At 42.3% G+C, this 72,089-nt stretch overlaps 1 pseudogene; it reads right to left on the reverse strand.

Moving 5' to 3' along the window:
- Nucleotides 1–39,049: 39,049 nt before the first annotated feature.
- LOC147433462 (uncharacterized) lies at nt 39,050–45,821 on the reverse strand (annotated as a pseudogene).
- Between the last annotated feature and the right edge of the window lie 26,268 nt (nt 45,822–72,089).

The following is a 72,089-nucleotide window of genomic DNA, read 5'->3' on the forward strand; positions in this document are numbered from 1 at the left end:
CGTGCAGGTTTAGGCAAGTGAGGAGACCTAATTGCTCGACCTCAACGTGCTTGCGACAGATGCTGATGACGAAACGCGTCATTCAAAGAGACCAAGGCACAAGAAAGAGGGTTCTTTAGATAAGGGCAAGAGGCCAAAATATTATGTATCATTTCTAGATGACTATAAATAAATAGAATGTATTTGTTTTATGCATCAAAGTTAGATTGATTATGTAACAATGTCTTCCAATGTATTTTTTTTGTTGCAACCATCATTCACAATATGAAAAGTTGAAATTATATCGATTCTTCTAGATACATTGACGTTGTTGTTTGGATCTTGCTATGACTGAGAGTTATGACATAACTTGCAACGGTGTTGTCCAAAACCTTCAAACGCGTTGTTTTTGTAGCCGCCAATCCGCATGTTGCCTAGCCGCAGACGATAACTCCCATATTTCCTTTCTTTGCCGTTTTTTGTCTAATCTCACCGCATGGCCAATCTGACTTTGCTTGATTTGTTCCTTGTGATGTGACTTGTGCATTATTTTCTGATACAACCATTGGTGTATCTCCTCTAATCTATTTGCTTTGTCCGCACCACCTCCATGTCGAGTGTGACTGAAATAACCAGTACGAGCTTGGTAGTGGGTTTTTTCCATGCCTTGTGTAGACCAAACACCCAAGCTGCCATATTGCCTTGCAAACCAAGGCATGTGGTTACAGATAATGTGTTGCATAGAAAGTATTCAGACATTATAAGGATGAGTATTATCTGGTCAAAAGATTATCATGTCTTCAAAGAAATTATAGTACCATGTAGTGAGTAATATGTCGATTTGTCAATGCACTTATGAATGTTTTGTGGTAGGTCCCATGGCTTCTTATAAATTTGTATAGTCGCCATCAGTCCATGAATTCAATTCATAGAACCTGAATATTGCGTCCAAAGTTTTCCATGCCTTTGCTTTGCGAGTCCTTGCTGCACCATTGTCTGCATGGTCAACCACAACATTGTGCAGATTTTTCCACCTGTTGTATCTTAATGCTTGTCTTTCTTGTGCACTTTGGATTTCGTGTTCTCGTCTAGTTGTGGGCACTGAAAGGAAGAGTCGGGCTTTCACACCACCGATGGATAGCTTCTTTGGAACATCCCAATCATTTTTTGATCTCTTCTCATCCTGCTCTATCTTAACATGTCCTCCATGCAAACCCATTTTTGAGAAGGCCGTCTCTAAGGTTGAGATTTCCCTTTGCTTCGCAGATAGAGATCAAGTGGTCTAGGCAAAATAGATGTAGAGAAATATTAGTTTTTCTATTATTCTACAAAGTGCATGCATTGTGCATGTGTACTCTAGATAGTGGGATATCCAAAGTGGGTCGAAGTTAGGGTCGCACAGATGCCTATCCGAAGCTCTCCTCCAAAATGGTTTGTCAAGGATGTGAACTCCTCCCATGCAATACAAGCAAGGGATTTTTCTTGTTGCTCCTTTGGAAATGTGTACATGCATTTCAAGGTTTTTAGGTCTCCAGCCATGTGCCACTCAACATTGTAGGATCACATGCCCTCCACATCCAATTTCTTTCCATTTTTCTGTTCGCTTATTGCTTCTGGTATGTTTGTTTGATAAAAAACCCAATTCAATATATCAAAGTTCTTAGTGGGCACCTAAAAGGATAATTTTGAACATTTTACAATGCACATTCAAAAGCATTCAACTCCCACATAACGATAAATTATCTTAAACATAACTTCTACGAACCTTGAACGTCGCAAGAAGGAAAATGATGTGCTCAGAAGCACACTAAAGTTTTGAGGATCATCTGGTCCAATCACATCCAGAGCTCTATTGATAAGTGTGATCGTGACTCGCTCAACCTTTGTCTCGTTTACAAGCTTGCACTCATCTAGCTTGATGAAAAACTTCAGGACGCCATTGCACTCTTCAGCAGTACATCAAAAAACTGCACAATGTATGACTGCAGCACGATGATATCATTATTTAAATATTGTTATAAGTGTCATAGACCATTTCTTCTCCTTTTGGCGATTTGTATGTTGATTCAATGTAGAAAGGACTTCCTAGATTTTGAAGCACCTTCTCATTGACTTACCGTCTTATTTTTTGAATAGAGAAAGGTTTTGGAAGAAGCGTGTGCTTGATGCGAAACTTTTTGACCTGTCTTTGCACAGATTTGAGTAAGAGGATTTAAGAATCAAAACCCTTTTCTAGTGGAACAACATTGCAAAGGATGCTACATACTTGAAAATGGCAGCATATCCCTTATTAGATATACCAGCTTCATCCAAAATTGATTGAACGTCCCGTGTAGGGAGTTGGTTCTCCTTTAAAAGGCTGTCAATCTATTTAGCAACAATCTTACCATAGTGCTTATCATCCAAGAGGCCAGCTACATTTTTGCAATTCAATATGAGCCCATAATGGGCCGAGTAGGTGGTTGTGCTATGCTCCACTTCTTTGTCAGGGTGAAGCAAAGATCTATGCAAGCATGTTAGCAGTAAGAGATGGGAGATTTTATGAATATAAACCTAAGAAGGATAGATGCACTCACTTGATGGCTTGCACCCTTTCCTTAATTCCTCCCGAGCCAGCTTTCAGTCCTCAATGTCTCTTAGTTTTCTTTCTCTTTGGCGAAGACCTGGCGCTGTTTTTTTTTCTCTGAGTTGTTGTGTAAGCTCCTCAATGGTATGATCTACCTTAAACCTGTTGAGCACGTTGCACGAATTTCTGGTGTAAGCGGATATTCTCGCTGTATACAATATCTCTCTCTTGTTGCAGAACATCATTTCTTGTAGCCAACTACTTAGTGTAGCCATACAAGCCATGGTGGCCATCTCTGACATGGTTCACTAAGGATGTAATATCCTTAAAACGTGGAGTGGATTTTGTGACGAGATTCTTTGGATACATTCTGCCGTCCAGCCAAAGGTCCACATTTTTCATGCCCTGTGATCTTAAGTTCTCCTTCGACGCTTTAGAAAGCATCTGCAATTTGTTTTTCTTGTTGAGGGGATCATACTCGCATGAGAGCTCTATGTGCATGTGATATACATCTCTCCTATTCCTTGTAGAAGTTCTTTGTGGAGAAGCTACAAGTGTCAACTGAGACATGACTGATCAAAACTGTGTGCAAAAGGAGGTGGGGCCGATTGAAGAATGGCGATTTGAATATCGCGCTCGTGAGAGAGAATGCAAGAGGGAATGGGGAGAAGAAGGAGGGACGGAACCAAAGCTTAGTTTTCAAAAATGTAGAAGATTGAGATATTCGGCATTGAATTCAGTAGCCGTTGCGCACAATGAATGTTATCATGACTAGAATACTTTCTCTACGATGACATGGCATTTCTTACAAGGACTATATTTGAGTCCAAACTTTTCCTGATGTGTCTCTATAACACTCACAAAGTGCTACCACTTCTCTTAAAGAGAAGGCGGCCACAAACCGCTAAGAGAGCAAGAACTCTAGTGGATTAGTAAGGTACGTATTAATTAAGCATTCAATTAGCTTTAGAAATGATGTGTGTATTCTCGCGTACTCTAATCTCTCTAATGGATTAGTAAGATTCAATTAGCTTTAGGAAGGATGTGTATGTGTTATCTCTTACTCTAATCTCTCTAGTGGATTAGTAAGATTCAATTAGCTTTAGGAAGGATGTGTGTGTGTTATTTCTTACTCTAATATCTCTAGTGGATTAGTAAGGTTCAATTAGCTTTAGAAAGGATGTGTGTATGTTCTCTCATACCCTAATCTCTCTAATGGATTAGTAAGATTCAATTAGCTTTAGGAAGGATATGTGTGTGTGTTATCACAGACTCTAATCTCTCTAGTGGATTAGTAAAGTTTAATTAGCTTTAGAAAAGTTTGTGTGTGTCTTCTCTTTTACTCTAATTTCTCTAGTACATTAGTAATATTCAATTAGTTTTAGAAAGGATGTGTGTATGTTCTCTCGTACTCTAATCTCTATAGTGGATTAGTAAGATTCCATTAGTTTTTGAAAGGATGTGTGTGTGTTCTCGTTTACTCTAATGTCTCTAATGGATTAGTAAGATTCAATTAGCTGTGTGTTCTCTCTTACTCTAATCTCTCCAATTATACCTATTCTCTCTAGTTAGTACATATTAACTATTCATTTATGCATAATTGATTGGAAGTTAATACATAAGACTACTCATCACATTCCTTATTATGCATAATGAATTTCTCATTCATCAATTTTATTATCAATTCGATTAATAAGTATTTTGAATAATACTAAAATTTGATTTAGTTGAATGTCAGAAGTTGGACATACCCCACGGCACTAACTACTCGGAGGATTATTATTTTTTGTAATTATTCATTCATTGAGGAAAACCTGATTTTTTACCTTGTAAATATTCGGACTTACAGAAGTTTCCAGATTGTATCCCAATTTTGATAGTTAGATTGAGTAGATGGTTGATTTTGGAACTTTAGGGTTTGAGAAATTGTAAGGTATATATACCACTTTTTGACCTTAATGAGAAAACCTTTTGTCATTTTAAAAACAAGTTTTGAAGTTTGTGAGTGAGCGTACTGTGTACGAGGGAGAGAGTGTAAGCTTCATATTGACGCTACGTGTGCTCCGGTGGTCAAAATCGAGTGCGAAGAAGTGCAGCGTGTTGCCCCCGATGAGAGCTACGCACCGATACCTACATTGCGTGCGTACGATCTGGTTTTGCGAGCTCCTTCTACGAGATTCATTGGGTGTTTGGGTGAGCATACGTTGTCCGATTTTGCATTGCAGCATATCCACGCGTTCACATTGAGTAGAACTACACATTAGGCACTTTAGATTTCGAAAACGAAGACCTGCAGATTTGGGCCAGACATCCTACGTGTTTCTACACCAGGTGTTTTGGGTTGGGATTTTGGTTCATAGACCTTAGGGAGAGCGACCTATTAGTATTAGTAGGGTCTCCTTCAAGTTCTATGGTGTTTCGAGATTGTTTGATGGGTGTTTGGCTCTAGAAAGCGTTGTAGGAAGTTTCCTCTTATGCACTCTTGAAGGCTGTGACTTAGACAATTGGTAGAGACCTCTGTAGCAATTAGTTAGGAGTCAATAGAGTGTAGGTTGACACCTTATGCTTGCTTCCACATGCCTGCGGGTCGAGCTTCGTCCTTAGCTGACATTACATGTTAGGTGAGTTCTCGTTGTGCTGACGTCCGTCGCAGCGTATCCGTCCAACATTGGCGCCGTTGCCGGGGACAAAAACCTTAGGTAGGTGACCGAGACTAACCCTTGAGGATTGGGGTTTTTTGGCTTTCCAAGAGTCTTGTTTTACATTTAGATAGGATCAGAGGATGGAGGACTCTCTAGGTCTTAGAGGGAGTCTAGGAAGCATGTGTCTGGCCTAGATCCTTCGACTTAGGTAGATTGGGTAGACCAAAGTAGTTTTAGGTAGTAGTCGAGTTCTTGAGTAGGAGTTGGAGTGGTAGAAGCGGTGAGAGGAGAGCTTGAGAGTCCGGAGAGGCCAAAAAGCAACCAAAAACACCATTATCACCATTTCACATGATAAGTAGGACATCATGATTCAGGATCTAGAGCATTTCATGCATGTATACTTACTTTGAGTGTTTGAAAGCCTAATTAAAGTCCAAAAGTTACTTTGAGTGTTTTTTATAGATCTACAGAGCATCAGAAGCATTTCTGTGAGAAAAAAAAATTAATTTCAAGCCAGGAGACATCCTACGTGTTTGGATGTCTACAGGCTAATCTGGGAGGAATTTTGGGATTTTGAGTTGACCAGTGTGTTCAGAAGGTAGGGTTTACCCTAATTTCAACTGGAAAGTGGAAATTTGACCATATCTTGACAGGATAAGGCCTCATAGACTGAAATTTCCAGACATCCTACCCAAATAGTGCCAAAACATTATTTTGAGACCAAAATCATAAGATAGCTGCATGAGCATATCTTGCATGATATATTGAGTGACTAAAAAGGATTTCACCTCATTTGGGTAAGAAAATTGGGTTCAAAGCAAACTTTAGCACTTTTGACTAAAAAAGGCAAGAACAGCTAGAATTTGAGACTTTTGAAATCCAAACCAAAACCTAAGCATACCACTGGCTTACTGACGAAAAGGAGAAGCTGTGGGACAAGTCTGGGAAACAGGCCTAAAAGACATCCTACGTGTAGGATGTCTTCTGAGTGATTTTGGACTCCAAACCAAATTTTGAGTATACCAAAGTGATCAGCAACTCAAGGGGAGCCTGGGCTTTGAGTTTGAATCAATTCTGATGAAAAAGACATCCTGCACGTAGGATGTCTAAAGCAAGAAATTGAAGCCAAACTTTGACAGTGAGCATAGCAAGGTGTTGTATAGCCTAAGGCAAGCCTCCTAGTCAATTTTGGTCCAAATTGGAGTTGATTAGACTGATCAATATCAGCAAAACAGGCTGTATGAACAGATTTTTGACTCATTGATCAACTAATAGGTGTCCAAATCAAACTGTAAAAGCAGTTGTAGGCTCAGTACAACAAGGGGAAACCACTGTGCAAAAATCCAGGCAAAACACAGCAGGAGACATCCTATGCGTACTATTGGGGCATACTGCAAGGAAAATTTGACTGTGCATAGACAGTGAGATTCCATTTGGCTTAAGGTTTTCAGAACGTCTTTCAGAAGTGAATTTGGACCTTGTTTGCCCATTTAACGAAACAAAGACTGAATTCAGACTTTTTCGCGTAAATTGACCAACATCTGAGGGAAGTAGAGTTTCAGATTAGCAGACCTAATCCTGAACATCAACAGTGTATAAAATACAGTAGTGGTTGAGATTAACTCTCCAGTCTAAGATAACCTCTAGCAGATAAATGCTTTGATTCGATTGCCAAAATTAAAACTCTTGTGTACAGGTATATTCAGCAACAAAGCAAGAAGTTGTGTAGAAACTGACCCTTTGCCAGGTGAGTGGTTGGATTTGTGATAAATTGCATTGATAAGTTTGATGAATTTAAGTTCAGGAAGATACATTGTTAGAGACCAGAAGGTGGCAGGTGACCAAGGTAGCTTAGTGTCCACCAGAGAGAGTGTAACTCAGGCAAGGCTAGATCCGCTAGCACGGATTATTGAGGAAGGGAGTGATACTGACACTTCTTCATGATGGGTAGTCAACAGCCAGGAGGTTTCACCTATGATGGACCTATGCGAAGAGGAATCACCTCCCAAAATCCGTTGAATGATTTCAGGCTCACTGCGATCTTCTTAGAGGGAACAAACTCGGGGGAGCCCTAGTCTATTCTGACTATCGAGGACGGAAGTGCATTTGTATTGAAGAGAGGCCAACTCAAAGATTGGAGATAATCCGAGTATATGATGATAGAGATAGATTCCGAGACGAAAAGGGGAACCACTATCTAATAGTTAGTAACCTTGAAGATTACAACAGATATGGAGATAATGTGGCAAAGGGGAAAATGGTTTCAGAAACTCAAGAACTGCCACCAAACATTGATCGGCCCGGAGCTATTTTTATGTATGATAAGAAAACAACCAGGGTTCCAACTTATAACGAGAACGTGGGAATCTACAAACATGAAAGTGAGGGTATAGTCTCTTACTTTTGCAACAAAGAACCATACGTAAACGAATTAAGTAAAGACCAGGTTCTTTACCTATTCTCTTATGAAACTTCTATGGGGAAGGGTATAGTTTTTGTTGATAGATATGGGCGAGAATACCAACGTATTCTCCCAGAGGAGATAGAAAGGGCAACAGGTCCAGGAGCATCAGCATATGCCCCTGAGGAAGTGCCAAGAGCCACCTACACCCCAAGCAAGTCAACGAATCCTTTTTCAAATGAGTATGATGCTACCAAACATTCCACCCGACCGCAAGCATTCAACAACCAAGACCAACCAGTAAACCAGCCATCATTGTAGGCATGGCTTCGACTGAGTGCAACAATGGAACAAGACCAAAACCGAGATGGTTATCAAGCCGCACGAGGGCTAAGGGATTTGCGAGAACCACCACTCTATTGAAAGTATTAAGGAGAGAGTAAGCCAAAGATTCAAGGGTCAACAGAGCCTGGAGGACCACCCGTAGAGCGAAGTCGAAGAGAAGAACCACCTCCGGCAAGAACTGTTAGAAATTATTGCTTAAGAGCACCACTGGGAGATGAACCAGCCTATTACAGAAGACCTGAGGAGGTATATTGATTAGGACGGGGAGATCCAATGATGAGGTTTGTAGATCATCGGAGAATTAGGCCTTCTCAAGTGCAAAAATGGGTAAACAATAAATACACAGGAACCAGAGACCCAAGAGATCATGTAGCAGCCTTTGTGCATGTAATTAGAGCCGAAGAGGTGTTAGATTTTCCTACCCAATTTGCAGGGTTTGGACTAACCCTAAAGGATGATGGTGCCACTTGGTTTGACTCTGTAGAGCGTAGAGACTTTGAGTCTATGGAGGAAGTGTTTGACGAGTTTATCGAGGAATTATCACAAAGGGGAATAGCTCATAATACCGTCTCACAGATCCATAAATTCAAACAGAAAGATGGAGAATCTGTACGAAAGGCAGTCCTAAGACTAAAAAGATATGTTAAGTTCTGTCCTGTTGAAGAACTGCCAACTCAGTCCAGACTTATGCTGATATTCATCCAAGGACTAAGGAATGCAGATCTCCAGAAAGACTTACATATGAAGAGGAGCACGACGTTGAATGAGTTGACCAAGGAAGCTCTTTACCTGGTGGACAATTGTGCGGTCTACAAAGAGGGGGAGTTCAAGGACCTTGATGATGATTCGTCTTCACAACAAAGTGGAAGCAATTCTTCTAAGACAACACCGAAAGGAGAAGTAGCGGTAAACCAGGAGCAGCTTGTAGATGAAGTGCTAAAAAAGATCAACTTGTACACCAAACCCCAAGCTAAACAGACCAAGTGGTGTGCTATTGAACAAAAATGGAAAAACCATGGGACCAAGGAATGTTATTATAACAAGGGATATGTGAGAGAGAGACCTTACGCTCCCCAAGCTCTGGTAGCTTCCCCTCAAGTTCAACCGATGCCTAGATATCAAGCAGGCAACCTACCAGAACCTGTAGGTGTAGAAAGACCACAACCGATGTTGGGGCAACAACCACCCCTACCAGGATTACGACCAGTTGGTATAAGATACACACCAACAGTAATTGAATCAGAGGATAAGGATTTGGTGCCTATTCATGCATATTATGAAGATCCCAATGGATATGCGGCAAACCGTGTCTATTATCCATCAGAAGAACCCTCAACACCAGAACCATGGAGTATGATAGAAAATATAGGACCACCAACTAATGCACAGGCAGCAGGAGAAGAAAGATATAGCTTAGATGAACGAAAATTGTTGTTTATAGCCAATGGAGGCATGGGCGGACAGAGACATGCTTACCAACAAAGAGGATCTCAAGGAGCACCTCAACAACCCAAGGGACCTTGCTACAAGTGTGGTGGAGACCATTGGCTGAGAGACTTTCCTCATGATGAAATCATTAGAGTCAATGCGTATTGCCCAGAATGTGGAATTACTCATTTGATTCCCGATTGCCCTAAAAACCCGAGCAAAGGAGCCAAAACCACCTTGAACATGCTAGAAACGGTACCTTCCAGTGGAGGATCGGAAAATGAAACAATCATACCTATTCAGGCGGTAACACGAGCCCAAGATCAAAGAGGGACGAACGAACCCATAGTTGAAGAACCAAAAACTGATGCCCAAAGTTCAGAAACGAGAAATGAGAGAAGCACTTCGAAAGCTAGAAAGGCGCGTAGGAAAGCCAGGAAGGAACGAGAGCAAACAGCTCTATCCGAGGAGTTAAAACATACAAAGGAGAGATTAGAGCAGTTAGAGGATCTAGCTAGCTTAAGCTCACACACCTCAGCAACCATAGCACCCAAGGAAATAGCAGAGCCCAAAAGTGCACGATCAGGAGAATCTGTACTGGCTAACAAGGTAAATGAGCAGTTGGATGCGCTTCTAAAATCTTATGAAGCTCGACTTAAAAAGAACCAAACCCTGGAGCAAAGGTAGATGACTTATCCATATGCAGAAATAGAAAAACAGAGGTTGGATATGTGTAAAACGATGATCGAGACAGCTCAATCATTAATGGAAGACCCGTTGGGTAAACCTGCAAATTGGCATGAGGCACCAGCTCCAACCCATATCCAACCAACTTTAGAGAAACATGTAGAAACGAAGGAAAGACTCACTTATGCCTATGAGTCCCGAGGAGAGCCTATAATAGTGCCAAATACCACAGATGGGACAAGTGACGGGTTCCAGCCTAAAATATTGGCAGAAATGGATAAAGACTGTAACGGTCTAGATGATCTGTGGAAGCAAATCCGTGAGGCCAACGAAGCTAATAGGATGAGTAACCACAGGAATAGCACGAGAAAAGAAAAGAATCTGATCTTACCTCCTATTGAAGAATTTGAGGCGAGATCACAAATGAACTTTGAGATACATTCACAAGGGGGAGACCAAGGATCAATTAGTTCGGGCACAGCCAACCAGACTCGCTGAGAACTTTACCCTCTTACCTAGGAGAGTATGAAGCTAAGTCGGAAGTGAGAGCAATCCCATCTCAAAGACTTTCTTCTAACAAGGTGATGGATTCGCAAGGATTGATTGAGTTGTTGTCCACAATCACATTAGCAAAACTCCTAAGGTTACGACCAAACATGTGGACCACAGTAGGTAAAAGCCTAAAAAAATTTGAAGTGACAGACCCCACCTTGAGGCTTCAGGAAGGGATCAGAGAGTTGGACAGGCCTCAACTAAACACTAGGCCAGTACCATTGAACAAGGTTGGAGAGTATTGCGAGGGAGAAGATGGAAACACCACGCTACCAGTAGAATTCCAAGGAGTAGTTTCCAAAGCTATTCTTGACAGTGGAGAGGGAGTTGCTATCGCCACCAAGGAAATCTGGAAAAAATGGGGAAAACCAGCTTTAAGGGCTACCAGGATGAAACTGCAATTGGTAGATGGGTTCATGGAGAAGCCTCTAGGACTCTTAGAAAAAGTGATTGTCACTTCGTGCGGAATCGCGTATGAGCATACATTTGCAATAGTCGATTTTGACAAAAAGAACAATTATGAGATCATCTTGGGATAACCATTCATGCGACAATTGAACATGGTCCAAGATTGGGGTTATGACCACATATACCTCAGACATGGCGAGACAACAATTAAAATACACCTGAAAGACCATAGTTACAAAGATGTGAACCAAACACCTGTGGAAGAGTTTGATTCAGCCACAGTAGTAGGATCAGAACTCCCAGCATGGTTAGGGCAACCAAAAGAGCTATGGATGTGCGGAGCTTCACATTGTGGAAGCTTAAGAAGAGAGGAATGCGTCTCAGAAAGGGCGATAGAGGACAAAGAGTATATTTCGAAACCTTTCCCTGAAGATGCCTTGGAACCTCTGGAATGGGAACACATACTAGCAACATTGGATGTCTGTACCATTACAGATAGTCCAACAACAAAATTTTGTGATAAGGATGGCTATGATGTGTTACCCTATTACATGGTAAGCGTTATACCAGGAGAAAAAGAGATGGTAGATCCACCAAAACAAGAAGAGTTTTATAACTCCTCTGAACATTTCAAAGTAAATGATGATGCAGATAATGAGTGTTCAGACACCTCAAGTGAGTGTGAAAAGGAAACTTAGAATATCAAGTTTTATAACTCCTCTGAACATTTCAAAGTAAATGATGATGCAGATAATGAGTGTTCAGACACCTCAAGTGAGCGTGAAAAGGAAACTTAGAATATCAAGTTTTATGATTTTGCTAATCAACACCCTAGACGCCAGGAACGCTATAGGAGGAAACGAGCAGGGAACAAAGCGAGAGAGAACCTGATGCCCAAGATAAAAGGTAAAACTCACTATTTGATGCTTGTAAAAGCAGAGGATTGTGTAAAAGATCACATATCAGGAAGATTCTCAAAAGATCGAAAAGAAATAACGTGAGAGGAAATAAAACAGGTACGAAAAGCTAAAACCGAAACAAAATCACAAAAATCTCAAAAGTCAAAAAAACAAACAACAAAAGACCAAGAGTGGACCAAATAGGAGGGTAAACAGAAATACCAAGAATTGAAACGGTCGTTACGTGAGATATGGACTACTGAAGAAGATAGTGATGGTAAAGGGGAGTCAAAAAAGGAAAACATGAATGTACCATCACACTATCGAAAATTTACTATTCAGGACAAAAAAAATCATCATGACACCATCAGTCAGGGAAAGAACCAACCAAGAATCTTACGATGGGCCTGAGAATGCAAAAAAGATAAACCTCGCAGAACCAGGTGAAAAGCCTCAGCCGGTCTATATAGCTAACGATTTAGAGCCTGAAGAGGAAGAACAACTAACACAACTTCTCAAGAAGTATAAAGATGTATTTTCTTGGTCCTATAAAGACCTCAAAGGAGTTGATCCATCGATATGCCAACATACAATTCCTTTGAAATCGGATGCAAAACCTAGCAAACAACGTCCTTATACATATAACGACACATTTGCTAAACGAATCAAAGAAGAGATTGATAAACTGATGAAAGCTGAATTCATCTATGAGATTGAACATACAGATTGGGTGTCATCCATTGTGGTAGTTCCCAAAAAGAATGGAAAACTGCGAGTGTGCGTAAACCTCAAAAAGGTAAATGCAGCCACCATTAGGGATAATTATCCCTTGCCAATCACAGAGCATGTACTTGAGCGAGTGGCCGGGAAACGGGCTTATTCCTTTCTGGATGGGTTTTCAGGATACAACCAACTGGCAATAGCAAGGGAGGATCAACACAAAACAGTGTTTGCCACAGAATGGGCGATTTATGCGTATCGAGTTATGCCATTTGGCTTAACTAATGCTCCATCCACTTTCCAAAGGTTAATGACGCACGCATTCAAGGAATACCTATGAATATTCTTATAAATTTACATGGATGATCTTTGTGTACACTCTCTTCTACGAGAGGAGCATATTGACCATTTGCAAAAGGTCTTTGAAAAATGCAGGACGTATCGAATCTGTCTTAACCCGGAAAAGTGCGTATTCATGGTTAAGCAAGGCCGCATTTTAGGACACATTGTCTCAAGAAATGGCATAACCACAGACCTAGACAAAGTCAACGTCATTGTAGACCTACCCAGGCCTACTAATGTGAAACAAGTGCAATCCTTCATGGGACACTGCGGATATTATCAAAGATTCATACACATGTATGCGGTTATCGCACAACCTCTGTATCGTTTGCTACTCAATTTTGAGTGGACCGAGTGTGAAACTTCATTCCAAAAGCTGAAGGAAAACCTTATATCAGCACCTGTACTAAAGGCACCAGATTGGGAAAAGATATTCCATGTGCACATTGATGCTTAAGCATATGCCATTGGAAGTATTCTGGCTCAACCTGGAGACAGAACAATGGATTTTCCGGTTTGCTATGCGAGCCGACAGTTAAACAGTGCAGAAAAGAACTACACAACCACCGAGCGGGAAGGGTTAGGAATGATTTATGCTGTAAAGAAATTTCGGCATTATTTGCTTGCAAATAAAGTTGTGTTCTTCACAGATCATCAAGCTCTTTTGTATCTGGTAAATAAAGCATGCAATACAGGGAGAATCGTACGCTGGTTTATTATATTGCTAGAACTTGACTTCACAGTGGTGGTCAAAAAGGGTAAAACCCATCTACAAGCGGATCATCTTTCAAGGATACACAACGGGGAAGCTCCTGAAGGAGTAGATGATGACATACCAGATGCGTATCTTTTCAATATCGAAATGGTACCCAAATGGTCTCAGGAAATTGTTAGCATTCTTTCCTTTGGAAGTACGTTTGATAATATGGAATATAGATCCAAACAGCAAACAATTCGACAAACAAAAAACTTCCAGTTGATCGCAGGACGGCTGTATCATATTGGATTGGACCTAGTTCTACAATTATGTATAAATCCGGAAGAATTCGAGTGCTACCTTGAAGAGGCATATGTCCAGGATTGTGCATTTCATTGTTCAACAGTGAAAACACACCAGAGACTGAAACAGTTAGGGGTTTATTGGCCGACTATGTATGCGAACACACATTCTTATGTTACCAATTGTACTATATGTAGTGTCAAAAGACCAGTGGATCATGCAACTTTGTTTCAGGTAAACATAGCACCTGCATGGAGTCAATATGTCATTGACTTCTTAATCACCAGGCCGTTCCCTGAGAACATCACAAGAGCACGAAAAAAAGCTATAGAGCTGGAAGCTCGTGACTTTCAGTTAATTGGGAACCAACTCTATAAGTGAGAAAAGGACAATCAACTTAGAATCTGTGCAAGTGAAAGCAAATACCTGCTGATTCTAGAACATGCACATAGCGAAATAAGTGGAGGCCATTTTTCAAGCGATAAGACGGCAAAAATTGTCTTAACCGCAGGAATTTGGTGGCCTACATTGCACATGGATGCTGAAGAGTTTGTAAAGCGTTGTGACGCATGCCAATGCACCAAGGTGCCAATAAAAACAGATGAGATTCCATTACAGCCAACGATGGGAGCAAGAGCATTTGCAAAATGGGGCATTGATAATGTGGGACCTATCGCACCCCCTGCATATCGCACCCATACCCAATATATCATTGTGGCTATCGACTATCTCACAAAATGGGTCGAAACCAAGGCAACACAAAAAAGCTGATGCATGCACCATTGCACAATTTTTGTATGAGAATTTTTTTGTACGATACGGGTTACCAATAGAAATTGTCAGTGATCGGGGGACACATTTTCTTAATGAAGTCATTGAATATCTGCTGGAGGAATTCATGGTCATACATAGGAAATCTGCACCATACCATCCACAGGCCAATGGGCAAGCTGAGGCCATAAATAAAACACTATGCACAATTCTCACTAAAATAGTGTCAGAATCAAGGACAGATTGGGATCAACAGCTACACTCAACACTATGGGCATACAGGGTAGCTTACAAAACATCAATTGGAACAACACCATACAACATGGTGTTTGGCCTAAATGCTATACTACCCATACTATGAGTAGCAAAAAGCTTAGAATGGACAGAGCATGAGCTCTCTTCAAGAATTGATGATCTTGAAAAGCTAGATGAACTCCGCTTACGAGTTGTAGCTTCAATCTATGCTAAAAAGAGAAGACAAAAATAATTTTTTGACAAACATGTGCGCACTAAAGAGTTCAAAACAGGTAATTGAGTACTTGTTTATACCTGGAAGCAACATGCCAAGAAACTTAAAAAGCGAGGGATGGGACCATTTGTGATTAGTGATCTATCACAAAGTGGAGCTGTCAAGCTTGCTACATTAGCAGGTGAAGAAGTGACGAACTGGATTAGTGGATGTCGACTGAAGAGATATCATCTACCACTCACACAGGAGATGCTCCAACAAATTCATCAAGGAAAACAAAGAATGAAGGAAAAACAGAGAGTACGAGAGGAAGCTCGCGCAGAAGCACAAGAACGCATTGCAAAAAGAAGACTTCTGTGACAACAACAACAAAGTGGGCCACCATTGCGAATCAATGCCATTCGACGGACGAAGTTGGATGAAGAAACAGTGGAGCCAATAATTGCGGTCAAAGTGGGCAGCAATCAAGTTGAATCAACAACATTGCTTGATTTGGGAGATCAAGCAAATTTGATCTCTTACGGATTGTACCAACAACTCACATTCACAGGTCAAATTAATCCTACTCCTCAAGTTCTGGAAAGTAGCACATCACACCCATTGAAAACATTGGAATGGACTATATTGATACATCAATATATTTACCCACACAATTTCTATGTTGTGGCGGAGGAAAGTACACAACACCCAATGATGTTGGGGCAACCTTGGCAAAAAGAGTACAATGTGCAGATAGATTGGAATGCAAAGGCAGTCAAAATCCAGCATGCACATGAAAAACAGGTGACAGCCTTTGCTCAGCAAGACCAGAATAATCATCTACAAGCCATGCAATCACTGGAAACAAACCAAAAGCACAAATGCCATCAAAGAAAAACCTGATACCCGAGACCAACAATCAGGTAAAAGCCAACCATGCTAGTTACAGACATATGAAGTCATCGACCGCAATGCAAAGATCTAGGTTACCAAAACAAAGGAAACAAGTATGGATGCGGAAGGATAGAAATGCCATGGCGGACAAACAACAATGCAACAACAGAATTCCAACAAAGCAGATGGTTCAACCACAAACCAAGGGCATAAAACAGATATGGATCCCAAAGAAAATGCTTAGCCATAATCCAAATGTCACTTGCATTTGGATACCAAAGCATAAGCAAAAGGAACTCCCTTCAGTACAAGCAACAACGGAAGGCAGACAGCTGCATTTGCAACTTATGTGGATGCCAATCAACAACAAACCAGTGGAAAACAAGCGCGTGCCAAAACATCTACAAAAACTGGTAGCAACAAAATATCAATGGAAAGCAAAGGCAATACAGCCCATAAGCATTACGGCCCAGCCAATTCTCTCCTTAGACACAGCTACGGCTCTATCAATAGTGTCGGCAAAGCAAGTGCCTTTTGCAAAAAAGACAATTAAACAGAGAGCAGTAGAGTTACAGCTGTTACTTGCAAAGAATATAGGAAACCTCAACGGCGAATTCCAATAAGCATCTTGCTTATTCCCTTCTCTTGCACAACATTAATTTTTCCATGCATTGACCGAGTATGCATAAAGTAGGGCAACATTAATCGGCCAGGCATTAGCACAACTTTTTCAACCTATGCACGTCACATACTCCGAGGTGATACCTTGTCGTCCGAGAGGACTCCGGCTTGGGGGGGGGGGGGGGGGAGACATTCTCAAATGCGGAACCAATAACAGAAACAGCTATAAAAAAAAAAGGGGCATGATTTTTGACTATTTTAAGGGTTTTTGTTTGATTGCAAACTTTTCTGGAGTAACTCAAGTATAGATGCCCTTATACAGCATGTATCTATAGGTATATGGGGCCAAACGCCAAATCAAGCCCCTAGGTGTGTGTATAGAAGTAGAAATAGCCATTTTTTGGGTAAAATATTGGTAAAACGGAGAAATCCGGCCATACAAATTGCATGCGAGTGTATATAATGTTTTGCGGTGATGATTGTGATTTATTATGATTTTTGGAAATTTTTAAGGTTTGATTTGCTATTTTTCTTTTAATTTTGCTAATTTTCGGCAGAAAAACTTCAAAAATACAAAAAGCAGGTGAAAAACAGTCGTAATGAAAAACAAAAAATATGGGGATGATCAGTAACTATAGGACAACCTATGGTACAGTGGCGGTGCAATTATGAGACTGGAGCAGAAAGAGTGTTTTGGTCAGGTTTTGACCGAAATGCAAATTTTTGGTAAACAGAGCAAATGGAGTCCAAATCAAGAAATTTTAGAGCCTAAACCGCATCTCACAAGAAGATAGGAGCACATGTCAAATTTCATGAAAAGTGGTTCGAGGACCTCCATTATAAGAAATTTTCACCCCATTTTTAGCTCATTCTCACTATGGACTTTGTGGAGAGAGCTTCTGCCACCTAGAGCGGACCAACCTTCCAGCAGCTTCTACGACGCGCACGACTACCCCAAGAGCTCCAGACATGAGAGGTAGGCTCACCACCTTGAGCTTTTCGCGCATGTTTGTCATTATGTCGCGAAAACTAGAGTAGGAGTCACACACAAAGCAGGCGGTAGAGACCTACAAGTAGAGACGGCGGCCTAACGGCTAACCCGAAGGTAACAAGACTTCATCAGCAGCTTACCGTAGCTTAGGAGACCAGTCCTGGATGTCCAAAGGTAGTAGGAAACCATCCGAAAAAAACCCTAATTCCCAGAAACCCGCAAGAGGCCACCAAATGGGAAATCGGCAAAACGGCGATGAAATGCTACCAAAATTCATGAGTAGGATCATCTCGACATGCTCGACAAGTCTATATGACCCGCATGACCAAAAAGTGACCCGAAGCGGCACTAAACTTCAGAAACGGCATCAAACACACAAAGCGTCAAATTGCTCTTGCGGCCAAACCGCAAGTCTGTTTGCCACCAAACTTCACGAGGGGCCTTCCTAGACTATCAACAACCAATTCCTATGGTGGTAGACCATCAAAAATCATCGAAAGTATGTAAACACAACCACAGGTGCTTCTAGAGAGGCAAATTGCCAAATGAAGCTCCGATGAAGCCAAAGTCGACAAAAACCATACGGCAAGGATCCCCAAGAGATCGGGAAGCTATGGAGACCAACAACAAGAAATTTCATCACCAAAAAGCACTCCAAAAGTCAGAAAACAACTCGGAGGCTCTGAAGTCCACACAGGAGTTATTCTCTATCCATTTGACTTTTTTGTTGAAATTAGGCTCAAAAGGGACTTAGGGGGGCCAAGGGCAAGCACTGGGAGCACCATCCATGAAAAAATCACCAGGAGACATCCTATGCGTAGGATGTCTCAAGGGTACTTCTGGGCATAAACTCCAACATTTTTCATCATGCACATTTTCTAAATAACATTTACAAGCTATCCACCAAGTCTCATCACATTTGGACCAAAATTGACCTCATATGCATAAAAAAACACAAAGTTAGGGCATAGAGGCAGTGTTGGGCCATAGACCTACCAAATCTTGTCCAAATCCAATGAAACTTGCACAACACATTCACCAACACATCAACAACCAATCTGTGTGGTCTGAAGAAAAAAATGATGAAATAGACATCCTACGCGTAGGATGTCTATTTGACTTTTTTGACATGCAGGGGTTGTTTGACCATTCCAGATCCAATCACTTCATCATCAGGAGCTCATATATCAAGTTTGAAGCCATTCTAATCATTTTTGACCCCCAACACTATCAAGATACACTTTTTGAGCCCAAAAACACCACTCAGGCCCTTACAAGCATCAAACTTTCCAAATTCAAATCCAAGAACATGGCCATGTTCCATAGGCCAAGGACTACCCACAGGACAAGTTTCATGTCATTTTGATGAAAAAGACATCCTACACGTAGGATGTCTCCAGCATAAATTTAGCCTTCTGTGCAAGGAGTGACATCATGGGAGACAACACCATGGTGCAATAAGCCCATATACCAATTTTCAACCCATTTGGACATCAATTGCTACCTATGATGGACTTTGTACCCAAATTGTGACCTCAAGCCTGAATTAGCCCAAAAATCCACTTTTTTATATCCAAATTCAAATCCAAGCATATAGCCATGTTCCATGATCCATACACTACCAGTATGTCAAATATGAACCAATTCTAATGAAAAAGACATCCTACGCGTAGGATGTCTAGATGAAATTTTTTTGCCAGATTTGCATTATGAGCACATGCACAGCTTCACAAGTTCCTTTTAAGCTTTATTTTCAATTTTCAAGTCATTTGGATAAGTTCGAAAAAAAAACGCTAACTTCGGACTACTGAGTGCAACAGGATCTATGGCAGCCGCGAAGTCACCGGCAAAGAAGAAAATAATGACCATCAAGGATTACCTGGAAGAAGTGGAACCCTTCGTCATTCCAGAAGGAACACTAAAGCCCACCAGCACATGGATACAAGAGGATCTGTAAGAGTCCAACGACCTAAAGATCTACCAAGGAGTGTTCAAGGACATTGAAGGCATTGTTATCGAGCTACCAATGCTGCCGAGAGAACTAAATGAGTTCATACGAAGCAAGATGGCCGAATACTCGGAGAAGATTGATCTCCACAACTACTTTGAGGCAATACCGGCAGGGGTGGACATCAAAAGAGTTTGGGAGTTTGTGACAACCATCAAAGAGGATGGAATGGCCAAAGTAATAGATCTACAAGACAGGCCAGGAATAGAGATAATAATCACTGAGCGGGTTGTAGCAGATGCACTAGATCTCTCCAACGAGGGGGATAGTGTAACAAAAAGAAGGGATGAGGTCAAGGTGTACCATGAGAAGAAGGGGATTTACACCTTTGAAGACATTGCCAACCCAAGAGTGGCAATCATGAGCAAGTTATACAACCAGTACTTCCACATGTGCACGAAGAGGCCACAGAAGTACAGGATGATGCCATGTGCAATTGCCACGACATTCACTTGGGCAATGACGAAAGGCACCCCAAAGATAATCAACTATGCGGCATATATACATGACAACCTAGTAAAGATGGGCAACAAGAAGCCAACCTATATAGTGCCAGGAGAACTCATCACCAAGGTGATTTATCGGGCACTACACGCAAAAGGAAGGTGACTTGACCCCCCGTCTCAGAATGATTGGCTGAGGCTAAAGGAAGACAAGGAAGATGAGCCGCAAAGAGCACCAAGGCTGGCAACAAGATTGAAAAGACGGCTAGAGCCGGTTCAAGAGGAGCATCCCGAGCAGAAGAAAGGGAAGAAGGAATTTGCTCAAGTGCCGGCCAAAGAAACAAGGTCACAAAAAGCGGCAAGACTAGAGAGGCTGATGGAGAGCTTCCGAGCAGAGAGAGCCCTCAAGGGTGATTTAAGTGAACTCTGGAAGCCTTCTCTAGAGTCTATGTCAGGATCGTCCAGAAGAGTGCAAAGGGATCAATTTGAAGACTACATCAAGAATTTTGAGATTCTTGATGCTGCATCAGAGAACATTCCACATGTCCCTTTCACAAAGAAGGAAGTACAGCAGATAAGGCAGAAACTGCTAGATGAGCAAGAAAGCCAAGAAAGAGAAAGGAAAACTAAAGTAGACAGGGATTTAAAGGGCAAGCCAACATCTCTACAGGCTAGCCCTAAACCTATCCCACTACCATCACCACCGCCCTCACCACCGCCTAGCAGTCCTCCACAAGAAGATAAGGAGGCTGAGGACAAACAAGAAGAAAGGCAAGGAGATGAGCAGGAGTAGAGACAAGAGCCGAATCCAAAAGAAGATGCTAAGCCTCGAAGTGAGCAAAAATAATTAGATGATTCCTATTATGCATATTTGGACCTGCTAGTTGTACGATATACGAAGGAAGAATCCGCCACAGTCGCATTTGACTTGGCCAGGACACGGCTGTTGGGGTATAGGCGCCTGTGCCTTGCCAGGCCGCCCAGAGTCTGGGCGCCCACTGACTTGTATACCTTATACATAGCATAAGTGTATAGGGGGTTGCTCACTCTTTGAGTCTCCCCACCCATATCTGTGTCGTGTGTCTCCTTCTCTCTCTCCCACTCTCTGTCTGTGGTGCTCCCCGATCCCCTTCAATTGGTATCAGAGCTATGGCGACCGCGGAAAGCACGACGGCTTTGAGAGCTTCGAGGTGATAGCTCGCTCGCTCTCGACGGTAGAGAGATTAAGCAAGCAGAAGACTTGCTGTGAGACTGCAATGGGAGCTTGTGAGCTCAGTTGAGCGTGATGTATGCTCTTGTGGAAGCTCAGAAAGGAGTGTGGAAGATTGTGTGTAAGTGAAGGTGCTGCCCTAAAACTGTGTGCGCAGCAGCACAGTTTTCAGATTCGTTTTTCTCCTTGTAGAATGCAGATCTGAGAATTCTGTGCAGCCAGCCCATCTGTTTCAACATGGTCTACAACTTTGCAGAAGAAACTTTTTGCAAATTCCTCACCGTTTTGCTGATATTCAACTCAGACTGACTGTATACAGAAATTCCAGATTTTCTGTTGTCGCATTGTGTGCGAGTTTGATGCACTTTTGGAAGCACAGGAGATGCTTGAAATTGAGTGCATAAATTCTGAGCTGAAGATGCAATTGCAGCTTGTGTTAAGCTTGTGGTTTGAGGGTTTTTTGGTAGAATTGGGCAACAAAGTACGAAGGCGTTTACACACCACCGAAGCGGTCTCTTGAGAGACGCAGGTTTTTGGAGCACATAGGTGGAGCTTCTTTCACTGGTTTTCACAGGATACTTTGGCAGTGATTTTGTGCTTGGAATTATGATCCTTGTGGATGGTTTGCATATGGTTATGGCGCATGGTTGATGCCCATTATACATGCATTTTGGCGAGCACTTTCAAGAGCCGGTGAGCTCTCTTGAGAGCATTGTTTTCGCATTGATCAAGTTTCCGGATTGCAAATCTTTTGGCGCTTGCTTATCCGCAATCACTCCGTTGATGTACGTTGAGTGTGGATTGCCATTCTATGTGAAAATGTGGAGCCATTTTGGCATTTCTACTCATTGGCATTGAGTAGTGTTATGGTTTATGGTAGGGATTGTACTTGAGTTTTTTGCTCAGTTTTCAGGGGAAATTCTGTCGGATGTTTCCCAGATTCTCGCCATAGTTTGTGATCGAGTGTTTACTCTCACTTTGACAGGTTTTGTCAGTTTGGACACAGTTTTGTGTTTTTTGTATCCACTCTCGCAAGAGTGAGGAGTTGTGTATCTTTCTTTGCTTGAGACAGTGGTTTGCTCTCGGGTGGGAGAGTCTTGTGATCTCGAGCATTGTTTGCCATAGTTTTGCAGAGCTTATACATGTATGTTGAGTGTAGTTTGATGCGCATTGATTGCTCATTGTATTGAGCTTGCAGGACAATGGTTATTTTGTGTTGATAGCCATTGTGCGTCAAAACTCTGGCGAAATTTTCCCAGGAGTTTTATGCGTATCATTTATGCGATCTAGGTAGAGATTACAGGTTGCACTCAACATTTGTGTGCGGTGTTCTCTGCAAGTGGGAGATTTGTGCATGTGTATGCATCGATACCGCACAGTGTGGGCTTGGTGATTAGCTCACAAATTGTAGTGTGATACTAGAGCAGGCGAGGCTTGTATTGACATTGCGGGAGCTCTATTTTGGAGTGTGTCTCACAGGTTTTACATTGTGTTTCTGGCCATATTGGTAGACAGTCTCCAGGTGTTGTTGGTGAGGTGGTTTTGCTTTCTAGTTTGCTACATTGTGCTCATGGCAGAGACAGGTGATCGATCAGATTGTGACCTCTCACAGATGCGCATGTTTGATGGGTCAAACTTTGCAGCATGGAGAGAGTGTATGCTTGATGCATTGACACAGCGAGGGTTGCATCGACCATTGAGTGGTGATGTAGGTAGACCTTCAAACATGTCTGACGATCAGTGGCAGGAGCTAGAGGAGATGGCACTATCTACACTCTCTTTGCACCTTGCGGAATCTGTATATGCTCTTGTTATGTATGAGACTACTTCGAGAGAACTTTGGCACAGATTACATGATATGTATGATAGATCTGAGTCATCAAGGACTCGTGTGAGACATGTACATTCACGAGTACGCCGACAGGTGATATGTTGGTATTGTGGTCATTCTGGACACGGTAGACGGCGTTGTTTTCGTCGTATGCGACATCATAGGAGACATGGCAGTCTCAGAGATGTATGTAGTGATGCCATGGACTCAGTTTCTTTGACAGTTGAGGCAGATGTAGTGTCGGAGTATACTAGTGACGGGGATGTCACTTTTACCTCGAGCTATGCACGAGATGCTATACATGTGGATAGTGCACTCCCTTCGCAGTGGTTGCTAGAACCAAATGCTATGTTTCATGTCACGCCGCATCGTGCATGGTTTTGTAGCTATTCTAGCGGGATGCTTGGCAGTGTACGTTTGACCGATGGATCGGTGCATGCGATAGCAGGTGCAGGATATGTGAGACTGTCATTACCGAGTGGTGCATCTTACTTGTTACGACATGTGCGCTATGTACCAAATTTGACAGTGAGTTTGATCTCGATTGGTCAGCTTAGAGATTGTGGATGTCAGATTTCGCTACGAGAGCGAGATTTTGTGATGCATTTGGGTTCGCTAGTGATTGCGAGAGGTGCCACGAGTGGTACAGGTTACCCATTGCATGTGGATCACGCGAGAGACGGTGTTGTCTCTGTGAACATGCAGCCAGGTAGACAGCAAAAGAGCAGGCGAGTCTCTTTTGCTTGTTGGTTGCAGGATGCTTTGCATGGAGTGCAGAGTAGTGAGCTCGTTGTGCACACAGTTAGGGCACGACTTGAGCAGTCACACAGAGAGGTGACAGAGTCAGACATGCATGCTTTGCTAGTGACTAAGCAAAGCAGAGAGTCAGTTGTGCGAGATACTTCTATGCAGGATAGACAGGTAGAGCGGTCTTTCTCTAGTGAGTCACGATAGGAGGACGTTGTGCAAGAGTCTATGCATACGGAGTTAGAGCATGAGATCTCTAGTGAGTCACAGCAGATTGAGTGGTCATGTTTGCAGTGGATGATTGCAGAGGAGACTGAGATGTCAGCGATTATGCAGTCATTCCTTTCTATGCTCGACAGTGAGCATGGGGATATAGTTGTGCAGGACATGTCTTCCAGCAGACACCTAGAGCAGCTGGTTTGCTCTGAGGTTGCACGACAGGTTGATGCGTCTTTTGCGGGCAGTCAGGAGATGCATGTGGCTGACACGCCTTGTCAGTCAAAGATTCCTATTACCAAGGATATATATGTTGATGCATGCTCCGTAGAGCTAGCAGGGCCCGCTAGCATTGCATCGGCATTCGGTGGTCTCATGTATGAGATGCTGATCTTGAGACCGGATATCGCAGTTGCAGTGGGTGCATTTGCAGTTAGGGTTGTCAGTCGTCTGTTGACTGATGATGGCATAGTGCCTTGACCAGTCGCCCAGGTCATGGGCGCCCGCCCACTGTTACCCTATACTTATAGTGAGTATACTGTATAGGGGGAGCTGCCACTTCACAGTCTCCCCACCCATATCTGTGTGTTGTGTGTCTCCTTCTCTCTCTCTCACTCTGCGTCTGTGGTGCTCCCCGATCCCCTTCAAGGGCCTAAAGAACAGATGCAAGGCATCAAGCTAGTAGAACTGAAGGAAATTGCTACAGATACAGTGGACCTGCACCCGCTGTCCAATGACTAGGACGTGGTGATGACAAAGCTAACAGGATTGAGAGCGCAATCCATGGCTTCAGAGAAAGAGATGACAGCTCTCAAGGCCACTGAAGAAAAGATCAAAATGGAAGTAGACGCTCTACAAGGACAAATCCAAAGACAAAAGGAGAGAGAAGATGAGCTACAGGCTAGCCTAGCAAGGGCACTACAAAATTGCCAGGCAATGGAAGAAGCAAATCAGGCAGCTGCAAAAATAATGCAAGCAGTTGAAGAAGAGTGTCAGCAGCTTAGCAAGTCACTGCTAGATGCCGAGAAGGAAAGAGATAATCTGACACTACAGTTGGCAGAAGAATCTAAAGAAGTAGAAGCCATGAGGAACACCAAGGAAAGAGCAGAGATAGATCAAGAAGCAAGCCAGGATGAGGTCCTTGAGCTCAAGGACCAACTCAAAGTAAAAGACCAAACCATCTAGAGGCTGCGAGCATCACCTGCTAGAGTCAGAGCTACTAACTCGACTCGAATCATGACTGAGAGTCAACTCTATGTAAAAGCAAATGCAAGAACTTCGGAAAGAGCTGACTTTAGAGAAAAAGCAGAGATTGATGATGGCAGAAGGATCTATAGTCATGCAAACGAGAATGGAAGAAGGCCAAAAAGCCCTACAAGAGAAAGTGGAAAGCATGAAGAGAAAGCTCGAGGAGGCGGAAAGAATAAACGCCGAATTTAATGACCTCCTCGTGAATATGGGTGAAGAAGCTGAAACGGAAAAGCAAAAACTCCTCAGACAAATTGAGGAGTTGAAAGGACAACAAGGAGGAGAGCCAGAGAACACGGGGCCAGCAGCCAATGAGGGCATTGACCTAGAAAATGTGGCAGATCCTGTGGACACGACTATGCAAGAGGAAATCCTAGAAGGATCCTCTCAAGAGCCACAGGAATTAACACAAGAAGAGGAAGAAAAATTGTGTAAAGCAATAGAGGTGGAGCTCAGAGAAACCACAAAGGAAGCCTTGGAGTGGGAGGAAAGGGTCTTCAAGTCTATGGCTATTCAGAAGATCGACGCCAGCAACCTTAGGTGCGAGTGGCTTCAACCCTCTCTCCCATATCCATTGCTGAAATATGAGGCAGCTACCATAAACAAGCGGATCAAAGAAGAGCCAGCCGTACCCCTTTACAATGCAGATACCTCAAAACCAGAAGGGGACAAGCTCATTATGGATTCTCAGCCAAAGTGGAGGAAGGCCTGGCTTACAAAGTACCCACAATACCTAATCCACTTGGTAGAGGCACCAAAAAATATCAGAGACAACCTCATCTTTTGTCCTCTACCAAGGATTAGGACGTGGAAACTGCAGGAAATATTGCAAAGGAGCCAACCCACTTCGCTGAACTACCCTAAGCTGCCGGGCTTGAAGGCAGGTGAGAGAATAAGTGTCCAATACATGGTGAAAGCCCTAACGGGCACCATAAAGTTGTTCAATGGCTCACCTGACCTTACATGCATTATGATGAGGAAAATCTACAGAACCCTTTTAGCAGTGTTCGAGACTTTCAAGCCAGGATAAGTGATCGACGGCATCTTTTTCTTCCAAGATACATATAGATGCTCTTATGATCTGTCTAGTCAGCCTTCCAAGGAGGTGATACATGCGCTCTATCAAAGGATAATGTTTCTACCATCCTATCACCTCCAAGATTTTGAAGAAGCATTCTACACAGGCTTCTTCACCATAAACACTGACATTTTTGGCCCGACAATGATGAACCTGCATGCTAGATACGAATCTCTGCTAAAGATGCGAGAAACGATACGATGAAGAAGCAGATCAACAGCCATGTCAGGGACGACATGAGCAAGGAGGGGGGGAGTGTTAGAAGCTGGACACATCCCACGGCACTAACTACTCGGAGGATTATTATTTTTTGTAATTATTCATTCATTGAGAAAACCTGATTTTTCAACTTGTAAATATTGGGACTTACAAAAGTTTCCAGATTGTATCCCAGTTTTGATAGTTAGATTGAGTAGATGGTTGATTTTGGAACTTTAGGGTTTGAGAAATTGTAAGGTATATACCACTTTTTGACCATTATGAGAAAACCTTTTGTCATTTTAAAAACAAGTTTTGAAGTCTATGAGTGAGCGTACTGTGTACGAGGGAGAGAGTGTAAGCTTCATCTTGATGCTACGTGTGCTCCGGTGGTCGGAATCGAGTGCGGAAAAGTGCAGCGTGTTGCCCCCGATGAGAGCTACACGCCGATACCTACATTGCACGCGTACGATCCGGTTTTGCGAGGTCCTTCTACGAGCTTCATCGGGTGTTTGGGTGAGCATACGTTGTCCTATTTTGCATTGCAGCATATCCACGCGTTCACATTGAGTAGAACTACACATTAGGCACTTTAGATTTCGAAAACGAAGACCTGCAGATTTCGGCCAGACATCCTACGTGTTTCTGCACCAGGTGTTTTGGGTTGGGATTTTGGTTCATAGACCTTAGGGAGAGCGACCTACTGGTATTAGTAGGGTCTCCTTCAAGTTCTATGGTGTTTCGAGATTGTTTGGCTCTAGAAAGCGTTGTAGGAAGTTTCCTCTTATGCACTCTTGAAGGCTGTGACTTAGACAATTGGTAGAGACCTCTGTAGGAATTAGTTAGGAGTGGGTCGAGTGTAGGTTGACACCTTATGCTTGCTTTCACGCGCCTGCGGGTCGAGCTTCGTCCTTAGCTGACATTACATGTTAGGTGAGTTCTCGCTATGTTGTCGTCCGTCGTGGCATATACGTCCAACATTGAAGTATAGAAACTGAAGTTAGAATTGGCTTAGATATGTCATCCATAAAAGTATTGCATTTCTAAACTTTCAATTTTGTAGTTTGCACACTTAATTTTTGATTAATTAGGATTTGGAAAGATTTTGATGTATAGAAATTAGGTGTAATGCAGTAACACTAAGTGCAAATCCGAATTGGCATGGGTTCAAATTACAGACTCTCTTTGGAAAATTTTAGTAAAGTAATATCCAAGAAAAATAACAAGGTTACTTATATGTGAAAAAGACCTTAGATTTCAAGGAAACTACTAGGGAAATTGACCAATTTAAAGTTCTAAGTGTATAACCCAAGTGTAGTACAAAATAATGGCTCCAAAGCATGCTCAAACCCAAGGTGCTAATGATCATGCAGCCAATACAAGTAACGGGGGAACTCCTGTGAAACCTGCTATGTCTCCACCAATCGGAGCTATGGTACATGTTAGTATTGCAATTTCAAGTTATGCATCGTTGCATATGCGAGAACATAGACACATATTAGTCACCTTACGAAAGAAAAACACGGACCGAAATTAAGGGGGTTAACCACAAGAAACTCGGCATATGTATGACAAGTAGGAAAGAATGTTTGGTTAAGCTATTTTCCAAAGGAAAGAATGTATGTCCAATACTTTTGGTATGGTTTTTCTCAAGACTCTCTACCTATTAGCATTGGCATTAGGTGGCAGTTGCCGAGGCGTGAAATGACGTCCAAGGTGTCATAGCCGATGCTGTAGTGGGAGTATACCCAGAATGTCCCAGCTAGATACTACAGTTATGTTTTTCCATGGTGTGAGGATGACACCCGGTTTGGCACCGTTGTTGCTGTGGCGGAAATACGCCCAGGTCGGCACAACGAGTACTTGTCAAACGGTATGGGACGCTTAGGATGACAAAGTTTGTTATTAATAATGAATATACCGATCGTACCTAATGGTGCAAGTAAAGATTCTTAAGTAAACCTAATCCAAAAGTTGGTGATTTAAAATAGACTACTTCTTACTTGATTACTATTTGTAATAATGTTTAAAAGGTTGTTTTAATGAATGAGTATCATAAATAAGATAAAGGAGCATGTATGTTTAATCCCCGGTTTAAACAGCGTGGTAGTAATTAGGTAAAAAAAGAAGGGTGAGTGTGGTGTGGAAAGTGGGAGAATGATACCCTCATGGTATCATTCTATGGACAGGTGGACCCGACAAGTCGGGTAACTTTCCAACCATAGAAGTTTTCTTTTTTTATAGGCATAAATCTTAAAAGAGACGAACCTTGGTAGTTGTGCGTTTGAAACATGGGAAAAAAGAGCACAAGTGGTCACTCTAAGGTTTATACTCTTAGATATTATTGTTATAGATAGTGTTTAGATAGGGTTATGGTGGTCATGCTCCACCATAGCGAGATAGAGCCAATCCTTCACTAAGGGTTCATGCCCTTGGCTACGTAGTAGCTAAGGCAATGTCCGTTGGTTTTTTCTCTCAAGATTGGAGACCTATCAAAGGTACTCCGTTCTTCTTGATAGGGAGCAGGGACCTCACAGCCACGTGTACCATGCCGATCTCCTCTATCAAATCATTATCACCGCTATCCTATCAAGCTTTCCTTTTCCTTTGTCCTCTTGTGAGCTCTAGCAATTGCTTTTGGCTTCACAATCCCAAGCCAAACAACACACCTTCATCTCCCTTGAGGACCTCAACTGTTTCGGGGAAGCTAATCGGGTACTAGTCAATGTGTTACCCATAACCTAGAGTTATTGTTGGTCATTGAAGGCTACCGCCTTTTGTAGACACGATGGGAACAACCCCTTTGCCACAATCTTTGCTCTTGTAATTTGTCCCCAAGGCAACCAAATGCTTAGCATATAAAAATGTTGCCTAGATCAAGGTCTCTCCACACACAACATATCAAAACGCTGTCATGAACCAAAACTCTCCGCAGACAACCTATCAAAATGCTACCCACAGTAACTTGTAGCTCACTCGTGCGTTTCAAAACAATATCCCTTGAAGAGTTCCCTGACTAGAACCTTTGAATATTCCAGCTTCTACACCTACATTGTTTCAAAAAGCAGTGATCAAATGGAAGTGTTGTCGATAGTGTTTACAGGTGCTATGTCCAATCTGCCCTTCTCGGTTGAGCTCAGTTCGTAGCATTTCAAAATGCTAGCACTAGCAATTCTTTTGCCATGGTAGCTTCTCAAAATTTTGATCTTTGAGGCTTCAAAAATGCTAGGAAACAACCTTTCTTCCTTCTTCGTTTCCTCTTCACAATGTCATGATTCTCCTCCCTAGCTCCAATACCATGCCAAAGTCGGCTTTGCAAAAGCGTAGAGCAATGGGGAGAATATGGGGGGTGGGGGGGGCAGAGAGAGAGAGAGAGAGAGAGAGAGAGAGAGAGAGAGAGACTGTTGAACCAACCAAGTGGCCAATGAATTAGTGATTTAAAATGGGGGCTTTGTTGCTCCTTGTATACTAGCTTTGGGGACCTTAAGTACTACCTTGAGCAAATTTCCATGCCCAAGACTTTGAAAAATAAATAAAATAGATACTTAAATCCAAAATAAATATTAGGATCACATTGGGTTATTCACTTGAGATGCTACAACTTTAACAATATTGTGCAATAAGAAAAACTTTTGTTGAATGAAAAACTCAAGTACTTTGTATAAAAATATCAAGACTAAATAGATTACAATATTTGTAGAGTTTCTTGAATGAAGCTAGCAAAAGCAAAAATGGACTGCCAATTTAAGAGTTGCAAGGGTTTGAATATCTTGCATACAACTTCATGTGCTCGACCTTGCCCACTACTTACAACAAGCTTCTTTGTCTACCACACCAAGTCCTGCTCATATCAATTTCCACCAAGATATGGAATTTCTCTAAGAATATGAACTTAAGGGTTGAAAATAGATCATGATCTTAAGAGGGTATATGTGGATGCCTAGCTCAATTCCATGCAGTAACAATTTCAAGTACATTCACAAGAGCTTTCAGAGCACCCTTGACGTAAAACCGTGTCCAGAGTAGTTTGAATTTATCCAAGGGGTCAAGGTGATTGTGTGTATGCCTAGAAATTGGAGCTCACATCCCAACTACAACCATATAATTCCCAAACATTAAAACATGAATTAACTGACAAGCAACTACATTATAAACTACATAATTTTCTTTAACTAATATAGTCCCATGCACATACATGAACTGCTATGCTCACATCAGGGCTCGCATGTATGAGAGATGATGAAAATTATAATATGCCACGTTAGAGAATTGCTTCTCTTCAAATATGGGAAGTACTTATCCAGGACTTCAAGCATGTAATTATACCATTCTCATGCCTCTTCCTACCATTCCGACCTTTTATTGTTTTTTTGTCAAACGCCAGGTACTCTGTGTGGATATGAGTGTGAGTGTGTGTGCACGTGCCTGTGCGCACGTTGGAGAGGGGGAATGGGGGAACACGCCCAGCACAAACAAAAGGGCCTCTCTATAGCTCAGGGTATTCACAGCACCCCTATCCTCTCAGAAAACACCTTCAAAGAAACACTTAACACTAGCAGACCACCGCCTGCTCAATTGCCACTGCTCACACACTCTACAAATCACCACACAAGGTACACCTACTACCAATGCCTCTCTCCAGCCTTACACACGCACACAACCACTCAATCTCACTCTTTCACTCAAAACACCATCGGTCCGCAGGGCACGCACTTCCACCCAGCCGGCACCGAGGAGGGACATGAAAGCAGGAGAAAGAGAAGGGGGGAAGGGGAAACAATAGCACGGGTATTGGTCCATCTGGCACCTTGAATTGGTATATTTGGGAAAGGGGGCACGCTTTGCTCTATCTCTCTCTTCTTCACTCTTTGCACTTGACAGGGGGGCATTAGTGATGTGGCTATTGCCCCCTAGGCTTTTTTTTTATTATTATTTTTTACTTCTTCATTTTTACCCCTAATGGCCTCAACCTTACACTGCTCCAATTTTTACTTTGACTCCCATCTTTCTCTATCCGACTTCTCCCTAGCTCCTTTTGGTCTTGGTCTACTTGGCCTTGCTTTTGCCCGGACATCCCTTCGTTTGGGCCCCTTTGACCTTGCTCAGCTTTGCCCACCTGGCGGCTTCCTAGCTCACCCCTTTCCTTCCTCTTTTCCTTGCCCTTGGTCTTGATTTGGCCCGGCCTCTTTGGTCTTCCCCTTTGCCCGCTTTGGTTTCCTCCGAGCTTCTCGCCCTCCTTCTCTGTTGCGGGACTCACCTCTTACCTGAGGGGGGAAGGCAATAGCGATGTCACTGTTGCCCCCTAGCTTCTCCTTTAAAACAAGGGTGCCACATGGGCCGCGCTGCGGGAACCGGCAAAAACCGCCGCGGGTACGCCCCTTCAACGCCACTTCGCGCCACCGCCATAGTTCCACGAGCTCCAAGAGCACTCCACAACACTCCGATGCTAATCACGACGCATTATATATATACTAGACTCATAGCCTCTCTCAGCGCATGTGGGGCTAATCACTTGCCATGTGGCGCTCTCTTCTTCAACTGCCGCCCCTTGGGGGTTGAAACTTTTACACCACAATGGCCAAACATGCCTCTTTTGTGACGCACTTTAGCAGCACCCCTTACACTACTTGGTCGGCCGATTCCCCCCCTTCACAGAACCCTGTCAAAGGTGCATGTTTCCAGCTTGGACTTACGTGATCCTCATTGCCTTTAAACTGTCCCAGGCCCGCGATCCAAGGCAAGCAAAATTTGAAAAATCATCTGCAAACACTTCATACTCAACTGCCCTAGGTTTTCCAATCCGTAACTTGGTTCTCGAGACTCGGAATCAAGCATGGTCGGTTTTGACTAACTCCACATAGTGCATACTACCTTCGAGAATCTTGGCGAGGCCCAGAAAACACCAGATGGCACATTTTTCAATGCGGTCAAATGAGCACAGACCCGGCCCCCAAAAAATCTTCTAACGGCCATAACTTGCCATCCAGAGCTCCGATTCGCAATCCGAGAAGACAGGCATGCTCCATAACTTGAGCTCTACACATGTATGCACTGACATCAGCCCGGGCCACCTGTCCCCAGCTGCCCTGTCTATCGGGGATCTGCTACACACCCTTTCTTTAAACTGCAATATCTTGAGCACCGGGGCTCCGTTTGACGAGCCATCTGGACCAGCTTCTAGAGCACTCTGAACTCTACATTCTAGAGCTTTGACTTGGCATTTTGAACACCTTCACCTGCCATCGCATCTGGACTACTATGCTACCTTTTTAGCCTAGAAAACCGCTTTAAGCATACATTCCCGCTACCCTTTGGCTGCTAAGGGCCTTGGCACCTGCCCTAGCCTTCTGCAATGCACTCGATTGCTGTCTTGGCCTGGCATAGAACACCCGCTAGCTTCGACCAACTTTAGCTACACCAACGTGTTACAAACTAATGTGTTAATGCATCCATGGGAATCATTTATTTCCTGCATATCACTAAGTTTGAATTCCCACACTATCCTCAGCCAATTAATGCACCTCCAAGCGCCTCGTCTATAAGTGACATGGGAAGGGAGACAAGGGATCGACAGCAGGGGCTCCTTATCGATGGCATGAATGATTTGGACTGTCGGATCAACGTAGCAGGGGGGACATGGTTTTATATCTCCAGGCTCGCCATATGAGCAACGACGTGCATGAGTGCAAGTGGATAGGACACAGGCCTGTGGAGTGGGAGGTCACAGGTTTGAGGGCCTCAAGCAATGCAAGAAGCCCTAAATTTTTTTTTTTCCAGTGCGATGGGTCAACGATCGATTAGACCCTAGCCGTTGATCCCCTGTCTCCCCTCATGACACTTATAGACGAGAAAGTGCACGTGCACCAAAACATGCGTGTTCGTGTAGTAGTTGTGTGTGTGGTTGTGTGTGTGCATGCACATGCTCATGTGTGTGCGCATACGTGTGCAGACACGTGCTGCCTATGCACGTGATTGCATGCATACTAGCATGCATCCGCCCCCATGCTAAATTTGTCATCCTTCATGCAGCATCATGAAATGATTTGGCTTTGTTTTCACCTCAAGTCACACATCTTATGGGGAGTCACTTCTATACTTGGTGACGAGATGAGAGCACACTTCGCCTGCATGCGGGGATGAGGGTATGTTGGGATCATGCATGCACTCATCTATAGACTCTGTAAATTTTGGAATCATTTTTTTTTTGTCGTATTGGTTTACGGTAGGGGGAGCACCTCCTTGATGAGTAGGGCTTGTGTGTTCGATTCGTGGACATTTTATTAATGTAATGCCTTATTGACCATGACATAGGTTGGATGCAGGTGGATTCGATGGGAAATCTTGGTAATAAATGAATAAATTAAAACGGTTGCTAGTAGATGCGAGATTGTCCATATGATTTTGGGGAAGCGAAAACCCAATATTTAGTACAAACCAATAGGTTAGATATTTGCTATGTTAAAGATGCCATCCCCAATATAGGCCCTTGAAATTGAAGAGCCCATGGGCTGTCATCATGCCCCTATGCTTCTGGGATACGGAAAACATGATATTTAGTACAAAGCAATAGGTTAGATACTTGTTATGCTATTAAAGATGGAACCTCCAAGATAGCCCCTCGAAATTGGAGAGCCTGTGGGCGATCGTTGGGTGGAGGGTCCTCAAACTCTAAAGCACCAGACTAAGTAAAGGTAGATCACCAGCACCCCTCAGGGGAAAGATAAGGATCCCTCTCAAAACTAGTAAAGAGACAAGGTCCAAACATCTGAAGAGAATCCTAGTCCAACGGGTGATTAGGATGTCACTGGCGATGGAGAAGTGATAGGGGCACCTCAAAAGTCCCTGTTTGGATTGATTTTCCTCATTTCACTTTAGAATGTTTTCCATGGCTTAAATAGTTGGGGTCTCAAGTTGGGAAGGTTTTAGGCCAAAAGGTTTCTAATGGGATAAACCATGAATGGGACCCTTAGCTTCTTATTGAGGTAGATATTGACCTCCCACTGAGAGATAGCATCTCTCTAAAGGATTAATTTGGACAGTTGCTGCATATTCAGAGAATTGTTTATAAAAACCGCAGGCTATGGCTTAGCATGTCCAAGACTGGCATTTCAACAGCAGTGATATAAGGCCAGCCAGCCAAGGGGTTGAGAAAATGAGGTTATGGCAGTAAGCAAGAGCATTAGGTACTTGTCAACAGGATGAGGATGCAAGGTTGACACCCTTAAGGACAGCGTTGCTTTGTATAAGGTAGTGAAGTGGGCCACACAAAGGGGGATTGTTGCAAGATAGTGGTGAGTTTCACATCAGTAAATGTAGCGAAGGGTAGCTGATGGGTGGATGTGAAGTATGGATTTTCTCTAGAGTATTTGATGTGAGTAGACGGAAGATGAAATGAAAGGAGGCCCTTGGGAGAGGCAGGCGGGAGTCAATCAAATAGCCCAGACCTGAACTACCAAGTTAATCAGTTGAGTTAAAGCTTGAAACATGAGGTTGAGGCTTGAGTAGCTTTCTGGATAGGTGTAGCTCTGTAAGGCTCATTGAAAAGTAGACCTTCAATTTGCCTTAGCCTACCATAAATTTTCCACAATTGATTTTGGAAGCACTTGCTTTACATTTTTCCTTTTCCTAAGAAGCAATTGGCAATCATTCAAAAGCTACAAAGGGATAAAGTGGTGCCTCTCAGGATATTTGAAAAGATAGGGAAGAAAAAAATTATTGCCTAATCATTAGGAAGAGAATGGGGTCTAGGTGGGCCTCTTTATTTGGCAGTTTAAGGGAGTCAAACCTCTAGTATTAAGAAGCAATCAACAAACGGATTTTGAATTCAAACAAGCAAAATAGCTAGTTTATTTGAATTCAAGTTTTCCCCCCAAAATGAAATTTGAAATCTAGCAGGCAAAACTATATCATATAACATGTCTATGGAAAGATCTCGACATGTAGATTACATATCTATAGTCTCTCCTTGAATCGGTAATTATATGTAGGAGTTATGGAAGGCCGAAAATCATAAAGTTGTCCCCCTTTTTTGGGGGGGGGGCATGTGCATTCTTTGACTACTCTTACATCTCTCTTACACACCCACCATTTTTGCACACATGGCATGCATCTATTCATCAAAATGTTAATCACCTCCATATCTCATGGCAAATAAAGAGGCCCTCTTAGGCCCATCCTCTTCCTAATGTTAACATGCATATTCATATCAAGGATAATTTTGACAGCACAATCAAAGAGAGTAGAGCATCACTTGATCTTAGAAAAATTTATTTAAAAAAGTGACTAAGATTAATAAGGCTAACAAATGATGTTAGCCATCTTTAGGATCTGATACCACTTGATGGAACTGGGTTAGAGTGGATGGGTATTAGTGCCATTCATAAGTGATTAGCATGTGGGGTTAATCACAAACTAAAATAGCAAGTAAGCTTGCTATAAGTGCAAATGAAAATAGCAATTTAGTAGATTGAAAAATGATTTAAGTGCATGGTGCTTTTATAGCCCAAACCTAGGCTATTAAAGTATAGGGATCATGGACTTTATTTAGTGTAGTATTCATGTAACATGGATGTATGTCATGCATGCATGTATGCCTTATGGAAGGAGGTAAGAGAGCAATCCCATGGTTGGCCTGAGAGAGAGAGAGAGAGAGAGAGAGAGAGAGAGAGAGAGAGAGAGAGAGGGAATTCCAAATAGCATTCCATGGCTCGGGAAATCCCAACAGTTATATGATGCTAGTGAGTGTGACTCTTCAAGATATGTTAACCAACATTTATATCCACTATCAGACATATACATGCATCCAAGTGCACAAGTATAAAAACATTGGATGTCACAAGAGGGACACTTTTTCTTACTTTAATGCAGTGAACCAACAAGGTGGAAAAATATGGATGTGCCAAAAGGAACATTCACTCCAAATTTTCTAGTGATCAAACTATATTGAGTTTTAAAATCAGCAAGGAGTCACTGTCTACAAAACTTGAAATAACCAAAAGGGGCACTCACTCCCAAGAGGTACTATCTCACAAATGTTCCAATGTACTAGAGAGTGCTCTCTTACCCTCTTTGTAAACCACAAAAATGTGCACTACTGTTATCGGATTCCATGGGCAACAAGAAGACCGTCTCCTCCATTGCAAAGAAAAACAAAAGAAAAGGCAGCCACGAGAGTGTAGTGCAAGATGAGAAGAGAGAAGGGGAGTGTGATGGAGAGCAAGGTCCATCCCATCAGGCTGAGGCAACATTTGTCATCTCAACCTACCTTGAAGGCAAGCCTCCAAAAGTCCAATACTACTTCACCAAGACACTTGGTTTGGAAGATGGAATGGACTACTCCCTGGTGGAGTGAAGCATATGACCCAGATACTAAGTATTAGAGTGAATTGTGTGAGTTAATCAATTGGGAACTTGAAGAGAATCGGTCAACTAATTGAAATCCCCTTGGTGTTCTAGATTTTTGACCCATCTTGATGTGTGTGTGGACCTGATTGGCTCTCTCTCTCTCTCTCTCTCTCTCTCTCTCTCTCTCTCTCTCTCTCTCTCTCTCTCTCTCTCTCTCTCTCTCTCTCTCTCTCTCTCTCTCTCTCTCTCTCTCTCTCTCTCTCTTCTGCTCACACATGTCGATACTACAACACAAAAGAAAAAGAAGTAAAGAAGGGGGCAGAAAGAAATGAAACTTGAGCAATGGCTATGGAAGCTTGATCACACTCCAAAAACACCATACACAACTCATTTACAACAGACGGTGCACCCACTTGGTCACCAAGAAAACACACTCTCAAACTCACACTTCTTGGGCTCTGCAAACAAACAACTATGCACAAAGAAGCCCCAAGAAAAAAACACCCTCCTCCTTCATTGGCTCTTTGCAGTCTTAAAAGGCTCAAGGGCCTAGCAAAAATCCTTCTCACTCTCCTTGGATTCCTTGTAAATTTTAGGCAAAAAGGATTCAAAAATTGACTTTTATAGGGGTGCCCCATTCACTTTGGGCATCTGATTTCTTATTGGTCCATTTGGCATTTCAACTTGGAAAAATTTTGAAGGGCGGTGCCCTCTCACTTACTCTTCATTTTCTCTCTTTGCTTTGGGGGGGGGGGGGGGGGGGGGGGGGGGGGGCTGTAGTAGCGACATCACTAGTTCCCCATGGCATATTACTAGCTTGGCATTTCAACTCTCTCTCTCTCTCTCTCTCTCTCTCTCTACCACCACCTTGGGGTTTTCACCCTTTGATCCGCGGCTTTGACATGCTCAACTCCACCCTTTCTCTCCCTCATGCTCATCTTGAGACTCGCCCTCTCCACTAATGACATCGCTAGTGGACGGTCTCTCTTTGGTTTCCTTATAAAAATTTGGGCCCATTGGGTGCAGTAACCACCTCTTGCAATCCTGCTACATCATCACTACCTCAACATCATTGTCCAACAGTGTCGGCCACCGTCATGCGCCCAAAACCACCACACAATGCCGCCCATAAGCACCCAATGGGCCACCCCGACAAACCTTCAACCACTCACATCTTGGCCTTTTGAACTTTGATTGATGATCCAAAAAGACTGGCAGGCTCCACAACACGAGCACTTTACCTCTATCCACTAACACTATGGGAGAATGCTGCTGCTACAGCACAGCATTACCGCATAAGAGGAGAGAGAGAGGTTCAAGAAAGAGAGAGATTGTATGCTGCAGCCACGCCGGCACGTTTTTCGACTTTTCCGGGAGTATTACCACATGTATTATCGCACATATAGCCGCGCAGATTACCGCAATAGAATCCCCGCCCCCACTCCTCTCCCACTTTTCCCTTTCTATAAATCCTATTCTATTTTGTTACTTTTCAAAAATTTGTACCCCCTTTTTGCATGGAGTGTAAGAAATCCCATTCTCATTGGGATTTTTAGTACCTCTCTTCTCTTTGCTTGCCTCATCTATTGGTATGATTCCTTTACTCTACTCATTTGTACTCCATGAGATTCTATATCAAAAAGTATTTTGTTTCCACCTCAAAATCTTATGTCAACTATGCATTCATATGGAAATGGCAAGCGAACGATGATCAAAATTGTTTGTCTTACGTTCATTAAAAAATAGTCCTTTTGTACAGCATAAGTAGAGAAAGAAGACAAAATCCAAAAGATATTTATTAATTTTCATCCTCCATTAGATCTCTACAAGTGCTTACATCCATGTCCAACCCCATGGTAGCTAAATCAACAAATAAATCTATTGATTCATCCTCTAGAGCCTCTCCTATTGAATCATCATCATCCTCTCGATCCTCGTCCTCCTCCTCACTATGGTTGGTTCTCCTCGACCTCAACTTCATCATCGTCATTGGCGTCTTCTTGAGATGGTATGGTGGGATCTGCCAAAGTCTCTATGTTCGTATCTGTAAAGATAGATCTGCTCCGTGGTGTGACTGGAATAACATACCAAAGTCGTCTTCGATACATACAAGGCACATAAAACACCTGTAGGTCATAGAGCAAACAACAACATGAATGTAGTTTTATATGTATCATATAATGTTTTAGTGAGTTGCACATGGACTTTACCTGCTCACAACTACTAGGTTGCACCAAGTTGTCGGTCTTCTCGCCATGAAATTGCCCGGAGTCTACCATATATAGCCCATTCTCATGTCTCTTAACCTCACCCGCAAACCATCGGTAGTCAAAGAGATATTTGTGAAATGTTCTGAAATCCACTTTGATTATCCTCTCTATTGTTCCACATTCCCTCACCTCTTGTGTTGTCGTGTCAAAGTTGCCCATAACTCCACTATCGTGAGTGGTTCGATGCTCGTCTATCTTGCGGGTTCGAAAATGACGTCCTTTGGACCACATAGAGTTGAATGTGAAGGCCTGCAAAAACCAATCAAGATAGATGAGAGAGAGAGAGAGAGAGAGAGAGATGACACACATACACAAACACACACCCACACACACACACTCACATACACACACTAAACACATTGATTATATTACCCTTGGTAGACATCCTTACGCGTACTCCCATTCTTTAGGGCTTATTTGTTCTCCTTGTGCCTTGGCCTTTGTCATGGCATTGTGTATCCACCCAACTGGAATTAGATCAGGGTATTTGGAAAGCTCTTTAGAAAATGGAGGTGCTCGCCTACTGCCATGCGACCTCTTCCATAATTCCCTCTCCCTTTCTCTCTTTGTACGCACCTCCACATACATATCCACCCATTTGCCCATGATGGGAGCATTGAGTAGACAATGGTTGTTGACTATGGCTTGAAATTCCCTATCCAAAATCAAGAGAGAACCTTTCCCACTTGGAATGTTTGCGTGTGTTTTTGGATCCTCTTCCTCCGTCTTTAAACGAGGCAATGATAGGTCTATTGTGAAAAGATATTGAGAGACATACACAAAAGCCTATTGTACAATCCAACCCTCTGCCATGCTTGCCTGAACACATGAAACCATTAGTGATTAAAGTAACCAATAAAAAGCGTTGTCAATACAATCCAATCCTAATAAGGTTTAAGGCTTAAGATTGATGAATACCTCTGGTTGTGTCGTAGCCTTACAAAGTCTTTCAAGGTATTTAGGAAACTCTCAAGAAAGAACATCCACCTGAAGTGAACCACACCACAAATGGCTATCTCTTCAACAAAATGGAGCAATAGGTGAACTTGGCTAACAAGGATAGAACGTGGGAATGCATCCTCAATAGCACAAGTTTCTTCAATCGCTAGAAGTCGAGCTGTTGGAATGACTGAAACTTCGATTTCTTTGGAACACACAAACCTGTAACCAAAAAACCCTTCATAATCTTCATAGTAAAGTTAGTCTTCAAAGTAAAATTTAGGAGGGAGGATCAAATGTGCTATACCTGACAACTTCTCCCACCTTGAATATTGCAGCCTTTACCTTCATGTCCGCAAATCCACTGATGCTAATTGGAAGCACAAACTATTGCACAAACAAAAAGATTTATTAGTATCCAGAACCCTAAACCAAATACACACACACTCACATATATACACACACACACACAGACACACATTACCTGAAGAATCTTGTGCCAATCATGGGATTTGAGCCCATACAGTTGTGTGGATCCTCCTTTCTTAGTTTTAGTGAAGGCACCCTTGAGCGAATGCATATAACCTATTATAGAACGGGTGGATGCAATGACTTGTTTCATCCGCTCTTGATCCACCCTTGATAGAATCCAAGGTGCCTTTGGAAGAACCATCTTCCCCTGAGGCCCCATGTGAGGTGTGGCCGAAGGAGGGAGCCTCCTTATGGCCCTCATGTCCTCTCTAGTCCCCCAATGAATCTTTCTTTCCTACTATGTGATCCCATATAGCTTGCCCAAAATTTTTGAACACATGCATTGGATCCAATAGGTGTTGAATTTTCAATGAAGCCCAATAGTGTAGTGATAAGAAAATAGAGTACCTAGACATACCCCTAGGTGGATCATTGGGAGGAGGCAATGTGTTGTGATGCTTGTTCCAAGGTCTTGCCCAATCGGCCATGGTCCAATGGAGTGGCTCCATCCCATTGCATGGTGGAGCATAAGATCGATGTGTGGGCGGCAAGAAGCGATGGTTATTGGGGTAGATCACCTTACCAAGTAGAGCGGGTCTCTCTGTCACAAGTGAGGGTCCACAAGTTGGGCATGCACTATGTCCAGATGTCGATAGTCCTGCAAAAACAAAAGACATAACCGCATATAAGTGACCAATGCAAAGACATTAAAGAGCGTCACAAAGTATAAGCTTACCAAAAATATCTCCAAGCCCGGGGTAATCATGCATGGTCCACATGAGAATGCACTTGATCATTGTGCGCCGATCACGAAGTAGTCTTGATACATCAAAAACATCTATGTCGTTCCATAGCTCTCGAAGCTCTTCAATCAAAGGTGCTAAATATACATCCATGTTCTTTACCTTGTGTTTTCCTGGGACTAGAAGAGAGAGCAAAATGTTCCCCTTCTTGGTTGACTCCCATGGTGGAATGTTGTAGTTCACAACAACCACTGGCCAAGTACTCCATGAGGTAGACCGATGCCCAAATGGGTTTACCCCATCACTAGCCGGACCAAGCCTCAAGTGATGAGGCTCTTCTCTAAACTCCGGCCATGTCTGCTCGATGTGTTGCCATGCCGGCTAGTCAGCCGGCACTCTCATAACCCCATCGGTGGAGTGATTTGTCATATGCCATGTAAGAAGCTCGCTTGTTCCTTTGGTGCTGAACATGTGCTTGATGCGGGGAATGAGGGGGAAATGACGAAGAACCTTGCGAGGTATTGTGGTTCCTTGCATTCCCTCTTTGTACCTTGATTCTCCACACTCGGGGCAAGCATCAATCCCTACATGTTCATTGCGGAATAGCACGCAATCATTGACACATGCATGTATGCGATCATAGTCCATCCCAAGCCCTGTCACCACCTGTTGTGCCTTCCTTCAATTTACTGGAAGATGATTGCCTTTAGGCATCATCTTGCCTAATAGCCTATGACATAATTAAATAACACTCGTTATTGCATATAACCACGAAAAAAACTCACAACTAACACTTATTACACTTAAACGTACCTCAATAGTGCATCGACCCCGGCATTGCTCCATCCAAAAATTGCTTGAATATTCAAGATCTCAAGAGATGCTCATAATATGGAGCAGGAGCATCCCTCGTAAAGAGCGGTGTGTGATGCCTCTAGCAATGAATCTTTGGTTTTTTGGGCGTCTTCTTCACATGCACACTCACTCTCACACTCACTCGCCGCCTCACGTGCAAGAAGATCCTCAACCATATTGTGCAAATGATCTTCCTCCACCTCCATGTGGGGCGGGGTGGTGGGGAGATCCCCAAATGTGGTGGATGTAGAATGCGCATGCGCTCATGTGGACCCACCCACATTGGACGGCAGGTGTGACCCCCTCCCATGACTGCTTCTTGGCGCAATCGCTCTTCCATCCTTCTCCCGCCTCCACCCCTGATCACACTCCAATGGGGAGCGACATCAATGGATGCCAAAACCCTGGGATCGTTAGTTTTAATTCGAGCGCGTTTTCTCGGATCGTCCCATAGTCCATAAATATCCACGTGAGCCAAGAATATACGCCGAAGCCATGCAATCGCACGCTTACATCGCGTACATGGACATGGTAGTCGCTCACTCAACCATCGAGTTCGTTCCGCGCCAACCGGCGGACCCACATCATCCCAATCGACCTGCACACACGACCACACACTAAATAAGAAAAAATAAAATAAGAAAAAGAAGAATCAAGAATGTTGGTACTGACATGACTGACACTCATTAAAGATAGAGGGGACTGTAAGGTAAAGAGGTGAGTACAAGGGTCATCCAGTCGGCGTAACCTTAATGTCTCATCAGAGATTTTCGCGGTAATACACGCGGTAATACACGCGAGAGCAGACGCTGTAATACGTGCGGTAAAATTTCCAGCAAACTTTTTTATATAAAGGGGGCACCTACGTGCCCCCGCGAAATTGAATGCCAAAAATTCAAAAACGAGCTCCTTCTCTGTGCGGGCCTGTTTCCCTCTCCATCTCCAAGCTCTATTACTCTCTTCATCTCCATCCCCACCATATCCAAGCGATCGAGGTCACGACTATAAGTGCTCGAACTCTCTCTCTCTTTCTTCTCGTTCTTCTACACACACACACACACACAAACACATACACACACACACACACGTGGACACACACACAATGCATACACACACATGCACTAGCATGCACACACACATTGTACACACACGCACACACACACACACACTAATTTGTGCACAATCACACACTAATGCAAGCATTAGTGTGCATGCATTATACACACACTAATGCTTGCATTACTGTGTGATTGTGCACAAATTAGTGTGTTTTCACACACTATTTTGTGCACAATCACACACTAATGCCCGTATTAGTGCATGCATGCGTTACAAGCACACACTAATGCTTGCATTAGGGTGTGCTTGTGCATGCATTAGTGTGTTTACACACTAACGCAAATAAACACACTAATGCATGCACAAGCACACCCTAATGAAATCATTTGTGTGTGCAAGCATTATACACACACACTAATGCTTGCATTAGTGTGTGATTGTGCACAAATTAATGTGTTTTCACACACTATTTTGTGCACAATCACACACTAATGCCCGCATCAGTGTGTGCATGCATTACAAGTACACACTAATGCAAGCATTAGTGTGTGCATGCATTATACACACACACACTAATGCAAGCATTAGTGTATGCATGCATTAGTGTATGCATGCATTAGTGTGTTTCCACACACTAATTTGTGCCCAAGCACGCACTAATGCAAGCATTAATGTGTGCATGCATTGTGCATGCATTAGTGTGTTTCCACACAGTAATTTGTGCCCAAGCACACACTAATGCAAGCATTAGTGTGTGCATGCATTATACACACACTAATGCTTGCATTATGTGTGATTGTGCACAAATTAGTGTGTTTTCACACACTATTTTGTGCACAATCACACTAATGCCCGCATTAGTATGTATTAGTGTGTTTCCACACACTAATTTGTGCCCAAGCACACACTAATGCAAGCATTAGTGTGTGCATGCATTATACACACACTAGTTCTTGCATTAGTGTGTGATTGTGCACAAATTAGTGTGTTTTCACACACTATTTTGTGCACAATCACACTAATGCCCGCATTAGTGTGTGCACGCATTATACACACACACACTAATGCCCGCGTAGTGTGTGCATGCATTATACACACATACACACACTAATGCAAGCATTAGTGTGTGCATGCATTAGTGTGTTTTCACACACTAATTTGTGCCCAAGCACACACTAATGCAAGCATTATTGTGTGCATACCTCTGTAGCACACACTAATGCTTGCATTAGTGTGTCAAGCATTAGTGTGTGCTTGTGCACAAATTAGTGTGTCTACACACTAATGCATGCACAAGCACACACTAATGTGAGCATTGGTGTGTGAAAAAATTGCACACACTAATGCTTGCATTAGTGTGTGCTTGTGCATTAATTAGTGTGTGAAAACACACCAATGCATGCACACACACACTAATGCGAGCCTTAGTGTGTGCATGCGCTACAAGAACACACTAATGCTTGCATTAGTGTTAGTGTGTGTGTGTGTGTGTGTGTGTGTGTGTGTGTGTGTGTGTGTGTGTGTGCGTGCATTGGTGTGTTTTCACACACTAATTTGTGCATAAGCACACACTAATGCAAGCATTAGTGTGTGCATGCGTTACAAGCACACACTAACGCTTGCATTATTGTGTGCTTGGGCATGCATTAGTGTGTTTTCACACTAATTCTTGCCCAAGCACACACTAATGCAAGCATTAGTGTGCATGCGTTACAATCATACCAAAACATACCTCCATGTGGGTGTGCAATGATGTTGATTGAGACCCCAATGGTCACCGAGAATCCCAACTGTAGATCAAGGTCTAACACACACACTAGATTAATTTCTTTTCCACACACTAATGCACACACACAATAGATTAATTAGAAGCACACACACACACACACACACACACTCTAAATGGATGCAAAAAAAGTAAGCACACAAACCATTTCTTAAATAGGAGATAAAAGGAATCCTATGCAGGGAGGAATCCTATGCAATAAAGAATCTCACTTTGATTAGAATCCAATCTTAATTAGGGTCCCCTTTTTTGTGAAATTGTAGGATATGGCATCCTCTTCCATGCCCGGCTATCAATCCATACAGGACTTTCTCGCCGAGGGCCTCTCTTACGAGGACGCTTGTGATGCTTATTACTCGCAGTCTTCCTCCCACCAGCCACAATCCACCTTTGGCTTTCAATGGTTCCGAGATGCAGTCCACGACCCTGACCTCAAGAGAGCATATCGGGCCCAGGCAGAGTGGCTATCCTAGCAGCACAGTCTTCTAGGGCGGTACACACCGGCACAGTTGGCTGCCTATGGGCTCTCACCGCTTGCAACAGCGGGCGCCGGCACTCCGATCGTGCAGAGTGTGCCTCCCATAGTGCCTCCCTCCACCTTATCCTCGACTTTCCCGTCACCCGCACCTCCCTCCACCTTGCATTCGCAGCGATCCACGCCCGCACCGTTGAGTTATCCATCGCCTACACCACCCAGCGGTTCGGGCTCGGGCCAGCGCTCTTCCCGTAGTGGTGGCTCACGCTCTCGTCGAGGTAGTGGCTCGTGCTGTTTTGGTGGTGGAGGGGGCAGTGCTACAGATTCACCTCCTCTTACACCCCAACCTCCTCGCTCACCCCTTGGAGCTCCACATGAGGATGAGGACCGTGATGCACCCACCCCGGACGCTCGTGGCTACTACTATTATATACATCGAGGGGGGGAGGTGGATCTAGGTTCCTCTTTGGGGAGGACATTTCGAGGGCACCTTAACGAGCTGATCCACTCGACATACCAAGATTGCTTTAAATCTTTCAAAGATCAGGATCCAGTCGACTTGACGTACATTCACACGACATTGCTCATGCGGTTCCCTAATCCGAAAGTGGAAGATTTCTCTAGGCAGTGGCTTTGAGGAGTACGTTAAGAATTTATTGAAAAATAAGAATTCCAGTGTGCGGAGGGCGGCAAAGCGAACATTTGAATTTGAGGGTCACAACTATCGCCTTGGAAATGTTCACGACGAGGAATGGGAGAAAGCCCAGGGCGAGCTGGAGGACGAGAGAGCGGCAGGTGCTAGGGCGCACACTCGACAAGTGGAGGCGAGGACGCAGCAAACGCCCACGCATTACGGCTCGGGCGGAAAATCAGCATGGAAAGATAAATTTGTGAGTGCGCGTATTTTCATTTGAATTGATTTAATTTATGGTAATAAGGTTAGGTTTGTGACATTTTTTAATTGATATATAGCAAAATATTACTATGACCCGCCCAAGCTGAGAGATCCAGAGATACAGAGAGAGCCACTCAGAATATCAGACATGGTGTTGGCTGTATGAAAACAACAAAATCAATTGCGAAGAATTTGAAAATGCATGTCGTACACTACAGCCTGTAAGTGTGAACTTTTTTTTTAAATGAGTGCATGCAGAATTATGTATCCATTTGTATTAATTAAAGGTTTTGTTGTTTTTTTCTTTTCCAGAGTCAGGAAGTCCCTCGAGAGGTCTCAGGATCCGAGTAGCTCAATCCTCCGAGTGTTTTTGGGCCAGTCTTCTTTTGACCACAGTTGTATAGCCCCCATGTATCGCCTATTTGGGAAATTTTGTAATATCCAATATAATTAAACACTTGATTTTTGCCCAAAGTCTTCTTTTGGCCACAGTTGTATAGCCGCCATGCATCGCCTATTTGGGCAATTTTGTAATGAACAGTTTCTCCAATATAATTAAACATTTGATTTTGGCCCAAAGTTTTGTGCAATGAAATTGTTTTTTATTTATTAAATGTATAGGAAAAAAAAAGGAAAATGACCATTTGGATGGGTCCTACCAAGGACCATCCAAATGGTCATCTGCTTTTGTTTTAAAATACTCGCGTGCGCGATAATGCTTGCGGTAATTCTTGTTGTAACGCCCACGGAAATAAGCACGGAAATATAGCCGGGCCGATTACCGCGTGCATTGCTGAAGGACCATTACTGCGAGCATTGACTCCAGCACTACCGCCTCCGAGATTTTTTGACTTGAACTTTTCCTTTGTTTTTGTGCGTCTATCTGAGCGGTAATGTGCTCCAAATGTCATAGTGTAATAGTAGAAAAACATTCCATTTTTTAATTGTCATGTCTTCCACACTAAAGCTCCTGATGAGCCATTTGGACCGACTACTAGAACACTTCAAAGACCACCTTCCAGGGTACAATTCCAGCACTTTGAACACTGCATCCTACCAACCTGATTGGCTTCTTTTGGATCCTTCTTAGCCTAAGAAACCACCTTAGACATACACCTCCTCAATCACTTTCCTACCCAAGTCCTTCCTACTTGCTTTTGCCCTTTGTCATGCTCTTGTAGACACCCATAGCATTGCATTTCCCACTTTGTATCATTGAACAACTTTGATTGTGCACCAATGTGTACACTTTCTAATGAAAAGTTGCGGTCATTAAATAGATCATTCGTCTCCAATTACTTTTGCTCATTGGGGTTCACATACCACATATGGTTGTGTGTGTGTGTGTGTGTGTGTGTGTGTGTGTGTGTGTGTGTGTGTGTGTGTGCGTGTGCGTGTGCGTGTGCGTGTGCGTGTGCGTGTGCGTGTGCGTGTGCGTGTGTGTGTGTGTGTGTGTGTGTGTGTGAGAGAGAGAGAGAGAGAGAGAGAGAGAGAGAGAGAGAGAGAGAGAGAGAGCGAGAGAGAGATTGAATTATCATCCATAGAGGTCATATATGACCCATGGGACTAGAACAAAACGTTACAATCTTTCTTCCAGGTGAAAGAAATCGATACATATCATTTAAGGATTGAGATTCCATCAAAAGGGTTTAAAAAAAAGAAAATCTAGGGGGGGTCCTGTGAGGGGAGAGATGGATTTAAAGTTCAAAACTCTTGTATAATGGTTTTGCTACCTCGATAAACTACCCATTAACCCTTTTTGTGAGCTTTGTGAATCTTTTTTAGCTCACTTGCTTTAATCTTGATCTAATTCACAGTTAACTTCTTTGTGATCCACAATTTTTTTCCCTTAGTAGGTAGGATTGGTGTAGCAACTTCATCAATTCTTTTTTGTCCTTGAAAGTGAGGATACAGTGCCCAAGTGGCATGCACTTGCATGTGTCATTAATCTTGGAGACAATTTTGGGCTCAATGTTAACTTGTTGAAGGATGTCATTAAGCTTGGCAATCCAAGTGCTTCTTCTAGGCTGTCCTTGTTAGTGCATCATGGGGATTGGAGCCATTCAATCCTTACCTTGAGCACAAGAGATTCTTGGAGTCAACATTCTTGTAAGACTCCTTATATCTTGGTGTCAATCTTCGTATGTGTCGCATACTGTGCTTCCTTCTGAATGCCTAGGACAGATTCACCAAGGGAGGCTTTGACTTGGCAAGAGGGCTTGGATCTCTATTTCTTTTGTGTCCTCAAGGTTACACATGTGTTCCTTGAGTCTTTTATTCTCCTCAATGAGTGTCTGGATTTGGGCCTCCAAGTTTGTGATCCTAGCATCTTGATGGGCCATGGGATTTTTCCTTGGGAGAGTTGTCACCGCAAGAAGACTCTCGTGGGTGTTGAAGATGAGTGTAGCAAATGTTGATATTGAACTTGATGGGCTGCACAAGCAGCTTCAAAAATAAAATGTGTTAAAAATTATCTTGATAGAGCTTCAATGGCGAACTCCAACAGGTCTGATGTTGATAGCTTCAAAGTTCCAGCCTTCTGTGTTACTCTTTGAGCATCCTAGGGTTGTGTTGGGCCTCTGCTTGTGTGAGTTTTCAAAAAGAACCGAGGTGCACATCAGCTCGTGAAGGCCGGGTAGGCAACAAGCTACTCTTGGTTGAAGAGGGAAAGGCTAGCAATGCCATTGCTTAACGTCCCCCCACATGGTTTTCTCTCACCTTGCAGGGATAGAGGAGAGAAGTCAAAGAGGTGAGGCTTCTATTGTTATGACTAGGGTTTGGAGAGAGAGAGAGAGAGAGAGAGAGAGAGAGAGAGAGAGAGAGAGAGAGAGAGAGAGAGAGAGAGAGAGAGAGAGAGAGAGAGAGAGAGAGAGAGAGGAAGAAAAGATCTTGGCACCCATAATCTGATAGAGTGTTTTGATTTATCATAGCACAGTAAGAGAGAGATTTGAGTGCTCCATCATAGCATGAAGAAATAGTGTGCTCCATCCAAAACCCACACACACAGATAAAAGAGAGAGGGGGGAAGAAAGAGAGAGAGTTCCATCATAGCACCAAAGAAGCTAAGCTAGCACCTACAAAAAACGTTGCATTTGAATTTCTTTTCAAGCACGGCTAGGCAACAGGTGTTATACTTTCCAAATGCAATGTTTTCCTTATATTTACTCTAATGGAGTATTTTATTACTCCAAACACATGCAGTTTCTTCATATTCTAACTATTGAGTACATATTTAATGTACTAAGCATAGGATGCGATAAAAAGGCAGAAAAAATCATCTTATTCCTTATGTGTTGATACTACACTCGCCCTTGAGATTCTTGGGAGGCATCAGTAACAATCTTAGATTTTCAAGATTGTTGTGAGACATCATGCAGTTTGCGACTCTCCATAGTCTTTAGGACTAGTTTGTATGTATGAATTTTTACTATGACATTTTAGTTTGGGGGCGTTTTGGACTCCATTGTTGAGTTAGAGTGCATTTGCATGAAAATTTTCATTCTCAAATCGCTAGTTTAGGTGTTGTAGGAGTTGTAGGTTGTGCAGTAAATAGTCTTTCTAATGTATAAAGGTGAAAACAATTACTCGAGTGCATGTATGCATATTGTGGACAAGTCTTTGATAGAGTTATTATTTAATACAGCTATAGGATTTGTGTAGATTCTTAATTTTTTACAGGAATGGAAAATTTAGAAAGAAACATGAAAATTGCTAGTGAGAAATTGATAGAGGAAAACTTCCATTCTTGGAAGTTATTAGGACTACATTGAGGGTGTCAATGAGAAGGCCCTGGAGATTTTAAAAAGGAATGCTATCATTAAGCAAACAAATTTATTGAAGGATTGGCATCAAGGATGTCCTGGTGATGTATTGGCTATTTGCCAATGTATCAAATAGTTTGTTAGTCACATACAATGCCAACTATATAAGAGAAAGGAAGATACAATGCAAGGATGAGTTGAACACAATAAAGTGAGGTGATATAAATCTAAATGACTATACCTTGAAGACTAAGGGTATGTGTGAGTCCCTTACATGCATTGGTGTCATGTTGTATGATGATGATGATAAGGTGGAGGCATGTAGGTGTGGTCTTGGAAATGTGTACAAATAGCTTAAGCCTAGTATTCAAACTTGAGAGAGCATTTCAAACTTCATAGTACTGCCATCACTATTAGTTATTGAGGAAAAGAGTCTCATTAATGTTGAAATTATCTAGATTTTGGTGCACATAGTAAAGTGTGGAGTAAAAATAGGGATTCTCATATGCCTTTGCATTTGTGCATGAACAAGGCTTTGAGCTGGCAGATGTGGCGCTTAAGGTTGAGATGTGCACTTTTTCCTTTGTCTCTCCCAAAGGAGTTTGTACTTTTTTGTTGTTGATCCATCTGAAAGATTCACCTTCAATATAGGTATTGAGGGCAAAAAAAACTCAAGATTTGCATTTAATATAGGTAATGAAGTCAAAAATTGTTTCCTGTGACACTTCAAGGAGTTGGTCGTTCGTTGGAATTCAAGAAATACGATGTCTTTCTTGGAATTAGGGCTACAATGGGAGGAGCAATGGGATATGTTGAAGGTTGAAAGACCTTGCATGGGTTTCCAATCTCCCTTTCCCTCTGGAGTCTCTCTGTGTGAAAGTCACTTGAATAGGTTAAAGCCAAGCAACTTAATAGGGTTGTTTGGGATGCGACCTTATAAATGATGGGTTGCAAGTTATGGGATGCTTAAGGGCTTCAATGTAGAAGGAGAATTGGGCAGATGTTGATGGGCAAGAGCTAGAGCCTGGACGCCTTCATAGTGAAGGTGTAGGGAAACGATGGAGCTGATTGCTCGACATGCTATTAGGCAGTAGGCTATTAGCGCTAAATGGGCGGAGTGGGGCTTGAAGTGTGGGGTCTCAACCTAACTTGTGCAGACATCTCAAATGTGAATAAGTTGTAAAGCATTTAAGTGGCTCAAAAACCTAAAAGATAACACTTTTTTTTGTGCTCCACTATTGCTCTTACTTATGTTGTTCATCTATGTAAATTAGGGAAGCCATTGCCTTCCCCATAGGTGATATTAGAGTGTGGACATAGATCCAAGGCTGGGTGATACCTTCCAAAAGCACCACCGCCTCTCAAAGCACTAACAAATTTGTTGTCTACAACTTTCTCCTACATTTCAAAACGCTACCAATTTTGCAATGTAGCTAAGAACAACATTTCAAAATGCTAACAATTTTGTGAAGTAGCCAATAACAACATTTCAAAACGCTAACTATTTTGGATGTCAGCTAGGCAAAACATTTCAAAATTTTGTTTGAAGTGTTGGTTTTGCCAATTGACAACAAAGAGCATCTCAAGACGCTCTAGCTTGCAGGCATCCCATGGCCAGGATGCAAGTGGAGGTAGTTAATGTTCTTTTTTTCTCGAGCTTTTTTGCTATTATCTTGGTGTCCTTGAAGGACCAATTTTCAATGAGTATTTTCTACACCTAGGTATCAATAAGGATTTTGTGAGTGAGCACTCTTTGCAATTCATCTTTGAGCAAGAAATTTATTGCCAAGGTTATATTGATATCTTCAAGAGTGAACTCGCAGACTTTGCATGCATAGGAGATCTAGATGAAGCTCACATATTTTGTTACCCTTCTTTTAGCGTCTTATCGTGCAAATGTCTAGGGTTTAGACACTACCCTAGTGAAACAAATTAGCCAAAGGTAAGACCTTCCCTACACTCTTGATTGGTCTGCTTGTGTGATGGATGAATCCAAGAGAACCGTGTGTGATGAGTCCTCTAAAAATCACCACGATGTATCTTATGGAGCTGCAATTGAAGGGGGTGGTTGTTGGGGTCTCATCCCAACTTTGATGGTCACCTCAAATATGAATAAGCTATAAATCCTTTAAGAGGCTCAAAATCTAAATGATAACTCTCTTTTTTGTGCTCCACTATTACTCTCGTATAACCAACCTGCTCCAGTTCTTATCGAGCCAATGTGCCAAGCACCCAACGATACAACACTTGTTTACTTTATTGCAAACTAGGGGGCAAGGCCATCTATAGTCAAGTCAATTTCCAAACCAAAAAGTGGAAATTGTCACAACCGTGGAGCGGATGACCATTGAAAAAATGACTATCCTGAACCGGATAAGAATGTGAGACCTATAGAGAGATATTGTGGAGCGTGAGGATGCAATGGGGGACACTTTCCTGAGTCCCTAGGAATCCAGCAAACAAGGGAAAAACTACCTTAAACATAGTTTAGATAGTGTTGAGTAGTTCATTAGAAGGGGAATCAATAATTCCAATTCAAATGATGACTAGGGCACAAACCATGAAAAACAAATAGAAAAATGTGATTGGATCGTAGAAATCTGGTGATTCCTCCAAAAACTCTAGGAAAGAAAGACACAAAAGATACAAACTCAAGAGACAAAAACAGTGAAAGGGGAGATTGAAGGAAAGATACGGAAGGAGAAAGAGGAAAAAATACAGACTCCTTCAACAGACTTTAAGGAACTGGAACCAAAATCGGCTGGATTTCTTCTAATTGACAAAATTTACAAACCAATCAATGCATCTTTGCAAGCTTTTCAAGCTGTACTAAAAGCAGGTCAAACATTGGAAAACCAATGGAAAAACTATCCACGCTTGAAATGAAAGCAGCTAAGTTGGAAGCTTACAAAAACCTCGTGCAAATAACACAAGCCTTGATGGAACAATATAATCTTTAAGAGGAAGATATAGGAGAACCAAAAGAAGCTGATACCAAAATCCTAAGAGAAAAAACAACAGAAAAGAAAAGTTTGGAAAATTGGGAGAACGGGAAAGTACAACCACCTAAATTGAAAGTTCTAGATAGTGAAGAAGGATGGGACGAGGTGCTAATATTTGAAGACGATTGGCCAAACTATCTGTGGAAATGGGTTAAGGAAGCAAAAGATGGCAGTTTGACTCTAAAATCAGCACCACTAGAAGAAATTTGATTTGGCAGATCACTAATGAAACTAGATGAATAGTCATCGTATGGAGATCGGATCAGAATAATGCACCATCTTACTTAGGTGAGAACGAAGAGAAATCAATGGTCTATAGACCAAAAAAGTTGGAAAGGCCAAGACAGACTTTAGATGTGGCTAACTTACAATCCATTATGTCGACACAAATTCAGTGCACAACCACTTTGGGTGAACTGTTGAAAGTGATACCACACCTATGGGGAGATATACAAGCTACCATGGGAAGCATGGGATTCAAAGGAGTATATCAAATGGACCTGGAAAAATTGCAAAAAGAAGAGACACAAGCTAAATTTGTGAAATCAATACCTATGAATAAGGTCGAGGACTATTGTGAAGGGAATGAAGGAAACACGACCCTTCCAGTACAATATAATGAGATAACAACTATGGATATTTTAGACAGTGGAGAAGGCATAGCCATAGCAACCAAAGCTGTTTGGGAAGCTTAGGAAAATCCAACAATTAGACAAACAAGGATGAAAAAGTAATTGATAGATGGACACATAGAGAAACCAATGGGCCTACTAGAAAATGTGATAGTCACCTCCTGCAGGATTGACTACCATCACACTTTTTCCATTGTAGACTTTGTGAAGAAACTTAATTACGATATCATCTTAGGAAGACCATTCATGAGACAAATACAATTAATCTAATACTGGGGCAATGATCATCTCTATCTGAAACAAGTAGGGGCAGTCACTCGAGTGAACTTGAAAGACCATTATTACAAGGATGTCCTGAGGACACCAATACAAGAATTGGACTCTAAATCTTGTGCAAAATTGAACGGTCATCTTGGGTACATAAAAACACTCCAATTTGGATGTGTGGTGCTTCTCAATGAGGAAGCTTACAAGAGAAAGATTTTGTTTTGGATAGAGATGTAAATGACACAGATTACATACCAAAACCATTCCATGAACCTTTATTTGAACCCTTTGAATGGACTCAAATCCTGACCACCATGGATGTATGTATTAATGAATCTGCACCTATATATTTTTGTGATGAGGAGGGCTATGATATAGTCTCCATCCAAATGGTATCAAAATTGAGATGATCGAGGAGAAAAATGTTTACTCTAATTACTATTACAATGCTATGGATGAGTGATAAGAAGAATCCATTACAACAGAGGGATCAAACTCTAAGAAAGAGCAGGAAAGAGCCAAGCTTCTACTCAGAGGAGGGGAAGAAATATTTTTTGAGTTTCCAAACCAACAACAAAGATGCCAACAAATATACTGTAAGAAACGAAACCATAACTTAAGAAAGAAAGCTACAAAGCGGCCACTGGAAACCAAAACTCAATTCTTGATGAAAGTGAACGCAGTGGACTGCAAAGACAAGATCACAGGAAGATATCCAAACGTGAAGCATGCAAAGATACAACACCAAATGGAACCAAGGTCAATTAAGCCAAATAAAATTAAAGGGAAAGAACCTGTGATGACCAAAATGAAGCAAAAAGCAAAATACCAAAGAACTGAAATGAACCTTGAAGGAAGTATGGACCACAAAAATGGAATCAGACAGTGAAAAATCGGGAAAAATTAGTGTTCCAATGCATTATAAGAAATACACTTTACAAGATCGTAGGATCATTGTAGAGCAACCCTTCAGACAATCAACAGAACTGGAAAAGTCCTATGAAGGGTCAGAAAACACCAAAATAAATTGACCTTTGAGCCTGGAGAAGATCCAAAACCGGCATACATAGCCAATGATCTATCGCAAGAAGAAGAGGAGATTCTCACGAGAACATTAAGAGAGTACATGGATGTGTTTGCATGGTCTTATACAGATCTCAAAGGTGTGGATCTTGCCATATGCCAACACACTATCCCTATGAGAGTTGAAACTAAGCCATGTAGACAAAGACCATACACCTATAATGAAACCTTTGCCAAGAAAATCAAGGAAGAGATAGAAAAACTCAAGGAGGCTGAGTTTATCTATGAAATAGAATACAATGATTGGGTATCACCAATTGTAGTGGTGCTTAAAAAGAATAAAAAAGTTAGAGTGTGTGTAAATTTTAAAAAGATGAACTCCACCACTATACGCGATAACTATCCTCTTTCCATCACTGATCACGTACTAGAACAAGTAGCTGGCAAGGAAGCCTATAGCTTTTTGGATGGCTTCTCTCGATACAACCAATTGACATATCAATCCCAAGGACCAACATAAAACGGCCTTCCACATGGAGTGGGGAATTTTTTCTTATCAAGTAATGCCTTTCGGATTGACCAATGCACCAACAACATTCCAGAGGTTAATGAGCCATGCCTTTAAGGAGTATCTATGGAAGTTCTTGGAAGTCAAAATGGATGATCTTTGTGTGCACTCCACAGAACGAGAAAGTCATTTCAAACATTTACGATGTGTCTTTGATAATGTTGTTTAAATATAGGATTTTCTTAAATCTTCAAAAATGCAATTTTATGGTTAGACAAGGAAAAATCCTTGGACATATTGTGTCAAAAAATGGCATAGCCACAGATATGGAAAAGGTGGCAATGATCACGGAAATGGCTAGGCCAACAATCTTCAAGGAAGTACAAGCATTCATGGGACATTGTGTGGTTACTATCATAAATTTATCTACATATATATGGTAGTTGTTGAACCTATATATAGCCTAATCACACACTTCAAATGGACTAATGAATGTGAGGAATCCTTCCAAAACCTTAAGCAAGCTTTAAGCTTAGCACCAATGCTGAAAGCTCCAGATTGGAACAGAGTGTTCCACTTACATGTTGATGCTTCAATTTATGCCATTGATTGCATCTTAGCCAAGCCAAGAGAAGGAACAATGGATTTTCCTATCTCTTATGCTAGCAGACAATTAAACCTAGCAGAAGAAAAACTATACAACCACATAAAGAGAAGGTCTTGGTATGGTGTATTCATTCCAAAAAAAACAAAATTAGTTCTTAGCCAAAAAGTTTATCTTCTTTGTAGACCATCAAGCTTTACTCTACTTTGTGAATAAGACATACAATACCAATAGGATAGTAAGATGATTTATCATCCTACTTGAATTTGATTTCACGGTTGTGGTCAAGTTATGGTAAAAAAAAGGCACGACTCAATAGCGGGAAGATCACCTATCCAAACTCACCACGGGAGAAGCACTTAAAGGGGTAGATGATGACTTACCCAATGCATAGCTATTCTCTATGGAAATGATTCCATGATGGTCAGAAGAACTTGTGTCTTTAATGACTATACTAACAAGTGGATTCTCAAATACCAATTCCTATCACACCACGATTGACTGAGCAATTTGCTCTATATCAATCATCGGCCAGAAGATTGTATCGTAAAAACAAGGATGGAATCCTGCTCTTGTGCAACAATCTTGAAGAGCAAGATGCCTACTTGAGTCAAGCTCATACCACAATCATAGTTCTACACTTTTCGCGAGACCAAACCCTACAAAGACTAACCTAGTTGGGTGTTTACTGGCCTACCATGAAGAGGGATGTTCATCACTACGTGAATGATTTCTCTCAATATAAAGAAAGACCCGCCATACCCATGCCACATTATTCCATATTTCAGCCACACCCTAGTGGAGCATATACCTGGTTGAGTATTTGACCAACAGAATATTCCCAGAAGGCATGAGGAAAAGATGTAAAAGAGCCATAGAAATTGAGGCGGCCAACTACACAATGATTGTAAACCAGCTCTATGGACACGAGAAAGATCAACAGCTTAGGCTTTGTGCCAATGAAGAGGAATACCTTCCTATAATGGAGCAAGCTCATGCAGGTCTAGTCGGGGGTCACTTCTCTCATGAGACCACAACCAAAGCTATATTGATGGTAGGAATTTAGTGGCCAACTTTATTTTTTGACATGAAATAATTTGTTCAACGATGCAATGCATGCCAACGAGCAAGGATGCCAATGAGAATGGTTAACATGCCACTACAACCTATGATGGGAGCATGCGCATTTGCTAAATGGGATATAGACTTTGTAGGTCCAATACAACCACCAACTTACAAAACTCAATCACAATATATTATTGTGGCAATAGATTACTTTACCAAGGGGACTAAGGCACAAGACACCCGAAAGAATGATGCATAAACGACGGCTGCATCATTCATGTACAAATGCATATTTACTAGATACAGAATTCCTATTGAGCTTGTGAGTGATCGTGGATCGTATTTCTTCACTGAGGTGATAGAATATCTACTGGATGAGTTCAAGGTAATTCATAACAAATCTGCACCCTACCACCCCCAAGCAAATGGTCAAGCAGAACATACAAACAAAATTTTGAGCTCTATACTAACCAAATTTGTTAGTTCAGGCAGAACGATTGGGAAATGCATCTTCACTTTGCCTTATGGGCTTATCAATTTCCTTTAAAACGGCTTTGAACACTAATCCTTTTAACTTGGTATATGGCCTGGATGCAATATTGCCTATGGAGTTCTTATCACCCACACTTGCAACTGAGTTGGAATGGAAAGGACATGAGTTGTCAAAATGACTCAAGGACTTAGAATGCCTAGATGAACAATGTTTAGCGGCCATTGCCTATACATACGCAAAAAAACAGAAACAAAAGCAATTGTTTGACTCGCATTTGTTGACTAAAGTTTTCAAGCCAAGGGATTTAGTCCTAGTATACTCATTGAAACAACATATACCCAAATTCAAGAAAAAAAACATGGTTCTTTTGTAATTGAAGATGTTTCACCAAGTGGGGCTATCAAGTTAGCCACGGTAGATAGAGAAATAATGGAAAATTGGATTAGTGGATGCGACTCCGCAAATACAACCTTCCCTTAACTAATGAACTTCTGCAGAGAATGCATGTGTCAAAAGAAAGGAATCTTAAACAAAAATAGGTTACTGAGGAGGCTCAAGAAGAAGCTCCTATTTAAATTCTCAAACGAAAAGCACTAAGACAACCTATTCTCCAAGTTGTACCACTCAGTACCCTCTACGTTCAACGCTTAGCAGAGGATGAGGTAGAGAGGATGAGGTAGAGACTGATGATGAGTGGGTAGATGGTCTTGATATGCAAATCAATGTGAGTCTAAAAAACAATTACAAAGTTAAAGCTTTAGCAGATACAGGGGCCCGAGTCAATGCGGTCAACTATTCCACTTAATGCAAAGCAACTACCCAACCACTTGAGTATTGTCAAGCCACAGTCAAGGGCTGCAACCAGAGAGTCACTCCAACCTTAGTGAAAATCAACTTGAATATTATGGCTCATGGATTCTCTTGCCTGCATACTTTCATATGTATAGCGGATGAACACGTTGGAAAGGGAGAAGGGGGAACAAATCCAGCACACACAATGTTTGCCTCTCTATAGCCTAGGATACATTCCACACCCCTAACCACACAGAATCACAATTCAGACAACACACTAGTACTGGCTAGACACCTCTTGCACACAATTCAGCTCACACATCTGGTACACAAGCAATTGATACCACCTTCCCAGATTCCTACCCGCTTCACACGCTTCCACAACCCAAATCCACTCTCACCCAAATCCACTCTCTCTCTCTCTCACACACACACATACACGGTCCGGGGGGCACACTGCCAACGCACACCGGCACCACTCACCCTAGAGACAAGACGAGACGAGAAGGAATAGGTGGACATGAGAAGGAATAGGTGGACATAAACGGCACAAAAAAAACAATCTGGCAATGATGGCTATCCCTGCTTCAAAATAATCTCAATACACAATCTTCGAGAGCCACACTCTGGGCGTTTTTGCTACCTGCTGAGCACCCACTGTTCCACTCTATGGATACATGACCTAAACGGTTTCCAAAGCAGGAGATGAAGCACTCGTTGACTTCTCTTTGACATACACCCCAAACTCCAGCTCTTCAAGCTCTCCTTGATGATGACAGCCCCGCGTTGGACTCCTCAACCCTTGGTGACTCCCTGCAGTAACCCCTTTGGCTTCCTAATCGGCCCTCTTCATTGCTCGAAGACGACGACCTCAACTCATGCTTCTCATTCTTGGCCTTAACTCGCCATCGTTGGCAGCCCATAAGCCCTTGATTCCTCTATAGTATCACCTTCTTACACGCAAAAGGTAGCCATTTGTCTTCAATCCCCCAAGGCTCTCCTCATGATGGCGCTCCTTGCACACCTCTGCAGCCTTTCAACTACCCCAACACAGCCTTCATGCATGCAATTGGCCATCCCTAAGGCAGCCCACGCTCCTCCTCATGCAAGTGTATCAGCCCCTCCCATACTCTTCAGCCCCGACTTGGCGGCCCTTCTCTGCGACCTGCCCCTGCTCTCCGCCCTGCACTTCCCATGCCGTTTTTTTGCTCACTATTGAGCACACCTTATATGGAAAACTCCTTTGTTTGCTTCCACCCCTTCACAGCGTGAACATGCATGGTGTTTCTCTCTTGCACCAGCCTCCCCACCGCGTTCTGAATTACCTGGCTTCACTCCCTTGCAGGCTCGAGCCACTGGCTGCCCCCCATCCTCCTGCCGCCCTCGGCTCTCCTCCTCTTTTGGGTCATGCAGTCCGCCACCTCCTCACGTCCTCAGTGGCGCTGACCTGCATCCCCTTCTTGACCCTCCTCGCCACCTTGCTTACTCTCTGTCTTCAAGCAGCCCACCTTCTCAGGCGGCCTCACTCATTCCTGCAATGACCCTCCTCCTACTGATGGCGGCCCTTCTCTTTTGTCATGGCCCCCTCTCCTTCCCCTCCTGTCTACTCTCATTCCTTGCATGCACTCCCAGGTGGCACCCAAGCCCGCAAACCTCTATCCAACTGGCCCTCGCTTGTCTGCAAGTGGCGGCCCTCTCTCTCATGAACTGCAGCTCCCTTCAGGCAAGAACTGAGCTTGTCAACCAGTTTGGCAACCTTACCGTGCAGAAGAATTCATTTTTCTTTTTTTTGCTGTTAACTCCAAGGCTTTACTTGTAAAAAATCTTGCTTAGCCCCACTTCACACGTTCACCATGATTCTCTCTTGAACCAAGAGAATGGTTATGCTTATGGTTGGCCGCCTGCTTCAAGTCCGCGTACATACCATAGCGCTATCAAAACAAAGCTCCAAGTCTTCATGGCCGTAAATAAACTACTTCGACTGCCAATCGAGTTAAGCTTCCACTCCTTGACATATGTCTGAAGTGGAGACTTGCTAGCCATCAACCCGCAAGTACCAAAAGAGCTCCAGCTTGCCAAATTGGAGTACCCATTCTGCATACATAGCAAGTCTCGCTTTGGAGATAGAATCCATCGATCCTTGGCACCTTCAAGCTCCCGACCAGCAGAGTTGGACAAGCATCTTTGACCTACAAAACACCACATATGGCATACATACCCTGGCAAGTAGAGTCTCTTGCAAACAGCTCGATCAAAATCCCATATCATAAACTTCATAACACCTCTATCAAGCACCCCTTGCCTCATTCCCAAGCTTGTGATATCAACACTTGCTCCTGTCACCTGTGATAGGAAGAAACAATTGCGTTTTCGACTAAAGAGTAGTCCATCTCTATGTACCTGTCACCTGGCTCCATCAAATAATTGCCCAATGTACCTATCCCTTGCCTGCAAACTGCAATGCCCGGGCTTCTTGCACTTCCATAGGTCGACCATCCTCAACTGTATCAACGTGAATGAGAACCTAATATTAGGTGTTCCCGTGGATGAGAACCTACAGAGCATTTGTGGACTGGGATGCCAAAATTCTAGAGCTCACACTCAAAGGAAGACAATTAAAAGTACCATTTTCCTACAATAAAGAGGAATGGAAGGAAGCTTTAGGTGATTCCAAATCAAATGAGCATGAGTCATCGACCACAATTACAACTACAGTTCCAATAAAGACTTCTACTACTCCACCAATGCAGGGAGCCAGGCAAGTTTGGATACACAAAAATCAATTCGTCAACCAATCTCAGCAAATCTGGGTGCCCAAAAGTTTTCTATGCACCACCAACAACCATAAGAGCAAACAATTGTATCCATCTTTTCAACAAGCACCACCACTACTAAAGAAGAAATGGTTATGGAAACCAAAGGAGACACGTGCAATTCAGTTAAGAAGACCAACTACTCAAAGCAGACAAGTCAAGATCCCACTACAACTCAAACCAGCATCCATCAGGTACAAGTGGATACCTAAAGTCAAACCACCAACTACGATTAGACCCATCAGCTCCAGTCAGAACACAACAGACGGTACATATCGTACCATAAAATAACGTGCTCAAGTTCTACAAAGTTTACTCTTCAAGAGAGTTTAACCACAACATACCTTGCCAGCAAAAACCCTTGAGTACAATACTCAAGACCCACCTCTTGCACAGCATAGTGTGCTTAACTCCATGACATCAATAGCATTATAGGGCCAATCAAGGCCATGCATAGACACGACTTTGCAAGCTACGCACTACACAACCGGAATACTAGCAAGCTGAAGCAAGGAGGGGGGGAGACAATCTAAAAATGGACAAAACATATCATTTTACGGAAATGTTTTGAAGTAATTGTATGTTAACGTACGATCTTTCTTGAATAAATTAGTTGATTGCCCATGCAACACAATGATTGGGGAATGAAATGAGTTAATTCCTTGGTATGTTATACATAACCGCCAAAAACCATAAATAGTGCAATTTTCACTTGTATTGTGTGTTTTTTGGTCAAAATCATTATAAAAATAGAGTAATCCACAAACATATGGCCAAATAATAAATTTAGAAGTGTTTTAGTATTTTTTTAGTATAGGATGGAATTTTTAAAGCAGTTAGATTAATTTTCCTTTATTTTTGCTAATAAAAGGTAATAAAAGCAAAGAATGTAAAAATAATAATGAGCAAGAATATCAAAATTGATTTTCAACTTCAAACACAAAATCGCAAAGTTCAATGGATGGCCAAAAAAAATTGAAGCAAATTCAATTACAAAACTCGGTGACTACTTCAACTCACTAGGAGAATGTGACAAAAAGGTCCAAGGATATCAATTTTTAGAAAAATTTTATTCAAGCATACTTTGACAGGCCTATTAAACTCAACAGGTAGGCATTGGACAGGGGGTGTCGAAAAAGTCCAGGCATGTGTAGCTCCTTGGGCCATATTTCCTCTCATTTGCATTCTAGCCGTTAGGGGAAGAGCTCCAAGTTGTGGATTTTGGTGACCTTTCACACTATTGTGTGTCCTACTTGTCGTCTCTTCCTCACTCCAGCCATGAGGGGTAAGTTGCTAACTATGTCTAGAAGCATCTTGGATATCACATTGTCAACCACATGAGCAGTAGGAGACACAGATACATAGACCGATCTGAAAAAAAATTGTGATCAAAACCATTCACACCAGCTATACCTTACCTCCATAAATCACCAAAAGTAAACAAGAGGCTCTTCACCACTAGAGCAACATAATGCTAGGGTCAAAGTTGCAAAGAGTCCCTTAAAAAATGACCTATTATCTTAGACGTGCTGAAGATAGAAGACCCAGGATGGGAACCAAATTTCACAAACCTGTTGAGGCTACCATGTTAGTGATTTCTGGAGAGTTAGGGGTGAAATGAAGGTCGAGTCATTACTGAACAGCAAGATGACCATATCCTCACCGTAAAGCGACATTTTGCGTCGGAATGCAAAATATTGATCCGTTTAACCTCAAACTTGAAGGGGGCACTCTACACCTTACAACGGAACCTTATCGACCTTCAGTGAGCAAACATGCTAGTGAATAAAGTCTCCATGTCAAGCTCGGCTCAAAAAGAAATTGTCGACTTGGTCGGAGACTCAAACAAGTGCAAGAAACACAACCAAGGGCTTCACCCTACCTAATTAACCTAGTAGAGGCTATATGGAGCAAGATTAGGGCCTAAAATGCGTTAATTCATAAAAATCATCTTAGGTGCACCGAAGATAATTTGTTAGGATGGAAGCACATTTTGTACACACACTCACCTGGTATGACTTCCCTACCCCTCACAAAGCCCACATCACACTGGAGATAAACAACTCCGCCTCAAATACCAGCAGAGTCTTGAGCAGCACTAAGCAGGTGACTGGATTGGTCTTACAAAATCTATTCCCCATTTTGTGAAAGCACGTGCTCCCATCATTGGCCTTAGTGGCATGTTATCTACTCTCATCAATATTGGCATTCGTGCCCTCTGACATGTCACATCTCCTTACAAATTCTTTGGCATTAGCAAATAATGTTGGCCACCATATGCCTATCATTAGAATAGCTCTCGCACTGGTATCACTAGAAAAGTGTCCTCCTGCTAAACCTGCATGTGTCTGCTCTAAAAGCAGGATGTATTCATCTTCGTTGATGTACAATCGTAGATGTTGATCTTTACCCCTTTTATAAAGTTGGTTTTCAATCAAGGCATAGTCATTCGCTTTTGTTTCTATAGATCTTTGGTGACGTTTACTCATGCTCTTAGGAAAACTTAGAATATCCTTTAAATAAGCAACCAGGTAGTTGCTCCATTTAGGAACAATTGATACCTGTAACATGGTTACATGAGGAATTGGTACCTTTTTTGGCATTGTAAACATTGTTTTACAAATGTATGAACATCTCCCCTCATCGTTTACCCCGGTATACACCCAAGCTCACTGAGGGCCGCTTTTCAAATTTTTGAACCACCTCTCTCTTGGTATGTACTTGATGGCAAGGCTTCAAGGCTTCGTGGAGGATGAGGGACTTGATCACTTTAAATCAAAAGTAATCTATGTATTTATTTGTGTACATAGCTATGTTTTTGACAAATTTGGATCTTGGAAATAAGGAAAGGTAGGAACAAACCCTATGAAAAAGAAAAATTCATTGGATGTTGATTCTACCTGACGATCACTACAGGTAAAGAATAAGAGTCACTAGTGAAAGGGAGGAGAATCTTATGCATTATGGAGTTGGAGTCAACAAAATATTATCAAATTCAAGCATAACTCACTTGTGGACACAAGGCTTGCACATGCAGTCAAGAGGGGACCACCTGGAAGACTTTTCGAACGAAAAAGACGGACACATATTTCTGTGGAATTTTTCTCTATTTTTTTTATTCCAAATTGGAAAAAGTTTTCAACAGCAAAGTTGTAGGCGTTGGGCTGATCTTTTCGCCCCTGTTTTTTTATACTTTTTGGAGCTATGGTTTGGTAGGTATGGACAAAATGCTGGATCCTATCTGTTCACATGGGAAAAAGTCATGGTTATCGAACTCCACACACATAATTTCTTATAGGTTTCTCTCCATTATTGCTTGATTTTCTCTTAATTTATCAAGATTCACTCAAATATTATAAGGAATTTCTTGGATTTAAGCTATGGAAGGAGGCATGGAGACAAAGCTTGCCATGATGAAGGTGATTAGGAGGAAATTGGTCAATAAGAAGCACACACTGAGCTCTCTCATTGGTGGAATGCCCCTAATTGAGGTTACTTTGTATTAACCCCTCTTGCTCGTAATCACTCTCTTTGCCTATAAAAGGAGGCCTCCTCTTTTGTAAACACAGAAACACAATTAAGCTCTAGCACTTACGCTCTCATGTGTACATCCTTATGTATGCACCTCTTTGCACACATAGTTCTACTATGGCGTAGTATTGGTTATGGTCCTTCGTTTTGGTTTCTTAATGACCAAGAGGTTAGAGTTACCATGCACACATGAGCTAATTGTGAGATGTTAATTATGTTAATTATGTACAATTCCTCTCGTAAATTTTTCTATGGTGTCCATGAAGCCTATATAAATGAATCTCTAATGATCTCTTCCTCTCTCTCTCTCTCTCTCCTTCACTCATATCTTCCTTGTGTATGGTGTTTATGAAGCCTATATTAATGAGAATCTAGTGATCTCTTCCTCTCCCTGTCTCTCCTTCTCTCACATTCTCCTTGTGTCATATGCCAACCCCTTACCATGCGTCCTAGCCACATTCCAAATTAGGTGGTGCCCCTATTTTGTACTTCTCATGATGAGGCCATCGTGCATAGTATTGGTGTAGAGGCCATCGAGTCTTGTGTATCCGCCTCTCATTTGGTGCCCCCATGGAGGAAGGCTTTGCAAAGACCTTCAGTCGACAAAGAGTAGTGATGCATGCCATCAATCATGTATGAGTGGTTACAAGAGTTTTCAAATTAGAAGACCAAAGAAGAGGAGATTGTAGAAGCACTCAAGGCCTTCATCAAAGTACTACTACCAGGTTATAGCGTCATCGATATTCAAGAGGTAAGCTCCCTATCTTGCATTATTCATGCTAATTGCAAATCAAGAGCATTAAGAGGGAAGGTTAGGGAATATCATCACTGTTGTCAACCAAAGCATTTTGTCAATGAGTGCCGACAGAGGAGGTGAATAAAGAACAGTGAGTTTTGCTTTTGAGAACTGCATCAGCACTCTCAAATCGGTCAGATTTTTGTAGCACCAAGTGTTTTCTCTCCAATGGTCAGAGAAGAGTCATCAACTACATCAACCACAAAGCCTAAAGCATTTGGTGGAAGCAAGTGGGCCTACGCTCTCTCTAGGCCTAGAGAGTTCAAGTCAATACGACCACCCAAGCATCACCGCCGCATACAAAATGGAAAGCGAATTGAGGTAGACTCTTCTCACTCATTCAATTTTGAATGAAGTATGGAGGATTATGTGGGCTTCAACAAGAGGTAGAGGCCTGTGGTGGTGAACATGTCACATCATTAACACTTAAGGTATGAAACTCTAGTCTTCAAAGCCTTGCCCTACACCCAACATGGATAATAACAATAGGCCAAAAGTCTTTCCTTTCCGTTTCTTGCAACACATGCATGTAAATGTGTACATTGATAGGAAGATATTCTACCAGCAAAAGATTGTTTTCCTATTCGGGGCAAATATGCTTGATGAAATCCTTAGATTCCCACGTCCCATCATCTTGTCTATTCTTGATTACTACCACTCTTTTGATGTAAGCATCTTTATTTTATTCTAGTCTTGCACTCCTCTTAGCTCCTGCTCAAGTTTTCCACCCATGTATAAACCTTTATGAATCACTAAATCATTCCAAAAAAGAAAAATTTATAGTTGTCTACTCATTGATTTATACCATGGCAAGTGTCTCTTTTCCCACATTCAGTGGTAAGAAGGGAGAAGACATCACCACCAATTTTTTGGATAACTTTGACATTACTTGTGTGGTTTCCAACAAGGATGACGATGCCTCATGGCTATGAATCTTTCCTCTACTGATGAAAGTAGAGACCAAGTCTTGGTACAATGCTTTGTCCCAAGCTACCAAGGATGCATGGGACTTACTACGTGCTGCATTCGCGAAGAGGTTTGGTGGAGGCACAACCTCAAAAAAGTTATGGCAGTTGTTGACAGAGTTAAAGCAGTGAAGTCTCCTAGAATATGCCACTTACAAATCCAAGTTTGTAGATTTGTGGGAGCGATGGGTTGCCTCACTAGAGGAAGGTAAAGGAGTGCCTAATTTCTTGAAGAAGGATCATTTCATTGCTGACATGTGATTGCCACTTAGAGAGAAGGTAAAGGGGATATTCCCTACAACGTATGAATTGCAGTGGAAGTAGCCCGCCTTAAAGACAAGAAGTTGCACATGCAAGCAAGAGTTAACAATTCAAAGGAATCAAGATCATTCCATCTAACCCCAATAATTGCAACAGCTGCTCAAAGAACCCAACCACAAGAGGCATCAGAAGAGTAGCAAGACCTGTTGAGCCGCATCACTACTCAATTGGAGAATCTATCTGTGCATTTGGTGCAACAAGGGCATGCAAAAAACCGCAATCAAGATCAAGGGAGAGGACAACAAAGCCAGAACCAAGAGTACCACTGCAACAAATGTGGGAAAGATGGCCATGGCATGTATTACTACCCACACTGAAGGAGGAAGAATTTCAATAGAGGAGCCAGACAAAAACAAATTTCACCATCGAGAGCAAGACCACCACCATCGAGAGCAGCACAGCAAGCACCACTCATGAAAATCCTACAACAACCCATTCAGCCACATCCACCACCATCACCACAACCTTTCATTCCACCCTTACCCCCACCACCAGTTGGCAACCAAGCAGTAAGTGTCATTAGTCTTGAAGGTAAGGGAAAGGAGAAAGTGGAGGATGATATCAAAGGAGTAGCAAAAGGTAAGACCAGGATAGAAGAGGTAGACACCATGATATTTAATCACTCTAGACATGAGTAAGCTTCACCAAGGAAAGAAGAGATAAAGGTCAAGGGAGAGTCAATTAAGAGGAAGTCTGAGCCACGACAAAAAACTGGCATTTTAGATCTCACAATTAGAGAGTCTATAGAATCTTGTGATGTTGTGAGTGATATTTCTAATTAGAGCACGAGCATACCTAAGGGCGAGGGCTACCCAATTATCTTAGAGAGACCATGGCTCGTGGCCATGAGAGCAAATCAATATTTGGACACAGGAATTCTCAATAAGCAAGCTAGAAAGGACAAGGATATCCCATACAACATGAAGGCCAGTAAGCAACAAGGGATGGACCTAGAGACTAGTGCACTCTCTAGAAAATCTACTACAACATCACTGGAGGAATCTACAACAACAAATAATAGTGACAACTCTTGAAATCATGGGTCTCATTCTCACTGATCACAACAAGGTGGATCCACCAGATATACAGTTGCAAGAAGGAAGCATGAAGTCTTTTGCACTACCCAAATTAGAGGAAGCTATTGGAGACAAAAGTGGGATGGTTGTTACCAAGGAATGGGACTGTGAAATTCACCCTAGGGAGATTCTTAAGAAAGTGGATGCAGTGGAAACTTATTGAAAATCTAGCTTTGGCAACCTAGATGTAAAAATTGTGTTTGATCATACTATGTTAAATGCATTTAAGAAAATATTTAGAGAAACCTTAACACAAGGGATGGTCATAAGGGTCACAAAAAATGTTAGGAAATAAGACGTAGCTAAATAGATATTTGAGTAGATTACTTAATGGAGAGAGATAGATTTCACACACAAGAGATTATAGAGTAGAGAGAGAGAGAGTACACATGATATATGTGGTTCACCCAATGTGGGCTACATCCACGGGAAAGCAACCACTCATTGGCTTTAGTACTTCAAAACAAGAAGTAGTTTACAAAGGGATTATACCCTTAATATAGCTCCCGCCTTGCTTCACTCTCACCACCTCACACCCACCTTGTTGCATCGACTTTATACTATAAAATGTGTGTATAAATGGCCTCCTTCTATAGGCCAAAAGTGATGCCCTCTCTCATGGGAGGCAGCCATGTATAGCCGCCCTTGTGTAGATAAGTCCAAATCGGACCCTCCAATCCGCCCATGTGTGTTCGCCCTTGAGAAGACAAGTCGGCTTTTCAACTCGGCCACTGGCCATTGAATTCGGCCACCGGCCATTGACTTCCGACCATCGGCCACCGGCCAACCGTCCAATCGACCGATCATTTTTTGACCACTTTATGGTCGCCGTCTGGTCATAATATTGCAGCAAAAGGAATATTCCGTGCGGGTGAAAATTTTGGTTTTCGGCGAGTGATTTTATTTTTTGGCGAGTTATTTTTCTTCACGCACGATGACTTCTCCTTATAATGGGGCCTTACAAATGTGCGTTTCTAACACAAAAAATTACAAGGGGTAAATCAGGCTCCATACTTAACAATCTCCCACTTGGAGACTGATCTCCAAACCAAACATGTGACTGCTTTCCATCTTGGATTCTTATCCTTGAATGCCGATTGAAGATGATAAAAAGCTCAACTTCTCCTTGTTGACCACCTTTGTAACATGTCTACAGGATTTTCAATTGTATGCACCTTTCCTATCTTTAGTTGTCCCTCTTCCAAAAGAGTGCGTATGAAGTGATATCTCACCTCAATTTGCTTTGTCCTTGAATGAAAGGCTGAGTTCTTTGCAAGATGGATAGCGCTATGGCTATCACTCTACAAGACACAATTGTCTTGTTTGAATCCAAGCTCTTCTAAGAATCTGCATGTGAAGCCACAGATTTCTTTGCTTGCCTCCGTCATTGCTACATACTCTGCTTCTGTGGTAGAAAGTGAGACCATTTTCTACAGCTTTGAAGCCCAGCTTACTACTGTGCCTCCAACCATGTAGACATAGCCCGTAGTGCTCCTTCGAGTATTTTTGTCACCTGCTATATCTTCATCAGCATACCCTTGAAGAAAAATATCAGTTCCTCCACAATACAAATCATTTGTTGTTGTCCCTCTTAGATACCTAAGTATCCACTTCACAGCTTGCCAATGCTCTTTACCTAGGTTGTCCATGAACCTACTCACAACTCCCCCTGCATGTGCAATGTCTGGCCTTGTCCAAATCATAGCATACATTAGAGAACCTGTCGTTGCAGCATATGAAACTTTAGACATATAGGCTTTCTTCTCTTGTGTCTTTGGACACATATCCTTCGTTATTTTAAAGTGACCAGCCAAAGGTGTAGAAACTGGTTTTGCATTTTTCATTGCAAACCTTTCTAGTACCTTCTTGATGCAATCCTCTTGAGATAGCTTTATTCTCTTCTTCGTCCTATCCCTTGATATTTTCATACCAAGTATCCTCTTTGCAGCACCTAAATATTTCATTGAAAAAGATTTAGACAGCTCCTCTTTTAGGTCTTTGATGTCCTGCATGTTAGTACTTGCAATCAACATGTCATCAACATACAACATTAGGTTGATGAATTTCCCATCTCCCAAATTCTTTGTGTAGACGCAGTGATCCAAGTTGCATCTTGTGAATGCATGATCCAACATCCATCGATCAAACTTCAAGTACCATTCTCTTGATGCTTGTTTAAAACCATACAAGCTCTTTTTTAATCTGCAAACCATTTTCTCCTTACCTTTTACTTCATACCCCTTTGGTTAAAGCATGTAGATTTCCTCCTCTCTAAGTCACCGTGAGGGAATACCGTATTTACATCCATTTGCTCGAGATTTAGATCATGAGCAGCCACAAGGCTTAAGACAAGCCTAATTGAGTTCATTTTTACAAGAGGAGAAAATATTTCATTGAAGTCAATACCTTTCTTTTGAGAAAACCCTTTCACCACAAGCCTAGACTTGTACCTTTTCTTCCCACCTTCTTCTTCCTTCAGCTTGTACACCCATTTGTTTTGAAATGCCCGCTTACCTTTAGGCAACTCAACCAACTCCCATGTTTGGTTGTGATGTAGTCCATCTCCACTTTCATGCTCTTTGTCCATTCTTCTTTGGATTCGTGTTGCATAGCTTCTTCGTATGATTCTGGCTCTCTAGAATCTGAGATCAAGAGATGATTGAAGGAAGGAACAAACCTTTCTGGAGGTATACTTGCTCTTGTAGATCTTCGGGGAATAGGTTGAGGCTCCTCAATTGGTTGCTTTTGTTGCACATTGTCACCGTTTGTAGTCCTTGAGTCTTCACCGTCCTCAAGCTCCATGTGTTGCTCACCTGTTTTTTTTTTTTTTCTTTCCAAGTAATCTTTGAACATATTTTGTTTGTTAAAAATTACATCCCTACTCCTTAAGATTTTACCATCTTCAGGATTCCATAGGCGATACCCAAAGTCACCTTCTCCATAGCCAACGAAGAAACACTGGACTTTGCATCTAGCTTTGATCTTAGGCTTCTATCTATGTGCATGAAAGCCTCACACCCAAACACTTTGAGAAATACATAATTCACCGGTTTACCTATCCATGCCTCTTCTGAAACTCTCCCATCCAATGCCGTTGAGGGTGACCGGTTGATTAAGTACACAGACGTACTTACAACTTCCGCCCAAAGCTCAAGCGGTAGGCATGCATGTAGCTGCATGCTTTGTGCTCGCTCTATGATTGTCCTGTTCATCCTTTCTGAAATCCCATTTTGTTAAGGTGTCCTTGGGGTTTTCCTTTGCCTCCGAATGCCATTGCTATCACAAAAGCTTTCAAAAGCTTGGCTGCAATATTCACCTCCATTATCGGATCTGAGGCATTTAACCTTGGTACCTGTTTCATTCTCCACAAAGACTTTCCACCTTTGAAATATGGAAAATACTTCAGACTTATTCTTCATGACATAAACCCATGTTTTTCTAGTCGCATTGTCTATGAACGTTACATAGTACAATGAGCCACCAAGTGATGGTGTACTTGCAGGACCCCAAACATCAGAATGAACCAACTCAAGTATTTTATTTTTTCTTTCATTTCCTGATTTTTGAAATTTTACCCTCTTTTGTTTACCATAAACACAATCTTCACAGAACTCTAAGTCCACTTCTTTCAAACCTGGTAGAAGCTTCTTTGTTTGAAGGATTTGCATTCCTTTGGCACTCATATGCCCAAGCCGGTAGTGCCACACCGCACTATCAACTTTTGTAGTTGCTGCACAATCAGAAGGTTGCTCGCTAATAGTACACAAGTAAAGTGTACCGACCTTTTCTCCCTTGGCAACCACCAAAGATCCCTTTGAGATCTTCCACTGTTTGTTTCCGAATGCAATGTTGTGACCTTCATCGTCCAATTGTCCTGTAGAGATCAATTTTTTGCGAAGAGAAGGAACATGCCTAACATCTTTAAGCTTC

This window comes from Adiantum capillus-veneris, chromosome 19 (assembly GCF_014529385.1).
Source record: "Adiantum capillus-veneris isolate H3 chromosome 19, ASM1452938v2, whole genome shotgun sequence".
NCBI lineage: Eukaryota > Viridiplantae > Streptophyta > Polypodiopsida > Polypodiales > Pteridaceae > Adiantum > Adiantum capillus-veneris.